The 60,948-nt window shown below is 38.0% G+C and overlaps 2 protein-coding genes across 2 annotated transcripts; both read left to right on the top strand.

Moving 5' to 3' along the window:
* The first annotated feature begins 211 nt into the window (after positions 1-211).
* Positions 212-25,740, top strand: fgf22 (fibroblast growth factor 22). The gene is made up of 3 exons (XM_079594027.1): positions 212-1,157; positions 22,757-22,860; positions 24,901-25,740. Exons 1-3 carry the CDS (start codon positions 821-823, stop codon positions 25,093-25,095), a joined length of 636 nt encoding a protein of 211 aa, XP_079450153.1. The 5' UTR covers positions 212-820; the 3' UTR covers positions 25,096-25,740.
* A 7,551-nt stretch (positions 25,741-33,291) lies between these two features.
* Positions 33,292-35,126, top strand: LOC306988648 (cathepsin G-like). The gene is made up of 6 exons (XM_079593744.1): positions 33,292-33,323; positions 33,460-33,535; positions 33,636-33,786; positions 34,130-34,271; positions 34,363-34,614; positions 34,755-35,126. Exons 1-6 carry the CDS (start codon positions 33,318-33,320, stop codon positions 34,908-34,910), a joined length of 783 nt encoding a protein of 260 aa, XP_079449870.1. The 5' UTR covers positions 33,292-33,317; the 3' UTR covers positions 34,911-35,126.
* Positions 35,127-60,948: the final 25,822 nt, after the last annotated feature.

Below are 60,948 nucleotides of genomic sequence, written 5' to 3'. Positions count from 1 at the left end.
GGCTAAAATATTCATACTAAAAGCTAAAAAACTTACATTTTGGTTTCAGTGGGCCTTTAAGGAAAATGAATGACAGTACGGTAAAAGGTAAACAATATTGAGAGTGACATTTACTTAAAATGATTATGAATAATACAGGCCCCACCCATCCAAGTCCCCCAGATGCAAGCCCTGCCCTGAATAAAATGCAGGAAAGAACTGAGCCACCCCACCAAAGAGCAGGCAGACAGCAAGGCACAGAGAGTGAGAGAGAGAAAGACACCCATTTACAGCTTTACTGCCTTGTTCAGTCTGTCAGACTTGCTCTCACTGCCACCTCTATCATATCCTCTCCCTCTCTTTCTCTCTGTAGTCTCTTTGAATCTTTCTCTCTCACACACACACACACACACACACACACACACACACACACACATACACGCACTCATTCAACTCCGCTCATTCACAGGCACGGGTCAGGCAGCCTCACATTTCACCTTGCTCTACCTCTGGCTGAGAGGAGAGCCCTGCAAGGTGCAGCCATCACACAGGACACAGGCTTCCGCAACTCAGTCAGGTTGGACTGAGGGACCTGAATGCTCTAAGACAATCTGACAAGACCGAGACGTTTCTTCAGGATGGAATTGCAGAGTTTTCATTCATCACTCTGAAGAGCATAACCAGAAGACAGCTAGTTACAAGACCATTTTCTTTTTTAAAGAACTTTTACCATCTCTTCTCATGTTCCTGCTAAAGGGGTCTGCGTGAGGCAGAGTACCCAGCGACGACCAGCATCATGCCGACTACTTGTGCAAGGTGCATCTTGGGAGTCTGACCCATCATGTGCAAATGGACACCTACTACCGCTGGTCTCCACTTCGACCTCACTTTTGCTGGCTCAGCCCTCCCTTCTTATCCTTTTTCCTTGGTATGCCTGTCCTTGCTCTTTCTGGCTTGCTCTGCTCTTGGAGGTTGCCCACCTGGACTGGGGCATGACCCTCTTCATGTGCTGGCACAGGGCACAAACTGCTCTTGGACTCTGGAGCGGCACACACGCAGCTACAACCACCTAGAGGGTGATGTTCGCCTACGACGCCTCTATTCCGCCAACAAGTTCTTTCTCTGCATCGACAAGACGGGCAAGGTGGATGGCACCCGCCGGAAGAATTACGCTGACAGTGAGTAGACACAGAGTGTTTTTCTGCATGCATGTGTTCCTGCAGAAAGGGAGTCGTGCTCATTTGGTCTTTATGATCTTCCATTGACTCTTATCATTTGAGTTTTATGGCTCTTTTAGTCCTCTGCTTGTAGGGTCAGACTTTTTTATTACGAGCATGTACAAAGGTGTTGCTAGGTAGGATTTGTAATACGCAAAACACTTTCATGGGAATGTGAAGGCCCTTATATTGGCCCACAAAATACTACGATTTGAAATATGGAAGTCTGTCTCCACCTCAGAGTTTAAAAAGAAAAAAGTAATTGTGACTTTATCTCTCATGATTGCAGCTTTATATCTCCTAATTGCAACGTATCTTATCTTGTGACTTGATATTTCACAATGTGACAATTTCTTGTTACTTGTGATTTCTTGTTATTGTGACTTTGTCTTAATTTTTATGTATATGTTACCTGTTTTATTTTTTACTCTGAAGAAGAAACTGACTTCTATATTTAAATAAGGGATCAATTGAACTGGAGAGGATTTGTCAAAACTTAACATCGAGTCCTTCACTTTTAAATGGAAAATGTAATCACAACTGTGTATTTTGTTTGCAGTTAAGTACAGTTTCATATTCTCATACATATATTCAATGTATGAGTGTTTTGTTTTTTAGAATCTTAAAACATTCTGACATACACTGTCAGAAAAAAAGTCCCAAAATTGTACTTTTAGGTATACAACAGCTTGTCACTGGCGCAGTATCCTTAAAGGGATGACTTTGTACCTCTAAGAGGAGCATATTAGTACTTTAGAGTATGCATTAATATGTACGCTTACGGTTCTGCTATTAACATTTAAGGGCTAAATAAGTTGCAAAGATGTTCCTTTAAGGGTAAAGCCCCAGTGAAGGTTTGAATTTTTTTTCTTTACTTTGACTATTTTAGCCCCACTGAAAATTGTGGGTGTATGCACATTTTAAAAAAAGCAGGTGCAGTTGGTAGAAAGTTGGCAGATTTATACACTGATAAATCCACCAGATGTGCCTGTCATCAGGGTCATCCCATGCTCCTTACAAATCACTTCTCCCCTACCTCCTAATTTGGTTCCATTATCTTTACACTTGTTTCAGCTGGAGTTTTACGTTATGTCATCCTGTGTCAGGGTTTAGCAGTGGCTTTCCGTTCATTTGAATTTGGGATTTAACATGGTCTGTGTCATGGTGGGTTGACCGTGGTTGTTGTGTATGTGTGTGTTGTTGCAAAACAGAGTGAGTCAGACTTTTTTCCAGGAAAGTTGCTTTAACTGATCTGCCACTGTGCAGATCTTAACTGTTGCATGACATTTGTTTATGAGTTTCTGCTCTCCACGGCTGTCTCAGATCAGCTAAGATGCGTGTGCTTAATACAGCTGGGTGAAATTGTACAGCCATCAGAAGCAATTTGCTTGTGCATTTACTTACCATCCTCTCATTTCCTGTCCCTAAATTAAGGTCCTTTTTAGCAAAGAGGGTCCCCTTCACAGAAAGATATCCTGCATCAATTAGCCGTGAAGAATTTCTCTACTTGCTTTCAGGGTTCACATTAGAGGAAATTTTAGATTTTCACAAAAAAGGGCTTTGAAGTACAGGTATCATGACTTCATTCAGTAAACTCAGAATCAGAACTTTGTTTTACATTGATCTTGTTGGTGTTGCTTTGCTGCTGTCCACCTTGTCCTCTGCTTAGCCCTCAGCGTCCGTCAACACTGCTGCGTTGCCCAAACAGCCCTGCACTGACTCTCCCTCTCACTTTTTCCAACTCTCACTCCCAAACTCTCAGGTGCAAAAACAGTTGGAATAAGTCAACGGGCCCTTGGCTAATTGAGGTAGGAAAATATTGTATCAATCCCAGTGAACTGCAGACTGGAACAGCTGAGAGAAGAGGCTTCGATGAAAAGGACTGAAAGATAGATTGAGAGGTAAAAGGATGCAGGGGATATTTTTGCATTTGTGCATTGAACAACACACATTTATAGTACGTTTGAGTTTCCATACTTAATTCACAAATGTTCATGCTGAGGATTCCTTTAAAGGGCTGTTAATGAGCTCATAACTGCATGTTTGGAAGATTGCTAAAGTTTAATTTGTTAGCAGAATAATTTTAGATAGCACTGTTTGAGCCAGGGCAAAATTAAACAACATGACTTGGAGGAAATGTCAGGAAATTTTAGAGCTTAACGGGCCACAAACTAGCCTTGCTTTGGCTCCAATTCCTGAAACTTGTTTTTGTCCAGGTGCTGAATGGAACAAGCACTTTGAGGTTTCAGGATTCAAAGTAGATTGATGTCAATCAACTACAATAAAATTATCATCGTTCACAGTTAATGGCCGCCTAATGCAAACTAAACAAGCTTATTTGACTATTATTTCACTGTTGAGTGCAAATGAAGGGTTGTAGTAGTACACCTGACTGTAAGTAGTAGGCTAGTGCTTATTGACTGTTGGCAGTAGAAAAACAGACACCGTCCCAATCCCTTTGCAAGCAACTATTCTGCCGGTACGATACATTAAAGGGAGCAAACAAGAAAAACAAGTAAATTTCATGGTTTTACAAGCCCTCCCAAAAATTTGATTGTGTAGTATACTGTAGTAGACAAATTGTCTACTACAGTATAATAAAATATTTACAATTTATATGCTGCTTGCCTCACCTGTCAATGGAAATGTATTTTGCACACATAATGGTGTAGTTTCACAATCTACCAGCGAGGGCTAACAAGCTACCCAGGCAAACTTTGTGAAGACCCATACACTAGTGTGAGTTTCACCTGCTACTCTATCAGTAATGGCCTTCAATTTAGCAAATTAGTTCATTTTGCTCAAGCCAAGCTATCCATGAAAGTTTCTTTAGATATAATGTTTTTTTAACTAGTAACAAATGTAGTAATTTACAAGTTTTCTGTAAAAGGCATGAGAAAGAAAAGGAATGGAAATGTCTATCAGACTTCAAAGGTAAAGACTGTAACCATCAACCACCACTTGATAACTAAAGTGAGTTGGTAAGAAAGTAGATCAATCTTTATCCAATGTTTTCTGTCCATTCTGCTTAAGGATTTCACCTTAGCCAAGGTTGTTTTCTTTTACACTTTTCGTGATGCAGGTACTTAAAACCAGCTTAACTCTTTTTTTCCCCTTAACATTTGGCTTTAAAAAGAACACTGTTGAAGTCTAGGGCGTATGTGGTTGAGGACATCAAATGCTTGACTTGAGTCCAGGCAACAACACTGTGCTTAAGGAAATAAAGTCATGCGACAGGCATAATCAGAAAAGTCACTTTTGCTAAAATATGGCCACTTTGCAGTTTGCCAGGCCTTTCCCTCTGTTTCTCATTTTCTCTCGTTCTCCTTCTTCCATTTCAGCTGTATTTACAAGAGTTGTGTCATGTTTACCAAGTTTCCCCTCACTTTTCTGCATCTTGCTTTAGATGTTACAGTTTTCCCTTGCCGTGATTTCATAGGTGTGTTGAGCTTGGACCCAAGTCACGGGAAGAAAATCATCCACCCGTTCTGAATATATTGTGGAATTATTTAAAACATATTTCAAAAAGAGAGACTGTCAGTTCATGGACGCCTAGAGGCCACAGAGGAAATATTGTGCACGACTGAATGCTGGAGAATTCATGGGAGGTGAAAATAAATTCCCAATATTATATTATATCACGATATCAGATCTGCATAATGTGTTTTATTAGAAAACCAAAGAATTACAGAATGTTGTTTGATTACAGACAGCTGAATTCATAAAATTAATTAACAGTCCTCTAGAAGTATCAATATATGATGAGACGTTAAAGTACTTGCATGCCTGCTCAAACAAATTTGTTAAAGAGTGAGAGGGCATGTACTCCACTAAGGACCTTTCATAAGTATAGTAGTGAAGCTCCTGGTTTGTGACAGTTTAAGTGGTCAGGGCACATGGGTGCTAGGTGATTCCAGACGCTTCTGGAAAGTCTGGGAATGTTGCTTACATTTAGCCAGTAGGGGCCTCTTGGAGATTTTGGTGCCAGGAAAAAAAAAGAAAATCCTACAAATCCAGCCTTTTTAATCCTTCCGATGGACAGTAGTTCAGAGTTTAGTGAGAAAAGGCTCGAAAGCCATTGCTTGCCAGGTGTTTTTGGCCCTGGGAAAGTGAAAAAGACAGAAACTGACACTGAGAGTGGTAGAGCTAAAATGTCCTAATTTCTCTTACCTCTTCTCTTTCCAAAGGCCATTTTTGATGTCATGAATGGATAAAAAGACATGTTGCAATTGTAACCCCTCAGGTCTTACTCACCCCACTCTTTGCGGGCCTTGAACCTGGGTCTCCGGCATAGGAGGTTGGCGCTAACAAGAACACTAAAAACCAGTCTCTAGCACGCCTCCTGAGATCAGGGGATTGAGGTTCACATGCAAAGCTCTCACTAGCTGGCCTCCGTTACACTCACCCCCCTAAACATCACTCCCACCCGGGTCACGGCACCAATGTAACCCCTCTGGTCCTAGTGCCAGAACTAGGACCTGGTTGAATTGACAGTGGACTCTAGGGACATGCAAGCAGTAATACTACAATGGTTAATAGGAATACACAAAATCTGGAATTTCTCATGAGGGCAAAAGCTTTCCCCATTCAGAGTTCAAGCTGGTAGAATTTGCGACACTTATCAACAGAAAGCTGCTTGGTTTGAAGGTGACTTCTGTGTGAGCCGTGCTTCATTCATAGCAAGAATTTTGTCAATATAACTCTTTTTATTGTTCGCAAATGTACATGTGTATTCAAATATTTAAGGATTAAATGAATATTGCACATCACCTTTGTCTTCTCATGCACACAACCCCAAGGCTATAATCACATTATCTAGGTCTATTAATCCAACTTTGCAAAAATCCAACTGGCATGATTTCAGTCAGACTTAAACGCTTGACATTTTAAAATGACAAATCATTCTTTAGCCTAATCATTCTAAATCATTCTTTATCCTGATGGAAATCAAACTTTTAAAGCGCATGTAAATGTACTTATTGAGTCACAGAGTGTCAGTTTAAATCTGGTAATCTCTGATGATATTACAAAAACAGCCAACGATAACAACATAAAACTGTGCCTAGTCTTATGATGACTCAACTAATGCAATATATATTTTCATTTAAAGGTTGAGCACTCTATATACCCAGCGGTGCAATTACTGACAGGCAGTCTCATGGTTCAAAAGGTATTGCTCCGCTTTTCTCATCTTCGCTAGCCAAACGGTAATGTTTGCAGAAAATTGACCCGAGACCATTTTTTCCTGAATGAGAAGTCATTAGCACTGTTATTATTATTATAACTTTTTGTGAGGGATGTAAAACAAGTATTAATTAGATCAGTTGGGAACCCACAGCTTGGCTAAATCATGCAGTGCCATATGCTGACTAACATCTGCCAAAGCCAACACAGTCCACCTCTCTTGGCTCTGAGGCGAAATTAAACAGACAGACAGACTCGGCCTCATTGTGACTAGGTTCAGGCACTAGGCAGCGGCAAATTGGAGCACCCTCTTGGGATTGTAGTCGCTCTGAATTGACCTTTTGATTAAAGCTGTTCAACTTCAAGCTTAGGTTAACCCAGATGGTGTATCTTGGAGACTCTGAGCGACTACTGTGGGATTCCCATGCATGCATTTATAACAATTTGAGATTTACACATTATTTCCCAGTCACAGTATATATATATTGCGGTAACATTAATGTCAAAACCTGTCATTTTGGGATAAATATCAGAAGTCGAAATACAGGCTTATTAAACTGATTTCTCTTAGTCTGAAATGATACACAGGAATTCTGCTGTAAGTCTCCCTCTGGGTTTTCTTGCAAGTCCATTGTATTTATTAGTGGTTCACCTCATGTTTCGGTGACCTAAATTGATGCTATTTATCACTTGTCTATTTATAATGATACATCAATAATTGAAGTGAAAAGAATGATCTCTTAGGTGTTGCAAGCTCAAGTTTCCAATCAGACCCAAAATCAAAAGGAAACTACTTATAAAATATGTCACGATAAGAATGTGACACACCTAGTGCACGTCTTTACACTTGTACAGCTGATTGAGTTGTAAAAAACCACAATAAAATGAGTGAGTCACTAAAAAACAGGCCCACCCTTCATCTGCCCGAGGATTCCTATGACTACCACTGAAAGACTTTGATCACATACTACTTTCTACTAGTGGTGTCAACAATAATCGATTCGGCGATGCATCGCAATGCGGGATATGCACGATTCAGCATCGATGCGGCAAAGTGCCATAATCGATTATGTCACTGTTTATTTTCTGGCCTTGAGTTGGACAATAAAGTTGTGAAGTTTATTACTTCCGTGGGCATAACAACAACAATCAAGACGGCTGAGGCGGAGGGAGATGACCGCGATAGACGGGTAATTAAAAACGCACCCAAAGCTTGGAAAAGCGGACATCTGGGCACATTTCGATTCTACGAAGTTAATGGGAAACTTAACAAGACGAGGCTGAACACAGGAGCGCAGCTTCGCGGCTGAGACACGAATAGACTTATTAACTTAAAGCTTTACTCTTAAACACAAAAGGCACGTCCATTTTAATAAAAAAATTATATTTATTAAACAAACCAGATCAAGAGAAAAAACGAAATAAAGTGAATAACTGAAAAATAAAGCATAGGCCTAGGCTCAAAACTAATACAAACAGTGGCACTGCGCGAGTGCGCGCATTGGGCTCCAATAATATGTTCCCGTCTTCTAAAAAAAAATGCTGCCGATGTCTTTGTTGACATGGTAGAAGAGGACTGACTATGAATTAAACGGTCTCTCAATTAAATAAATAATATTCAGCAAACCTTAGTAGCCTACTTTCTTCAATCTGTCTCTCCTCCAGTGGGTTGGGATAATCCAAAAGAAGTGAAAACAAGGGGGGTGTTCTGAAGACAGACTGTTACCTGTGAAACAGGGGTGCTCTGAAAACACCCCCATTAGCAATTAGTGCTTTCCACCTGATGAAATGAACGCGCAAAATGAATGAAATTAATGCGGCAAAACTGATGAAATGAACGCGCAAAACTGATGAAATGAACGCGCAAAACTGATGAAATGAACGCGCAAAACGAATGAAATGAACGCGGCAAAACGAATGAAATGAACGCGGCAAAACTGATGAAATGAACGCGGCAAAAAATCGACCAATCAGAATTTTGGTCAAGCCAGAACGTATCGACCAACAATCAACTAATCGATTGGGAGATTACAGCCCTAGAAAGCAGTGATTTATGTTTTCTTTTTCAGGTTTGAAAATGCCATATACAATACCCTGTACCATTCAATTTTATTTTGTTTAGGCTAATGACATTTATGTCAAAGATACAGCAGTGATAATGGTAGTGATAATACACACATATAGCAGCCAATAAAATCTGTTGTTCAATATATGACTGCTTGTATTGCCTCATGACTGATGAAAAATTTGCCTTGTTGTGTGCAGTAGAATTTTGATGCATCGCAATGCATCGTAGAATCGAATTGAATCGAATCGTTACCTGGTGAATCGTAATCGAATCGAATTGTGAGGGCAGTGCCAATGCACACCCCTACTTTCTACCATAGATATGTTAATTCATTTAATATTGTGCTTTAATAAAAGTAATGTGACAATGGATTTTGACAGCTTTTGATTGATAAAATCCCAAGATAAAACATTTTAATATGAAATTAAAAGTTTGTGTATACCTGTCTTATGTTTGGAAGTGTGTTGAACAATTTGCTGCTGACATAATCATAGTTATAAAACAACTTATGTACATAGATCATTATGACAACAAACAACAATATAAAACAGCTTTAAGCAAACAGCCATATCACTATGGTAGCACAGTTTATTTACAGTATATTGCTACCGTTCAAAAGTTTGTGGTCAGTTACGTTATGTTTTTTTAAAGAAATGAACACCGTTCAAGAAAGGATTATTTATTAAATTGATCAAAAGTGACATGAAAGACATTTATAATGTTACTATTTCTATTTTAAAACTTTTTATTCATTAAAGAGTCCTGAAAAACCTCTGTACCTCGGTTTCCACAAAAATGTTTAGCAGCACAACAGTTTTCAACATTGATAATAACAAGAAATGTTTCTTGAGCACCAGATCAGCATTTTAGAATGATTTCTGAAGGATCATGTGACATTATTTTGTAACAATATATTACAATATTACTATTTTTACCGTATTTTTGATCAAATAAATGCAGCCGTGGTGATTATAAGAGACTTCTTTCAAAAACCGACCCTAAACTTTTAAACAGTAGTGTATTTGAGTTACAAAGTTTTATCAGCGTTGTTTTATGTGATAAGGCAGCTTTTGATCTAAACCAGATGTTAAACAGTGTATGTGAGATTTAGAAACTCTTTCCATACCTTATCATAATCAGCTTGTTTGCATGAAATCAGACATAGGACAACAACAAAAGGCGGGCCACTATGAAGGCCAGCTACATGCGCTGAATGTTTCAACAGCTTTATCTCGCCACCTAAAGATGTAAAGTAATCATGCTGTGCTGAAATGTGCTGTCCTGAAATGACATATAAGGGCATTGTCAATGAGCCCATTCAACACAATAAGCCATAAGCACACGATTGCCCCATGGTGTAAACTGAATTTTATATAGCCTCTAGGATTTGATTTGGCTATTAAAACTTGAATCAGATTTCAGCGGCGATTGAAGTGATAATAATGATTTATTGTACCTCAAAGTTGGCTTCTTCATTGCAAGTTCACACTACCTTTTGGTAAGCACACTACCTCTGCAACCGACATGCCACTGCCATCATTAAGACGCTGTCAAGACTGAAACATTATCTCAGTTTCAGTTTCCTGACGCATTTTTCTTTTTTGTCTTGCCCTTTTGTCTTGAAAAATTACATAATTTCGCAAACGCTCTTCAATATCAGTTTGGTTTCCCGTGTGGCCAATTAGCTGAATCAACATTTTCAGGATGTATGCTGTTTGTCAATTATGTGATCCTTCATCTGCAAGTTAACACATAGCAGAGCTCACTGTATGATTATGTATTTATTCTTCTTTCTGCATGACTAATCATGGCCAGACCACACTTTACAAATTAGATGGTTATTTTTAGTAAAATAAAGACATACAGTGTGTTGTCCAATTCATGAACAAATTATTCTTATGAAATGGTTCTTTGTGTGTTTTTGTTTCACTAAAGAGTTTATCAGAGCAGTTACTGAATAAATATTTGACTCGCTTCTGAACTGTAAATTATTGTTATTATGAGTTACATACATGCATAGATGGATAGCTTTTTGTAGCTTCAAAAACACACTATTCAATGCCATTACAAAGCTGGGGAGAGCCGGGGTTTTATTAAATATAACTCCGGTTGTTTTCGGCTGAAAGAAAAAATCATATACACCTACTGTAGGCTTGAGGGAGAATAAATTATGGGATAAATTTCATTTTTGGGTGAACTATTCCTTAAATTCCTTATTCCAAGTTAAACATGTTCCCCAAAGTTTGACAACCAGACAGACAGATCAACGTACTTACATTTTATATTTTCATTTTGTGATATTATGAATTTGATTGGAAAATTCTAGTGCTTATTCTATTTTTACGTATAACAAAATATCAAAAAGTGGCATTTATTTTATGTAGAAAGCTCAACACCAACTGATGCTAAGTCTGATGTTAAAGCTCTTTGAAACAAGGGGAGATGTTGTCTTAACTCTCTGTGCTGCTGATATCAGTTGCGAAGTTTCAGGTGTGCTCCGATCAGAAAGTTCCAGACCAAGGTTGAGTGGACAAGGGCCAGAAATCCCCCATGGAGGATAGTGTTAAGGTCAAGGCCTCTCTCGCTAGCTGAGTGATTTGACAGATCTGACAAGAAGCTGATTGCCCCTTTGTGCTGCCTGTCAACTTCCTTTTCGGTTCGTCTCATTTCAGTGCTTTGAAACACAGAGTGAGCTCCAGCCATGGAAAACATCCTGCTTCGGATTGACCAAGTGGAACTCCTTGTCTATGCTCAGTCGGCCCTGTTTCAAGTACTACCTTCTCTTCTGTTGTCTCCGCAACACAACCTTTGTAACTCCGCTGCTATTTTTAGGTTAAGTACTTTGTCTAATGAGAGTAGAACGGGTGATGTAATTGATTTGTAGTAATTGTTCTGTGTGACAACAGGTATTATTTAATCAGGAATTAAAATGTCCTGATAATTTACTCACCCCCACGTCATCCAAGAAAACATTCCAGGATTTTTATCCATAGTGTACTGTACTTCAATGGGGTACAACGGTTTGAAGGTCCAAATTGCAGTTTCAGTGCAGCTTCAAAAGGGCTCTACATGATCCCTGCCAAGGAATAAGGGTCTTATCTAGCGAAACGATCTGTAATTTTCTAAAAAAAATAAACATTATACTTTTTAACCACAAAAGTATCGATTACAAAGCGAAGTCTAACGCCTTTTTATAAAAAATAAAAAAGGTAAAACAACGACGTCGAACAATTTTGAAGTTGGAGGAGAAAATGAGGTTGAGTATTTCGTCCTACCCTACTTTTTTGAACCGGAAGTTCCGGAACACGCATGACCTTTCAACGTGATTACATAATGCGCGGCGTATCACAGTGCTGGTGCAATGCGAGCATTTGTGGTTAAAAACTATCTATATTATTTATTTTTTAGAAAATGACAGATCGTTTCGCTAGATAAGACCCTTATTCCTTGGCTAGGATCGTGTAGAGCCTTTTGAAGCTGCATTGAAACTGCAATTTGGACCTTTAAACCGCTGTACCCTAGTTGTACCCCATTGAAGTCCACTATATGGAAAAATTCCAAAATCCTGGAATATTTTCCTCAAAAACCTTAATTTCTTTTCGACTGAAGAAAGAAGGACATGAACATCATGGATGACATGGGGCTGAGTAAATTATCAGGAAGTTTTAATTCTGAAGTGAACTAATCCTTTAAGCCCTCTAGATTCATATAGGTTCTGGAGAAGGTAAACCATAGCTTTGTTTGAATAAGCCCTACACGTATTTGCAAGGGTGAGGTAGTATGCTCTCGTCCCCAAGCCTGATTTTAGTCAGGACATCTGCATTTTGGCAGGTGGACGGTTCTCCTCTCATGCAACTTGGGTGCAATTAACCACATTTCAACAATGACCTCAGCCTTAATCCTGGGCCTTTTGATAGTGTTGGCTGCAGAAAACAACAGAAGCCTTGAGTCACAAAATAGCCCTTGAATCCGCTTGTAACTATCCAAACGGGCCATTGATGTCTACCCGCTTGCTGGCACAGGAAGTGATGCGTGATTTGGAGGCACTGCTGCACACCCTCTCCTTGATTAAAGAAAAGCCTATTTATGGGGTCCTGCTTTCTTTCCGTGCCACCTCACGCCTTTTAGTACCTCATAAGACCAGACACACCAGACCATGTCTTCGTTAACCCCATTGCGCCTTCTCAGTCCTCACGACAGAGCCACCGCTTGCCCTCCGGCATGCTAAAACTCTTAGTGGGTGGGTGATTGTCTGATAGTTTTTTTAAATGAGAAAAAATGCTAGCAAGGGAACCATCCTGAGGGTTTGGTTTCACATGAGAAAGAAGCCAGATATGTACTATTCAGCCTTTAGGAGCAATAGAAATCGGTCTTGTTGAAGGTCTGGCCACTAGTATGCGACCACCAGTGCAGTTACAGCAACAAGATACATTTTTTTGAGAATTTGCTTGAATTGGAGTCCGTTTAATCTTATTGCACTGGCAAATTTATTCCACTTGTATTAAGTATAAACCAGTTAAAAACAAGTGAATAAATCTGCCAGTGCAGTAAAACAAAACACTGTAGGAAGAAGAAGACACATTTTCCATGAGAAGATTTGGCGGGATGAACATTGAAGTGTCTCAGTGGGCTTTGTGGGAAATCGGACATTCTGGGATCTTGTTTTAGGGGTTGATGATGTAATTTGGCCTTTGACCCTGGATCCATTGACTCTGGAAGTGGCCTCTTTATCTGGGACAGTAATTGAAAGACTTCCTGTGCCTTGTGAGAATCTCTTATCTCCGTGTCGAAAGCAAGGTCTCGTTTCTAAATCTCGCTATCAGTGTTTTAAACACTTTTCTACCATACACACATGTAACAAAGTTATTTAGCTAGTTCGTCCCAGACAGATCAATCATTTGAATTCAATGAGCCAATACAGATTTAGTGATTTGTGCAACTAATTAGTATAAATAAAGCCACGCACTTTAATACAAATACAATTCCCAGATTAAAGCCCACCAAAGTACTCAATTTTTCTTCTTCTCTATTTATGTGTCTTTCAACTTTTCATTCACAAACTTCACACATTTACAAAAATGAAACATTTGCACAGCGTTAGGGGAACCGGTCAGTGACAGAAAGAGCTGTCTGTATGTTTGACAAGGCAGACAAACTGACAGAAAGAAACTTGGGGCCCTAGCTAAGTCTCGCTTTGTCCCCGTCTGACCCCTGCTCTCCTTCCTGGCCTCTGTGCCTCTCACCTGGGCCGTCTCTCTGTGTGCGGGGGGTAATGGGATACCTGTCACTGGCTCTAATGGCCTTTGAAGGACCTGGCTAATCCCAAGAGCTTGCATTCAGCGAGCCATAAAAGCAAAACGAGGCCAAGGGCAGGCCCCTGAAACTGTAACAGCTCTGAATTGTGTGAGAGGGAACGTCACCCAAGTGTGCAACCCTGGCAAATGAGTGTGATAATGGACTCTCAACTGAGTTAAGGTGCCTGGATGCTTGTGGTTCAAATTTGCACATCCTCACTTGCCGACACAATAGCAACTGAACGGCTTCTGTATAAGGACCGCCTAGGGATACACACTATATCGGCACCATATCGGTTATCGGTCGATATTGGATATTTAATTGTAAATATTTATAACCCATAATTTAACATGTGGATGACCTTTCCAGTCATCTAACATTCATTTTTACTAATTTAATAACGCTGAATTATAATCTGCATTGTAATCTTTAGCAAATGTCAGAATGAATTTCATATTTTTCATATTGTACAAGTTCCATACTGTATGATGTACCATTTAAAATAGTTTATTTTAGGGTGCTTTCACATCTGTAGTTCGGTTCATTTGGTCCGGTCCAATGGCGAAAAATTATACTGTGTAACATTTTTCAGGAGTTTTGGTTCCTTTTCACACCACACTGATTGCTCTGGTCCGAATCAGTTGACGAAACAAACCGAAATGTCACGTGACAACATCCACATCACTCGTTGGCCAGATGTGTCTTGAACGTATTTCCGTAACTGCACTTCAATTGGTCAGAATTAACGTGCGGGAAATTTCCAACAGAATTCCCAGAAATAAATGGAAAAATCCGGCAGACAACACGCCTCTTTTTACTATAGAGAAACGACTGTGTGGGTTGATTGTATCCCTGGTCATAGTTTAATATATAGTTTGTCTACACCACTTTAGGCAAACAAAAAGCAGGGATGCGGCTTGATAATAATGTTTTATTGCACTGCACGCGGCGAGTCACTTCAGGAGTAGGCGTGCATTAATGTTGCTAAACAGTGACATAATCCATAGCGCAGCTGACTACGGCAGCTGGTTTAGTCCAAAAATTGGCAATTCTTTGGCAGTTGGGTCTGTTCGAGGGCGGATCTCGTTCTCACCACAAACGGAAACGCTCCTGAGTTAGTTTGAAAGCGTACCGAGACCACCTCGCTTGTTTGGTCCGCTTTTGTTGCGCACCCGGGTGCGATTGCTGCGTTGTGCGTTCACACCTGCCCAAACGAACCGCACCAAGGGGGACAACGAACTCTAGTGCGATTCAACCCAACTAAATGAGGCAGGTGTGAAAGCACCCTTAGTTTTTTTTTTTTTTTTTTGTATTTAGACAATATAGTTATAGAAGTTAGACAGAATTTGTAATATCGGTGCATCGGTACAAATTCTAATAAATAGAGATGAATAACTTAAATGTGTATAAACCTGTGTGTGTGTGTGTGTGTGTGTGTGTGTGTGTGTGTGTGTGTGTGTGTGTGTGTGTGTGTGTGTGTGTGTGTGTGTGTGTGTGTGTGTGTGTGTGTGTGTGTGTGTGTGTGTGTGTGTTTGAATAAGTATCGTCTTCAGTATTTGGAGTAAAGTAGATAAATTTCAGTATTAAGGATAAATGCCGTTTTCTAACCATGACCATTTAGTGCACGGAATAGAATATTATTTTTTATTCTTTATTTTATTCAGTAAAGCTTGAGTGAATATGACATGCACTTTATTATAGCCTACTGGAGCCCCATGAAACACATGGCGAGAAGTAAAGACCAAGTCTGAAACAGATGTTTCACATTACAGCCAATGGACATTTATGAGACTGGACAGTAAATGCTTGGCAGAGTTATTTAACTTCAATGTGTGTGACCTGGTCAAAAATATTTTTATTTGATTTTATTTTTAAAACATGGTGCAGATTTCATCAACTTTTACAGGAACTGGAGCACGAGTGCTTATTTGCTTTTGTTCATGTTGTCTGAAATATGTCAATCTTATAGTCCGTATTATATCCCAGTAGAGAGGTGCATGTGTGCTGCATTAGCAGGTGTGAACTATAGAATATACCGATAATTTCGAATTTTATTTATTTATTTGTATCGGATATTTAAGCACTTAGTCAATTTTTAAAAACACTAATAATGTTGCTAAATGCAATGTTAAATTAAATCTTTAGCAAATCTCAAAATGAATAAAATATATTTGAATAAGTATCTTATTAAGCTGTGATGCCAAAATTCACCATTGAATTGATTTTTGTATTTTATTTTAAATTTATTCAGGCAAAAAAAGTATACATTTTGATATCGGCCATTAAAACTCTGTGAGTATCTTGGGAAAAGTGTTTATATCTAGGTAAAAAAGTATTGTGCGGTTCTCTACTCTTGTTCCCTACGCTTGGTTCTCTAAAACCGTACCAAGACCACTGCGCATCTTGTTCGGTATTATTATTGCCGGAAAAAAATCTCTATTTAACGACCAATTTAATTGTGAAAAAGAGCATGTTTACCTCACACGCAGGCCTCTGGTGCAATGGATAGCAGACTAATAGGATGAGAAAGACTGATGTTATCAAAGCCAGCGTAGTTTAACACACACCACCCCACCCCCTGGAGATGGCAAGAATGTGGGAACGAAGAGAGAAATCAGGCCAGGCAAAGAATCGCCTCAGCCACGTCCTTTCTTTGCGCTCTCGTTGTTTCTTTCATCCCTTTCACCATTTTCACAGTAAGAACAGACCAAAAGGCATGCGAGTACATCTGAACAAACCATTGTCCTGCTTCTAAATGGCAAAAAAACGGTGTATATTTGTTACGCATTTCTTCAGCCCCCAAAAACCTTTATTTAATTTTTAGACACCATATGTATATTTTAAGAGCCACGGTATATTTTAGATATTGCTAAGTTATCTAGAGGGCCAGCTTTTTCTAAAAAAATAACCAGTTTGTTTAAACTTAAAAGCGCTTTATCTTGTGAATTAATCAGTTAGTTCTCATACATTCAGTTTCATACAGAAAATCAATTGACTTGCAGTTGAAACGGCGTCCGTTTATTTAGTGTTGAAAGTGTCAAGAGATGTCTAGCTTTTTTCCGCACATTCAGCTTAGAGGGAGCTTGGACACCGTTATTATAAACAGCTTAGCTGTACACATTTATTACATCAATAACAACCATAAGTTATGTTTATGGCCGTGTAGGGTGTCATGGGATCTAAATAAGACATAGGAATCATTACTATAGACTTTAACGCCTTGACAGACTTACGTAATTTGAATAATATATAGTAATATGAAGCCAAGGTGGAAAATTGCGCTAAATACTGGAGCATAGACAAGTTATATTAGTATACTAAGACAGTTCCATTAAGGTTACAGGGTCATTTTGACAATCCGCCATTATATGTACTGTATATGTGTGGTGTGTGTGGATGGAGGGGTTTTCCAGAAGTGAAAGAGTAGCAGTGTAGAAGAGGTTTGTGAAGACGTGTGTCATAGCCTGTAACCTTTGGAGACTCCGTATAGTTATGATGACGCATGTCCGTAAACACAGGCTGGAGCTTCTCAGCTGCTCACTGGAATACTTTTAGGAATCGCTCAGCAGTTAATTAGCTCATAAATTTAACAACCCCGCAGAAGCCGTTTCTGCATTCAAGTGAAGTTGTTTGACCACACCTGTGGTCAATGTGGAGCTTCGTGCCAGGACAAGTTGTAAAATGTTACTTTATACCATACATTTTCGGATCAAAACCATTATGAAATGACTTGAACCCAACTGAAAACACGAAATAAACATTAGACTTGAATCCAATGACGGCCCCACAACATATCTAGAGATAATAAAACCATTATGAAATTACCTCAAGTCTCGGTTATATTCCCCAATTGGCTGCATTCATTTGATCAAAAATACAGGAAAACCATAGAATTTCATAATTTTTTTTGTCAAATTCAGTACGGACTAGGAATAGCATCAGATGATAACTTCTTTCCCCAGGGCACCAGTGTTAGATGAAAATTCGATTTTGACTGTAACATGGTCCAAAAGTAGGGCAGAGCGGTTTCCCGCACACTTGAAACTCAAGCTGTTTAAAGCAGTGGTGACTAGGGTGGGCTCACGGCCTGAACGCTCATCCCACACACACAGGCCTAGAGTTCATTGGGCTCAAGAGCACCTAGGAGGAGGCTGATCTGATCAAAGGTGCTGGTCACGGCCATTAGGCACAGCAATAAGGACCCAGCATGAAAAGGTTGTGATCTGAAAAGGGTTAGGAAAGAAAAGGAGAAAAAACAACATCAGGACCCTCTAAAGGAAGAAAGCAAACTGTGAAAAAATTGAAAAGGTACGTCAATCAACTACAAGCACCCAGTTGGACACAAGAGATTCCCAGGCTTTCACCCGAAGGGGCGACAGGCCAGAGAGGGCTGCTGGAGGGGGCAACCTGGGAAATTAAAGACCCTCTTTAAAAAGCACGTAAGGGAGGGAGTTCGCAGGAGAAACTTAGCTCCATCTTTCACCCTGTCGACCCCTTCCTTCTCTTTTAATTGATGTGGGTGGAACTTTGCTCTGTGCGACAAAAGCCGGGTCATTAATGAGACCTTGTCAGCTTCCAAATCTCAGGTAGGTAACAAAGGCCTTTTGGGAGAAAAGGGCCAGTTGAAGGAAACATAATTTTAGGAACCTCCTGACCTCCGCCCTGGCTTTCCTTATTACGAGCATCTACATCCCGCGTTCTCCACCAACTCCTCCCTTTGCTCCTCTCACCCGACGATAATTCTGACAAAGGACTCGCTTTGAGAACTCCTTCCTGCTTTTTTTTTTTTTTTTTTAAATGATTTGCTTTCAATGTCAAAAAGGGCTGAATGATCTGAAGATGGGCTCACTTCCAGAAAGTAAAGGGTGGGAGATTAAGGCAAAAGTGAAAGAGTAAAAAGACTGTGCAAAGGGCTTTCAGAGGTTACATGTGAGATGGGAAGAATGGGTAGTCAACACTTGACTAAGTCTGTAGAAATGAGGATTTTGCTTGTAATAGTTCAAGCAGCTTATTGCCATCTCCGGGCCAAAACATGTCAAAGGTCAAGCGAGTTCCCCGAAAATGAGATGAAAACAAACTCGACGCTATTGAACTGAAATTATTCTCAGCTACAAAACTCACTGGCATCTTGCACAATTCTTTCATTTAAAAAAAAGAAGAAGAAGCACAATGAAAAAGTAAATAAAATTCTCACATCAATTACTCCCCTTTGTCGTTCAAAACCTGCAATACTTTTTGTTCATCTTCGGAATGTTTGATTCATCTCATTTGAGTCACTCTGTCGAGATTTGGACTATAGTTGCATTGTAAAGATTGACCTTTATTTCAGTCAAGGTTTTTAGGTTGTGTTGGACTGGGCATTTTCATGAAAGATGTAATTCCTTGAACACTCCACGGACCATGAGCTTAGGACACAATAGAGGACATTTTCAAAGGGAATAAAGATTAATAAAGGTCCAACTTGGCTCTACAGGTGTTTGGTCATGCGTCAAGAACTTTAATAATTTCACCTAGACAAATCGGCACAGAATATCCATTGGATTTTCTCAACTGTGGTTCAGCTGAGACTGGTTCAAATAATGGTAAAGAATAGACGCATCAACTTCTATTCAAAAAAGTATAATTTATATGAAAATTTGAAGATGATGATGGGGTTTTTGTGCATTAAATAAAACCACTCTGAATCAGTTCTTTATTTGGGAAGTGTTCCTGAATCGGACTTGACTGACACCTTTGAGCAGCTATAATGAAAATGAGAAGAAACTTCACTTACTTCAGACACCGGTGCTTTTCATTTGACTCGACCGTTTCTCATAAACTCAATGTGAGCTCCAATCATCTGGGAGACCGGCTGGATGTCTTATGAGCTGTTTGCACGCGTCCGTCACCAAAGCTACCATGTTTGTAAACACAGCAAGGAAATAACAAATTGACCTTCAAAGCACAAACACTATTGAATGAGGTGCAGCTGTACACCTGAATGATCTATCAGCATGTCCTTATGATGGACCCATATATGAAGAAAGATGTTATTTACCCCGTTATGTGCCTGTCAGCTGTACTAGGCTTCTCATGCTTGCCAAGTGAATTTCTTTTCATTTGTATTATTATTTACTTTTTTTCTAGATATTTAAATTACATTTATTGCATTTGATTCTTATAATGCATGCATAGAATACATTGTAAATTGCTTTAGATAAAAGCATCTGCCAAATAAAGGCTATATATATATATTTTGAATGTGTATATATTGGTGAATACGAAATCTAATGTGTATGTATATATTGGTGTATATATATATGTATGTATATATGTATATACAGGTGAAACTCGAAAAATTTGAATATCATGCAAAATTGATTTCAGTAATTCAACTTAAAAGGTGAAACTAATATATTATATGGACTCATTACATGCAAAGTGAGATATTTCAAGCCTTTATGTTATAATTTTAATGATTATGGCTTACAGCTTATGAAAACCTTTTCACAATATTCTAATCTTGAATTTGGGGTTTTCATAAGCTGTAAGCTACAGTATAATCATCAAAATGATAACAAATAAAGGCTTGTTATATCTCACTTTGCATGTAATGAGTCTTTATATATTAGTTTCACCTTTTAAGTTTAATTACTGAAATAAATGAACTTTTGCATGATATTCAAATTTTTCGAGTTTTGTGTGTGTGTGTGTGTGTGTGTGTGTGTGTGTGTGTGTGTGTGTGTGTGTGTGTGTGTGTGTGTGTGTGTGTGTGTGTGTGTGTGTGTGTGTGTGTGTGTGTGTGTGTGTGTGTGTGTGTGTGTGTGTGTGTGTGTGTGTGTGTGTGTGTTTGTGTGTGAAAGGGGGGGGAGACTTGTTTGATTTTTGTTTTTAGAGATTTGTATGCTTTTTACCACAAAAATACAAATGAAAGATGGTTGTTATATAGGGACATTAAGTTGGTGCAGTATCTTCCATCTTATCAGTGTCAGTGATTTAATTTCCAAACCCATCGGAAATGACACACGGTCAAGGATATTACTCCATCGCTACATTTTCTATTCCCTTTTCCAAGCTACCCTTTTTTGACAGAACAGTGTTTTTTATCATAATAAATCATGCATAATTCAACAAGTACATTCATCCCAGGAAGTGCAACAAAGTTGCGGACGATAATTAATCAATGGGTTTAAACTGGAAGAAACGGCTGTTGAGAAATGACTACACCTGCTCAAACCTGACGGCGAGGGTTTATTCAGTCACAGCTGAAAAGCTTTAACCAGAATCCCAAACCCAATTTCTTCGGTCTGCCACCTGCAACACATGTGTTCAACAGAACTGCCTTCCTGTCTTTTTTTGTGTGTGTGTTCATTTCCCAACTGGCACTAGGTCAACATCTCATTCAGCACCTTGATGTGTTACAGTGTTTACAGTCCAAAGCCAACAGTTGATTTGTCTGCACCGTTTCCCCTTGCAGTATTATAGAGAGGCACCCAGCTGACACCAAATGGTTAGGTTCCCTTTTAAGCTGCTTTTTATGAGCCTTAAAAAGTCATGATGCTCTGGAGAGATAACATCAGACATTAAGAAGCATGTGATGTAATGGAGAGGAACACTCTCAGAAAGCATTCAAGTCTTTTTTCACAGATTTTCAGGACAATCTCAGGTCATCTCCGAAACAATCTGTTCTATTGTCATGACAAAAGGACCAGCCTCCATTTCAGAGCAAAAACAACATTAGAAGAACTTTGCTTGATGGCCATCATTTAAAAAAAAGAGATTGCTTTAGATATAATCAAATTGGTGAAATGTTTGTAATAGACTCCGCAAAAGACATAGTCAAAGACATCGATTGAGCGCATGTTGAAAAATACATAGAAACTGAAAAATAATGGGAAAGCAGCAGTGGAATGCAAAAATGCATTCAGTGAATGGCCGCTTAAACTAATTTTTCTTTAGATTGTGACAAAAAGACAAAAAAATGTCAACACAAACTCTTGACAATTTGTAATTTCGTCCCCTTGGAATTATAAGGTTCTATCTGCATTCTGACTGGTTTTGAGATATTGAGCTTTAAAGTTTTTTCATTCCATTCGACTGTAGAAAGAACCTTTTTATTTTCTAAATAAAAAGTTCCAAAATGTACACAACTTAAAAAACAACATCACAGAATGTAAATAAGTTGTCACAGAATAAGAATATGTGAATAACTCAATATTGACAAAATTGTCAGATAGAACCTTATAATTCCAAGGGGACGATTTTGATTTGTTGCAAATTCATATAAATTATTAAGACCTCATTTCTGCTCTCGCCCAACTGAGGTGTAGGCTATGTTTTTGAGTGGGTTATGAATTAAGCTTAATACTTGTTTTTAGAGAGAGATTAGAAAGAGTTTGTCATTAAAGCCATACACAAATCATACAGTTTCATACTAATCACCAAAACTCTTACACAAATGCACACTTAGAAAAACATTGAGATTTAGATACTTTTTATGCATCATAAATGTATTTACATTTTGAAAAACCCTATCTTTGACCAATTTTTTTTACTATTTTGTCATTCTTGTGAGCAACCAACAGAACAGACGTGCATTGATCAACCCTAAAAACAAACTAATTTGTCAATTACAATTGGCAAGTACATCTGAAATCAGTTGTATGTGTCAAAAATAAAATGCGGTAATTTACCTGCAACTTATACAGTATATGTGTAAAGTTACGTTATTATACGTAACGTTACCCCCAAAACTGGCCATATAACATCAATCTAGCATTTCGTTAAGTATGCCATATTAGTTTTTTAAAAGAAAACACATGTCTGGAAAGGTTGTTCTTCGGGAATTCACAAAGAGCATCATTCAAACTGGCCTATTGTAGTGTGTCCTGTTTTTCCTTGTCCTGGGAGGAAACAAAACCCATCCCTTGAGCATATGGATGCCTGGTGTTCTAATCAGTAATGATAGAGTGGCTTTTGATGGAGAAACTCACCCTTTCTAAACCAGACTTCTGTTCCCTTTTCCCCTCCTCAGGTCTGATGGAAATCCGATCTGTCAGTGTGGGAGTTGTCGCCATCAAATCTGTCAGCACCGGCCTGTACTTAGCTATGTCCAAAAAGGGAACACTCTTCGGATCGGTAGGTACATCGAATGACAGTGTTTCGGCATCTTTTAGTTTTAGCAGACGTTTGAAACATGTGGGTCATCCAGTGAATATCCATTGATATTCAGACTTTTAATACTGTAATTTAACTCAGAATAGGTCATAACAGGAATTTGCGGTTTCTTACTGTTTTTGTGAAGTTAGTGCGTGCCACCAGACAGTTGTCTGTTGCTTGTTTAATGAAGACGCCCCATTGCATGGTGCGTTTTAACTGCACTCTGAGAAATCTCACCCTGGCAATCTGTCACCCAGCCTTGATAAGATGGCTTACAGATGGCTATATCTGTCCTCCGATCCCCAGAGTAAACATGACAAACCTTGGGAATCACTCGAGGCCTAAGCACCCTTCTTTTCTTACTCTTTCGAATGATTATTAGTCATCTCATTCCACCGTGATCTTATCGGACTGTAGGTTAAAGCTGCCTCGATCGGGACTCTAAGTGTTATTGTCATCATCCTTTTTGTCCTTTTCAAGTTAATAGCTTTATCCAGCTGTGGCAGCTTCGTCAGGCGGCTTTTTGAGCCCATGCGAGACGGTGATGGTTGATTTACAATGACAGGCTGGTTGAGATAAATACAAATGCGTAATGGGTACACAATGGGATGTTTGGAACATTACTCACTCTCAGATTTACCTAGGACATAAACACATTTTCTGGATTTGGGGATCCAAATGTAATTCTTTGATAAAATGGATGACCTGAATATTGGGGTGTGGGTCCTAGTGGAAAAAAAAAAAACCCTACCAAAATACATTTATTGCACATTAAGTACCCATTAATATTACTGACAAATCGCTTGAGACTTAATATAAATATTATAATTATACTTTATTTGGAGTAATTCTTTATTACACAATGCACATTTCTTAATACTAAGCCTAACGTGTTTTAATGTCATTATTATTAAGGAAAGTATTATCACTGTATAATAACAGTCTTTAAATGCAAGATATTTAATCTTGCAGTATAGTTCCATTTTAGCACAATCAAATATCTTTGGTCGATCCACAACACTACTGCCGGATAACTAAAGTGTGTTAAGTACAAAATTAGTTGTTCCAACTTGGCAGACTTTAAGTATAACAATTTACTATACCGAAAGTAATATTGAAGTCTGTTAATATTAAGTACATAAATATGTAAATGAATTTGTAGTATACTTAGTATAAAATAAATGTATTTTAAACACATTTTGGTACATTTATATTTCACTAGGGGGTGCAGACCTGAAAACATTTTTATAATATAGATTTTGAAATATATTTGCAACCTTGAGGTACTGAAATGCATTATATTAAAAATATGTTATTATTGTTGTTGTTAATAATAGTATTAATAATAATATATTTTTGCCCATTTTATAATATATTTTCAATATAAAATAAATACATTTTAAGTATATATATTTTAAGTAAAAATAAATTTCACAATTGAAAATGTATTTTCTTGCCATTTGAAGTACATAATATTTAGCTTTTTTTTTTGCCTTAACCAAGTTTTAGATTAAATATATCTTTAATTTGAATTTTAAAATAAATTATATATATACACAGTAGCCTAGCCTATATACTTTTTTTTTTTATTAAAGACATATTTCATCTAAAAACTTGGCTAAGGCAAAAAATACCAAAATACTATGTTAAGGAAATTATAAATATACTGTAATATATATAATTTTTTTTGCCATATATGGGACTGCCTTAATAAAAAGGACCTCTTGCTAAAAACATAGGCAAATCCAGTGACAAGTAAGCCTATAGGTCAATCAGCAGATTTGAATAAATTAAATTACATACCATGTTAGTCCTCTAAAGTAAAAAACAAAAACAAATTAGTCATTAAAAAATAACATGATGCAATTTTGCCCAATTTTATTCTGTCAAAGGACAACTAAAACAAGAACTGTGAACATTTTTTTATTATAATAATAACTGGATGTCTTAAACTACAGTAAATATTTTGATGCTGTCAACAAGTAACTCATCCTGCAATCATCATTTGACTAATTCCAGGCCAGATACAACCCCAGCTGCAAGTTCAAAGAGCGCATCGAAGAGAACGGCTACAACACCTACGCGTCTCTGCGCTGGAAGCACCGGGGGAGGCAGATGTTCGTGTCGCTGAACGGCCGAGGGAAACCCCGCAGAGGACACAAAGCCAGACGGAGACACCCATCTACTCATTTCCTCCCGATGCTGCCCACATAGCTGGACTCTTCCTCATGAGCAATGCTGTGCCATCTGCATTTGATGGGGACTTATTAAATGTTATTAAGTTCTTGTATGTCTGTTTTTGTTTTTCTGAGTACTGTCGCACAGTACATTAACTTATTACTCTGTCTTCTGGCTCAGTAATGTTTAAAGCAATGCTGTTAATATGATGTACAGGTTATGTATTAATGTTGTTGTTGAGTTAACTAGGTAGGCTATTTACTGCATCTATTTGTATGGCAGATTTCTGAAAGAGATCACCAACCCAGTCTTACTGGAAAAATGTGCCTCATACATTTTTTGCAAAACCTATATATATAATTCACTGCAGTTTCCGGCTGAAAATAACACTATAATGGCAGCTTTTATTCCTTTTCATAGAACGGATGATTATGGGGTATTTTATTAGCCTATCTCTAATGAAATACTTTTCAGAAAACGTATTTTTCTAAAGACAAAGAAACACTCAAAAAGCTTTCACCATAATTATTGCATGGTTCGTATAGGCTAATTTATTTTAATGACAGCCTATAGGCTACTGTAACCAGCTTACTACTGTTCAAAAGTATGGGGTCAGTCAATGTTTTTTTAAAGATGTTAATAATTTTATTCAGAAAGGACACATTAAATTGATCAAAAGTGACAGTAAAGGCATTTCATTCTTTCCATTTCTCAAAAATATTAAGCAACACAACAACATTTAGCCTAGGCTAGACTGTAATCAGAAATGTTTCTTGAGCAGCAAATCGTCATATTATTTCTGAAGGATCATGTGACATTGAAGAGTAATGATGCTGAAAATTCACCTTTGCCATCACAGGAATAAATTACATTTCTAAAATATATTAGGCTACAACTATTGCTTACACTGTCGGTAGGATTTAGGGTCTAAATAAAGCGTTTAGATTTTTTTTTTTTTTTTTTAACAGTCATGTTCGTTTGTTCCGGAAAAAACTAAACGCACTTTTGGTGCTATTTCACTTATGCCGTGATACACGCAAAAAGCAACGTAATATTGCTTTGCAGAAATATCGCCACAGGCACGTTTTTATATTGAGACTGGGTTGGACATCACATTGCATTTTAGCAACGGTTGTTTAATTTTAATTTTTTTTTTATGAGTCCACAACACACTGTTGCATCTTGAAACATGGGCTGCGTCCGAAATGGCATACTCTCTTGAAAAGTATGTTCTATATATAGTATGAATCTGTGTAGTATGAATGTAATCCGTACGTACTACATCCACCATATTGTCATGTGACCAGCGTTAGTTGCGTCACATCACCTCCATTCATAAATCCTCTCCCGTGGCCTCATGGATAAGGTGTCCATCATATGCACACTTCAGAATCTCAATGGAAGAAGTAGGTCAACTGAATACTTTTTATTGTGAATTCGGACATACTACGGTATTCTTACGCCTACTATATAGTAGGGAAGTATGCGATTTCAGATGCAACCATGAATTTGGAAACTATCAGTGTGAAAGCCCTTTTCAGTACAAACAAAAAATATATAATTACGACTTTAAATCTCAAATGTATTTCTTGTGATTGGAATGATTTAACAAAAAGAAACATATTTCACATGCCAACATGCGCTGTGAAGGGAACACAACTAATTGGTTACATGGGTCCACATCATAGACAAAAAGTCAGGCAAATGCAAACAGATTTAGTTCTCAGAACAACTTTTAGCTTAACAGATTTTCTGTACTGTAACGCTCTGAAAATATGTGTTCTTATACTGTCACAATAACATTTTTTTTTTCCCACAACTTGTCGCAAAATAGAACACTTAATATATTTCGACCTTTTGAACTCCACTGTTCGGTTGTGATGTTATTGTCTGTTTTGTCCTTCGCAACTGCAGTCTGCTCCATGTATCGGTGAGAATCTGGCTCCCTCCACGTTCCATCGACCACAACTGCATGTTCTGCCTACTAATGATCAGCATCAGCTGCTGAGTGGTTAGCCGTGGCAGAAAGTCCAAGATGCCTTCCAAAAAGGCGGAATTCTAGCCGCGCTAATGGAAGCTTCATCTGTTTGAGTCAAAACAGGGGTCTGCTTTCACCTGTTGCTGGCAGGCGCTAAAAAGCTCCGAAGACTTCTATGCCCATCTCGCCTGTTAGTCCAAAAAGTAAAAGGATTTTATTCACTGTGTGAAATGTTGGTCGACATTTTGTATAGTTATATGTGTTTGAACAAGGATATGAAACTAATGGAGTATGCTGAGGTATTTGCGTATATATAATGTTACAAGAGTGCTGTGGTTTATTAGCCTCATTGATTCTCGTCTTATTTGCAGGTTTAATGGCAACAAAAATCCTTAATGCTACTACTACTGACATAATGATCCAACAAAACCTCACGGATCTTGGACAACAGTAAAAAGCTCTATTCATAAGGAAAATCACGCAATTTAGAAGGCTGAAGGATCTCGGAGGTTTTTTTCAGCCTGATAATAATTGCACAAGGAACATTTATTTGCTCGTTCTTGTAAAAACTTTAATGTTCTTGTGCTCAGAGTTCAGAAACCAGCATGCTGATCTGAATAACCTATAATGCAACATCAAAAACATTTTTAATCTCCCCCAAAAACATGTACCTCAACTCCAGACAGCAACATGGACACCACCATCCAAGCTGGACACCAGCTGGTTTCTGAACCCAGATCCGGGCCACATCTGGTACATGTTGATTGACTCCATTCGTACCAGATGTGGGCCGGATCTGTGCCGACACTATGTTGCTCTCTGGGAAACAGCCAAAAAAAAAGGTTCTTAAAGAACCTTTTTAAGTTGATTCTTAGCAAAAAAGCAATTATATGTGCTCATTAATGTATACTACCAACTAATCAAGTATTCTCGTAAGCGTAGAATCTGCCATTTATAATACATACGAGCGAGTCGCTCGAACGGCGGCAGCCATGTTGCGCCTCCATCTTGAAAATACATTAGCCAAAGAGGGACATACCTGGAAATTCAAGCATCGCCTTTCGCGCTTTTACACTCAGTGGCACCGTGACGAATGCGAGGGGGAGATTACCCTATGGAGATTACTCGCGACTGCCGGCAGATTTGAAATAATACGGCCACCGTAGGAGTTAAAACGCCCTCAGAATGGGAGGGGCTAGAAAGTAATATTCAGTTGGTAGTCATATACAATTTCACCGCTAGATGGGAGAAAATCCTAGACAATGTATCTTTAATATAGGATTCTTTGTTGGCCCTATAATGTCCAAATGAAAGTATAATTTTATGATGGGTTCCTAGAGACGTTGATGTTTCCAAAAGTCTTGCAGGAATCTATGGGTTCCTAGAGCTGCCCTTTAGATATTTCATCATAAAAAAAAATTAAAACGAAAAAGAGGGTATTCGCTATAAGATACCATTTAGTATAAATGTACATGAAAGCAAAGCTTTATAGAGACACCAACTTTCTATCATACAGAAAGGTTATATCCTCCTTTAATCTACTCTCTTCATCTTCTAAAGAGTAAAAGCACTTTACCTTTCTTCCTTTCTCTCTCCCCCGTGCTACAGCGCAGGAATTCAGGCTGTAGTGCAGAGTGTCTGTTTATGCCAGTTTTTTGCTTGAAAGACACAGAAAGAAACATAAAGAGGAGCCTGTAATTATCATTGTTGGTCTACTGTCCTGTCAGTTCGCTCGCCAGAGAGACCGGAGTGATCTTTTGGCAGCACTGGGACGAAAGATCAAAGCTGTGGACCTTTGATCAATGCTAAAACAGCCCGCAAAACGTCTCTGTGGAAAATCAGGATGGAATGCCTGAGAAAAAAAAAAAAAAGAGGACAAGACCCTGGAAAGCTTGGCGAAGACATCTTCTGTCCTCTTCCATTTTTAGACAGTGGTGGCAGTTTGATTGTTCATATTTTGTGTCTTTAAAGATGGTCAAACAGTGATGAATGATGTTTTGATATATTAGATTAGAGAATTTCAAAGACAGTGAGCTTCCCAATTATATTATATCACATCATATAGTATAAATTATGAGTATATAGTATTAAATCATAGCAGTTGGTATCTAGCTTCACCAAATATTATTGTTTCAAACTGGTTTTGCAAACACCCTGCCACCACTTACAGTATTTATTCAAATTGTACCATTCTAGTCTTGTAAAACTGATTAAACAGCCTTATTCTCGTTCTTCTCTCCTCTTTTCTTACTACTTGAATGATGTATTTTCCATCTGTTCCATTTAGAATTGATCTAAAGGCCAGAACAAAAACATATCAAGATCAACATTTGCAACTTAATAACCAGTGAACCTGTTCGGTGTTGTCAATGTAAATCAAGTTCGCCTCACGAAGAGCTCGCTGATTTAGGAGACAAGAATGGACAGAATCTAAATTCTCCTCAATTTGTAGTGTAAACTCTCAGGGTTGCTTTGAAATTGATCCGGTTTCATGGGCTATTCGATATTTCTTTACCTCCCAACTACTTCTGCATTTGATTTTGGCCATCCACTACTTACTTTGAGGCCAATGTGTTCATTACATAGCATGATGGTTGTTTCAAGTCTGTCAGAGAACCTGGCGTTACAGCATTGCATCTGTGCGAGAGAGTTTAGGACGGCAGTTAAAATGAGTTGTTGCATTACTCTCAGGCTGAAAAAACACAGCTTTCAGAAACCCCTTGTCCTTTTCCTCTTGCGGTCGCTCTCTTTCTCTCAACCTTGGCAGTCCCGGCGAGATTCATCATGGCTTCGATTGTCATCACGTTGAGGATTAGTGTGTGTTGTCTGAAGCGACTGGACGCACATGAATCCTGGAGTGGTGCGCGAGGCCCTCGTGAACCCCACCATGCCACTGTCGCGGTATGTGCCGCCACCACAAAGTCTTCCCTGACTCCTGCACCATTTTGGCATTCCCAGAATGCCTGTGGGCAAGCCAAACGCTGGCGAGTGGGTTGAGCAGGCTGCCATGAGGAGGGGTTGCTGTCCATTGTTAAAGGTTTTGGGCAGTTGAAGCAGACCGTATATTGGCTGCCATCCCAGTTAGCATCGCAAGGTTGTCTATGGCTTTTGAGGGGCTGGAAAAGGTGTAAAATGGGTTTCATACAGTGTTCATTTTCACATTTTTGTCTTTTTAATGAAAACATAATTAAAATTAAAAATTGGCTTGTGATGGTCTTGAATTTACCCAATTTTTGTTAGCAAAAATATTTTAGCGCAAAACGGGTGTAAAATGAATCTAAATATTCAAACATTTTACATATTAATTTAAACATCGCCATAAAAAAACAAACAAACATGACACCTTGTTAAAACCTGGGCTCCTAAAATAACGTTATAATAAGTAGCCTACATTATTTAAGTACAGTATTGTAATTCCCTGCTTTATTGATTGTCCCTTTTCTAGCGTGTTGTTATGGAAATAGAGTATTTATGATGTGACTTACACATTCTGACTGGCACGTAACTTAAAGGGTTAGTTCACTTCACCCAAAAATGAAAATTATCATATTACCATAATTTACTCTTCCTCAAGCCATAGGTGTATATGACTTTTCTCTTTCAGCAAAACACAATCTGAGTAATATAATAAAAAAATATCCATGCACTTCCAAGCTTTATAATGAGAGTGACTGGTATCTGAGTTTTTGAAGCCCAAAAAAGCGCATCCATCCATCATGAAAGTAATCCATACGACTCTAGGGGGTTAAAAAATGCCTTCCGAAGAGAAGCCATGCGTTATTGTAAAATATATATATATTTATTTACAACTTTATAAACTGCCGTACACAAGTCTAGTTCTGGGGAAAGAGTGAACTCTGACTCAATGTTAAAAGCGTAAGGAGTTATTGTCGGAGAAATAATGACGAAAACACCTCATTAACGAACATTAGTTACTGTTACTATGTCCAACAAGCTATGCTGCTCTCACACCCCACTATGTTCTCATATAGTGAGAGAGGACATTGACAACACACTGACAGACAGGACAGACAAGTCTCAACTTTCAAATTTGGTCATTTTTTTAAGTAATTTAAACAATAAATACCGTTTTGTGGCTCTTTAATGTGTCTGTCAGATCGCTGTGTCGCCTCAGTTAAAGCTGCTCGTGAACCGATCATAGGCTATTCCTTCTAGTTCATGTATAGCATCAAATAAACATGAATGAACATAAGAAGGAATGTTGTTTTAACTGCGGAAAGGCGTCAGGACACTCGATTTTTCAAGTTTAAATCCTCCAACGTTAATCTACTAGCTCTCCTGACTGCTTTGTCGGACAAAAATGGCAGATTTGGCGGATTATGATTGGTCAGATCGCCTGTCAATCAAACTCCCTGCGAAAGGTCAACTATGTTGGCGGGAACACTGGCGGGAAATCTCAACCATGCCAAACTGCTATTTGTCTGTGAGAAAGGTAGTCAGTCTGGTTTGTCTGAGATATATATTAAAACATTTTTTTTGAGTGTACTAATAACATATTCAAATAAATCATATCCAGCAGACATGGGTTTGTGCACATGCTGTCAGATAACTAGACAGTTTGGCTTTAGAACAGAACGTGGTTTTGGTCTCCATCTCTATCTTGTCATTATGAGTTTTAACCCTTTCATGCATTAATTATGATAACGTCAGTCTGGATCAACTATGCAACTGTGCCATGCACAAAATCCAAGCATACAAGAAATTGTGTTTTGTATAGCTGTCCACTGTAGTGACTATGCATGAAAGAATTTAACAATAAAATGCTGATATTTATGCAATCAGGATCGTATCCAAATAAGTTCATATAAAGGAAATCAATACTAAGAGAAAAGAAGAAAATAGGTGTGAACAGTATATGTACAATACAAGTGTCATAAAAAAAAGAATAATGTTCAACATTTTAATAAAATAAAAACAGTTTCTAATTTTTTTCATACATATGGATTTTTTTGTCAATTTCTGTGGCATTTTCTTGGGTTGGAAAAGCCAAAACTGACATCAGATGTGTTTATAGAGCCCTCTTCTGACAGAAAGAGTGTATTACAACACAAAGATCACTTTGTGAAATTGTGGTAGGATTATGTGTGGAAATGTAAAAAAACGTCCCAAAATACACGTCCTAGTATGCGAAATTAGTATCATAAAAGTACCATGTGTTAACAATAAGTCAAATAGTTTTCAATGTTACAACCTCGTGAATTTGCAGTAACATCCTGTAAAGTTAATAAAGAGGTTTACTTCTACCTCACTTCTGCATTTTGAGAACAATATTACAGTAGACATTACAGTTTTATAGCCATTATGAATTTTATTTTTTATTTGGAGTAGAGTGATTAATAATGAAGATGACAATTAGTACTTCATGTCAAATGGCTGACAGCCCCTGGTCTACTTCTAAAAGACCACAAAAATATAAAACCTTTCATGTTTAAATGCCTCATAACTGTTTAATGTCGGCCCAATTCAAACATATTTGTGTTTTATATATTGCATGCAAGTGTTTATTGTGACACCATGACTCATGTTTTAACAGTTTTTTTTTTGTCGTCTGACACTGTGGTTGGAGCTGATGAGCTGAATAAGAGATCTTGCTACGATGGGTGGGAAGTTTTACTGCGTCAAGCAAAAGGATGTGAAATTGCTTTCGCTTTTTGCACTCTATTTTAAGAAAGACAAACTAAAACAAATGTGTCTAGGGAAAAAAATGCTTTAGGGCAATGTAAGCATATAGGAAATGTGTTAGATTTAGTATGAAACAAATATGTACACTGCATTCATCAATGCAGCTAGGGTCATGTGACCTATATTAGCATTGCATACTAGTCTTTCACATTGTAACTTGTATTTTTATACATGTATTACCTACATAAAAAATAGTTTTAGGGTATTTCAAAGTGGACAATGCCTTATACAGAGATTTTGGACCTTGCTTTTTTCCTCACACCTATGTCAGCTTGCCCAACGCCCAATTCTCACGACCTATTCGTACGAATATATACGAGTGATTAGAAAGTGGCTAATTCGTACGAATTTGTACGTCCTCACTCGTACGAATTCGTATGATTTGTCTAAACCCACGTGATGGGTAGGTTTAGAGGCGGGGTCATTTGGCAACTCGTAAAATATGTAGCCTACGATTTAGCAAACATCTTAAAAAATCGTACGAGTGAGGTCGTATGAACTGGTACGATTTAGTCACCTCGTAAAATTCATACGAATTGCTGTGAGATCGTGTTGGCTTGCCAGATGAGGTGCTTACATGATGGTAACAAGTTATGGTTTTAGACATTAGACCACAAGGATTAGCAAGAATTTACTCAGTGTTACTGACATCATAAAGTGAGTCTCCACCCACTGAAAAAAACAATAAATACTCTTACGCTTCTTCTGCACACTCACAGATCGTCTTCATCATGACCATCATCATCATCTCTCTGCTCCTGCTGGCCTCTCTGCTGCCACACCTGACCTTCACTGGTGAGATTGATTATATAACAGTATATTAGGATGATTTTTAAGAATAATTAATTGGTATGTGCTGAATAAGTTGACTGACAGCTCTATCTCTCTCTCTCAGCTCATGTGAATGTGGGTATAGTGAACGGCACAGAAGCCAAACCCCACTCCAGACCTTACATGGTTTCTATTCAGATGTATGGGCAACATATCTGCGGTGGATTCCTCATTTCTGATGAGTTTGTCTTGACTGCTGCACATTGCCGAAACAAGTAAGACATATAATTTTGTCTGAGCTAAATTCATGAATTTTCCACTCAATTCACATTTATTTGTATAGCGCTTTTCACAACAAATATAGTTTCAAAGCAGCTTTTCAGAAAAAAATGCTTTTAGCATGTTTCTACATTACAATTTAGAGTAATCTGTTATCAGAGGTAACTGTCATAATCTCTTCACAGGTTTTGGGTCATCTGAAATCTAATAAAATTTTAAAACTAAAACTAAATTAAAAGTAAAATCTCAATTAAATGGTTTCATCATACCTTCACAATCTTCTCTGAAAGAATAAAGAAATCTAAAAGCTGAAGTTAAGATGAATGTTTCCATAAACAGAACAGAAGAGCTGACAGTTGTGGTTGGCGCACATGACCTACGAAAAAGGAATGAAGGAAATGTCCGCATTAATGTGAATTCCTACTACAAACATCTGGATTATAGTGAAAACCCTTTTCGGAATGACATCATGCTTTTGAGGGTAACAGACTGCATTTATACCAGTTGTTCAAAATGATAGCTAATCATTTAAACACTGTCTGTTAACATATAATTGTGTTTTTGGATTGCAGCTAGAGAAAAAAGTCGAAAGGAACAGAAATGTTGAATGGATTTCAATACCAAAGACAGAAGGAGACATCGCAGCAGATTCTGTTTGCAGTGTTGCAGGCTGGGGAAGTTTAGTAACTAACGGCACTTCAAGCCCAGTCCTCATGGAAACTAATGTGAAGATCATGAATAACGAAACATGTAAACATAGTTGGGGAATTACGTTCTCAGCTGCACAGATGATGTGTGTATATGGCAAAGGAGGAAGCTGTGATGTATGTAAAACATTTATAACATTTAAACATTTATATGTAAAATATATATATATATATATATATATATATTATAAAAAATAAACAAAACGAGAAAGGTGATAACTGACATAGTGACGTGCTGATCCTTATTTTTTTAACAGGGGGATTCAGGAGGTCCTTTGGTTTGTGGAGACACTGCAGTTGGTGTCGCATCTTTCGGTGACCCTAATCTCTGTAATTCATCTACACTACCTGAAGTTTATACGAAGATTTCTGCATTTCTTCAATGGATCAAAAATATAATTGAACAAAAATAATTGACTTTACAGTATAATAAATTATGAAAAAGATGTGTAGTGTGTAATCAAAAATGTTTCCAAATGTTTAACAGATTTTCTCCCACATTTTGTTCTAACAAAACTATCATGTGTCAACAACAATAAGTCAAATGGTCCTCAATGTTACAACCACATAAAATTGAGTAATATCCTGTCTAAATGCATTACACAAATAAAATATTCTTTTTCTTACTTACATCTATTCCCTGAGCTTGTTTCTTAACTGGGGGATTCAGGGGGTCTTTGGTCTAACTGCAGAATGCATTACACACAAACTCCATTGGGCGTATTAACACAGACTAGGCTGACTAGGAGCCCATGTGATCAGGGTGCCTCTGTTCAGCGGTTTCTGAAAATATTTTCTGATTTTACTTTTTCTACACTAGCTAATAATTACTAGTGTTATTGGATGGAGGTTTTAAAATATCAGAAAATTGACGATCGACAGCGCCCATGACGAACTAATCTTATATCACCCCTCCCTACTTCAGTTTCAGTTGTAAACTCACACCACACCGGTCACCAATAGCGGGTTTTCTAAACTGGCGCTTGTCACGAACAGGTACGCTTTATCTGAAAATGCACAACGCTGTTGGATCAGAGCCCTGCCAATGCTTTGACAATGTAAAGCCATTTTACCATGCCAATAAAGCTACTTGAATCTGAATTGTTCAATCGCTGGTTGGTTTGAGAGAGAGAGACAGAGTAGTTTGCACCTCAATGACACATCTGTACCATTTGCTTCACAGGACACATGTGCTTTCCAAAAACATTTTTTATCTACTTGTGTGTTCTAACATGTAACTATGTCTTGTTTGGTCTCATCTGACAGCTGAACCTAATAGAGATATTAAAGTATCATACAATCTATGTATTATTGCTTAAACATGCATTGAGGAGAATATGTTAATGTACTTCTCTCCCTCTTCATCACCCATTTGCCTTATCTTTTGGCTTCCTGTCAGTTGTTTTTTGTTTTTTTTTGTATTTCACTCATGTTTAACAATGCTTTGCTCAGAGTATAAGAAAGAAAGGTAACTGTTGATCTGGGGAAAAGTTTTTAACCCTATACCTTTTGGGACAATTATTAATAAAGACAAACAACTTTACACATCTTTCTCTTTTTCATTTGGCTGCTCCCATTAGGGATCACAAACAATACATAAAACATAATAAACATAACATAAAACACCTATCATGCTCAAATACCTCATGTTTATTTTTTGGCCCTAGTATATTCAAGCATACTTGGCATATTCATGTATTTTGTTGAGATATATTTTCTTGTGTAGCCTAATGTATATACATGGTTGATTATTCATGTTGCTTATGTATTATAAAAAAATCGTTGTGTGTATTCATTGATGTAAATCTATTACTATTACATATTTCAGTTACATTTACATATTTCAATAAGTGTTAATAGTGACACTATGCATTTTCTTTTTACAGATTTTTCGTGCCCAATGCTTACGACTGACACTTGCGGTTGGAGCTCATAAGCTGAATGGCAGATCTTGCTACAAGGGTGTGATATTTTTTTCTGCTGATATTGCTTCAGCTTTTGCTCTGCACGCTATTTCAAGAAAGGCCACCAAGAAAATAAACTATTTAGGTAACACTTTATAATAACTGCATGCTTTTAATCATTAGTAAACAGTTAATTCATAATTTATAAAGCATTAATATACATTAATAAGCAGTTTATAAATACAGCTATAAATGCTTTGTTCTTGATTTTAAAGCATTTTCATATGCTTTCTGCATATTACATTTTTTATTACAAGAAACTCGATTATTACATCACCTCTGTAGATTTCAAGAAGGCATTCGATTCCATCAAGAGATCAACCGTGTTCGACATACTAAGACATTATGGGATCCCAGACAAAACAGTAAGAGCAATCCGCACAATCTACAACAAGTCAAAGAGTCACGTACTAATAGAAGGGAAGCCGTCAGACCAGTTCACTCGTCTTCGCACATCAGTTAGCTTTGAGGAGGATAGCTAGTGATAGTCCTTGATAGTCCTGATGTTAGACGAGGTGATGTCCCAGCCTTTCAGAATTTCGCTCTCCAAGTCCAGTGTCTAGGTGGCCTGTTGAGAGCCTTAGGACATGAAGGGGAGTTGGAGTTGGGCTGTGGTTCCCACGTCGCACGCCTTCTGAGCAAACTTCCCTCAGAGCAGAGGGTAGACTTCTGTCGCCATGTGTTTCGTTAACCTGGTTCTAACCCTAACTTAATTGACCTCTCTAATTGGCTTCGTTACGAGACCTGGTGTCATAGTTACGATGCAGAGTTGATATCTAAGAGCTCACATGCTGGCAAGAGATCCGTTGCTATCCTGCATGGAGTTGGAACATCCTCATCCCTGTCCCCTTCCTCAGTTAAGTCTTCCATGCCTTGTAGGGGTTCTGTTCAGCCAGCCAAGTCTGTAAGAGTGAAGTGCTTTGTCCTTTCTGTGACACATCTGAGCATTACCTGAGTCAATGTGCTTACTTCACCCAGCTTACCACTGATCAAGTTAAAGGGGTCATGACATGAGAAACCAAATTTGCCTTGATCTTTTGGTATATAAGAGGTCTTTGTACCATTAAAACGTCCTGCAAGTTTCATAGCTTAAGACTTCCTCCCCATTATAAACGAATCATTTATTTAATCAAGCTCTAAATGCAGCTCGTTCTGGATCCATGGTAAGAAGTGACGTCACGGTACGAAGTGACGTACCAGCGTTTGCATATGACCGCCTCCAGAACAAGACAACTACGCTTTAAGCACAAGGTACGATCGTTGTTGGCGTTGTGATCCCACCATGCTGCTCGATGTGACTTTAAGAAGCCCTACAGTCTTTGCCGGGGCTTACATCTTCGCCCTCTGCACGATGTAAATGTCGGTTCTTTCTCATGCTCAGAGAGATTCAGTCATGCCTAACCTTCGCAGCGGGGAGAGGCGTCTGCTGAAGGATCCTGAGAAAGCCGAGACTTACCGTACAGAGATACGTAGACTCCAAGAGACCAGAGCTGTCCGTGTAGTTTCTGATCCTGTCCCTGATACCCCTGAGTGTTGGTACATTCCTTAACACCTTGTGTTACCCACGAGGTCCATATCTTCTCAAATGCCTCTGAGCAAGCCTACGGAGCCGTAGCTTACATACGTACCATTGACCCAGCCGGTCAGACCTACCTGTCCTTCCTTATCGCTCGTTCCCGTGTTACCCCTAAAAGAGTCCATTCCATTGATGATAGGACAGTATGAAAAAAAAACGAAAAAAAAAACGATGACCTGTCGTCAAAATCCCAAAAGTGTTAAATGTCAGTGCTTAGACCACTAGGCTATAGGGGACAAGTGCAAAACAAAAGTTTGTTGAGTATTTGAACCTCACTGCTAAAAAAAATGAGAGGGGGGGAACAGAATCCGACGACAAAAAACCAGCTGTCGGAATCCGTTCCCCCACCCTCATTATGAGAGGTTTTGATGAAGTGGCTTAAAAAAAGGCTGATTCAATTTTTGTGTGGATGGAGCTTAACTGCCATCAGTTTAAAGAATATTTTTTGCCTTTTAACCATGATAGGAAAGTATGAAAAAAAAAAAAAAACGATGACCCGGGACCGTTCGTAAAAATCCCAAAAGTGTTAAATGTCAGTGCTTAGACTACTAGGCTATAGGGGACAAGTGCAAACCAAAAGTTTGTTGAGTATTTGAACCTCACTGCTAAGAAAAATGAGAGGGGGGAACAGAATCGGACGGCAAAAAACTAGCTGTCGGAATCCATTCCCCCACCCTCATTATGAGAGGTTTTGATGAAGTGGCTTAAAAAAAGGCTGATTCAATTTTTTTTGTGTATGGAGCTTAACTGCCATCAGTTTAAAGAATATCTTTTGCCTTTTAACCATGATAGGAAAGTATGAAAAAAAAAAAAAAAAACGATGACCCGGGACCTGTCGTCAAGATCCCAAAAGTATGAAAAAAAAAAAAAAAAAATACATGACCCGGGACTTGAACTCTGGTCGTCAAAATCCCAAAAGTGTTAAATGTCAGTGCTTAGACCACTAGGCTATAGGGGACAAGCGCAAAACAAAGGTTTGTTGAGTATTTCAACATCAATGCTAAGAAAAATGAGAGGGGGGGAACAGAATTCGACGGCAAAAAACTAGCTGTCGGAATCCGTTCCCCCACCCTCATTATGAGAGGTTTTGATGAAGTGGCTTAAAAAAAGGCTGATTAATTTTTTTGTGGATGGAGCTTAACTGCCATCAGTTTAAAGAATATCTTTTGCCTTTTAACCATGATAGGAAAGTATGAAAAAAAAAAAAAAAAACGATGACCCGGGACCTGTCGTCAAAATCCCAAAAGTATGAAAAAAAAAAAAAAAATACATGACCCGGGACTTGAACTCTGGTCGTCAAAATCCCAAAAGTGTTAAATGTCAGTGCTTAGACCACTAGGCTATAGGGGACAAGTGCAAAACAAAAGTTTGTTGAGTATTTGAACCTCACTGCTAAGAAAAATGAGAGGGGGGGGGGAACAGAATTCGACGGCAAAAAACTAGCTGTCGGAATCCGTTCCCCCACCCTCATTATGAGAGGTTTTGATGAAGTGGCTTAAAAAAAGGCTGATTAATTTTTTTGTGGATGGAGCTTAACTGCCATCAGTTTAAAGAATATATTTTGCCTTTTAACCATGATAGGAAAGTATGAAAAAAAAAAAAAAAAACGATGACCCGGGACCTGTCGTCAAAATCCCAAAAGTATGAAAAAAAAAAAAAAAAAAACATGACCCGGGACTTGAACTCTGGTCGTCAAAATCCCAAAAGTGTTAAATGTCAGTGCTTAGACCACTAGGCTATAGGGGACAAGTGCAAACCAAAAGTTTGTTGATTATTTGAACCTCACTGCTAAGAAAAATGAGAGGGGGGAACAGAATCCGACGGCAAAAAACTAGCTGTCGGAATCCGTTCCCCCACCCTCATTATGAGAGGTTTTGATGAAGTGGCTTAAAAAAAGGCTGATTTAATTTTTTTGTGGATGGAGCTTAACTGCCATCAGTTTAAAGAATATCTTTAGCCTTTTAACCATGATAGGAAAGTATGAAAAAAAAAAAAAAACGATGACCCGGGACCTGTCGTCAAAATCCCAAAAGTATGAAATTTAAAAAAAAAAAAAAACATGACCCGGGACTTGAACTCTGGTCGTCAAAATCCCAAAAGTGTTAAATGTCTGTGCTTAGACCACTAGGCTATAGGGGACAAGTGCAAAACAAAAGTTTGTTAATTATTTGAACCTCACTGCTAAGAAAGATGAGAAGGGGGGGGGGGAACGAATTCGACGGCAAAAAACTAGCTGTCGGAATCCGTTCCCCCACCCTCATTATGAGAGGTTTTGATGAAGTGGCTTAAAAAAAGGCTGATTCAATTTTTTTGTGGATGGAGCTTAACTGCCATCAGTTTAAAGAATATCGTTTGCCTTTTAGCCATGATAGGAAAGTATGAAAAAAAAAAAATGATGACCCGGGACCTGTCGTCAAAATCCCAAAAGTATGAAAAAAAAAAAAAAAAATACATGACCAGGGACTTGAACTTTGGTCGTCAAAATCCCAAAAGTGTTAAATGTCTGTGCTTAGACCACTAGGCTATAGTGGACAAGTGCAAAACAAATGTTTGTTGATTATTTGAACCTCACTGCTAAGAAAAATGAGAGGGGGGAACAGAATCCGACGGCAAAAAACTAGCTGTCGGAATCCGTTCCCCCACCCTCATTATGACAGGTTTTGATGAAGTAGCTTAAAAAAAGGCTGATTCAATTTTTTTGTGGATGGAGCTTAACTGCCATCAGTTTAAAGAATATCTTTTGCCTTTTAACCATGATAGAAAAGTATGAAAAAAAAAACAAAACAAAAAAACGATGACCCGGGACCTGTCGTCAAAATCCCAAAAGTATGAAAAAAAAAAAAAAAAAAACATGACCCGGGACTTGAAATCTGGTCGTCAAAATCCCAAAAGGGTTAAATGTCAGTGCTTAGACCACTAGGCTATAGGTGACAAGTGCAAAACAAAAGTTTGTTGATTATTTGAACCTCATTGCTAAGAAAAATGAGAGGGGGGGGGAACAGAATTCGACGCCAAAAAACTAGCTGTCGGAATCCGTTCCCCCACCCTCATTATGAGAGGTTTTGATGAAGTGGCTTAAAAAAAGGCTGATTCAATTTTTTTGTGGATGGAGCTTAACTGCCATCAGTTTAAAGAATATCTTTTGCCTTTTAACCATGATAGGAAAGTATGAAAAAAAAAAAAAAACGATGACCCGGGACCTGTCGTCAAAATCCCAAAAGTATGAAAAAAAAAATGAAAAAAAAAACGATGACCAGGGACTTGAATTCTGGTCGTCAAAATCCCAAAAGTGTTAAATGTCTGTGCTTAGACCACTAGGCTATAGGGGACAAGTGCAGAACAAAAGTTTTTTGAGTATTTGAACCCCACTGCTAAGAAAAATGAGAGGGGGGGGGGAACAGAATTCGACGGCAAAAAACTAGCTGTCGGAATCCGTTCCCCCACCCACATTATGAGAGGTTTTGATGAAGTGGCTTAAAAAAAGGCTGATTCAATTTTTTTGTGGATGGAGCTTAACTGCCATCAGTTTAAAGAATATCTTTTGCCTTTTAACCATGATAGGAAAGTATGAAAAAAAAAAAAAATTATGACCCGGGACATGTCTTCAAAATCCCAAAAGTATGAAAAAAAAAAAAAAAAAAAAACATGACCCGGGACTTGAACTCTGGTCGTCAAAATCCCAAAAGTGTTAAATGACATTGCTTAGACCAACTAGGCTATAGGGGACAAGTGCAAAACAAAAGTTTGTTGATTATTTAAACCTCACTGCTAAGAAAAATTAGAGGGGGGGGGGGGGGGGGGGGAACAGAATTCGACGGCAAAAAACTAGCTGTCGGAATCCGTTCCCCCACCCTCATTATGAGAGGTTTTGATGAAGTGGCTTAAAAAAAGGCTGATTAAATTTTTTTGTGGATGGAGCTTAACTGCCATCAGTTTAAAGAATATCTTTTGCCTTTTAACCATGATAGAAAAGTATGAAAAAAAAAAAAAAAAAAAAAACGATGACCCGGGACCTGTCGTCAAATTCCCAAAAGTATGAAAAAAAAAAAAAAAAAAACATGACCCGGGACTTGAACTCTGGTCGTCAAAATCCCAAAAGGGTTAAATGTCTGTGCTTAGACCACTAGGCTATATTCCCCCACCCTCATTATGAGAGGTTTTGATGAAGTGGCTTAAAAAAAGGCTGATTCAATTTTTTTTGTGGATGGAGCTTAACTGCCATCAGTTTAAAGAATATCTTTTGCCTTTTAACCATGATAGGAAAGTATGAAAAAAAAAAAAAATTATGACCCGGGACCTGTCGTCAAAATCCCAAAAGTATGAAAAAAAAAAAAAAAAACATGACCCGGGACTTGAACTCTGGTCGTCAAAATCCCAAAAGTGTTAAATGACATTGCTTAGACCACTAGGCTATAGGGGACAAGTGCAAAACAAAGGTTTGTTGATTATTTGAACCTCACTGCTAAGAAAAATGAGAGGGGGGAACAGAATCCGACGGCAAAAAACTAGCTGTCGGAATCCGTTCCCCCACCCTCATTATGAGAGGTTTTGATGAAGTGGCTTAAAAAAAGGCTGATTCAATTTTTTTTGGATGGAGCTTAACTGCCATCAGTTTAAAGAATATATTTTGCCTTTTAACCATGATAGGAAAGTATGAAAAAAAAAAAAAAAAAAAAAAAAAAAACGATGACCCGGGACCTGTCGTAAAAATCCCAAAAGTATGAAAAAAATAAAATAAATACATGACCCGGGACTTGAACTCTGGTCGTCAAAATCCCAAAAGTGTTAAATGTCAGTGCTTAGACCACTAGGCTATAGGGGACAAGTGCAAAACAAAAGTTTGTTGATTATTTGAACCTCACTGCTAAGAAAAAAGAGAGGGGGGAACAGAATCCGACGGCAAAAAACTAGCTGTCGGAATCCGTTCCCCCACCCTCATTATGAGAGGTTTTGATGAAGTGGCTTAAAAAAAGGCTGATTAATTTTTTTTGTGGATGGAGCTTAACTGCCATCAGTTTAAAGAATATCTTTTGCCTTTTAACCATGATAGGAAAGTATGAAAAAAAAAAAAATGATGACCCGGGACTTGAACTCTGGTCGTCAAAATCCCAAAAGTTTTAAATGTCTGTGCTTAGACCCCTAGGCTATAGGGGACAAGTGCAAAACAAAAGTTTGTTGATTATTTGAACCTCACCGCTAAGAAAGATGAGAAGGGGGGGGGAACAGAATTCGACGGCAAAAAACTAGCTGTCGGAATCCGTTCCCCCACCCTCATTATGAGAGGTTTTGATGAAGTAGCTTAAAAAAAGGCTGATTCAATTTTTTTGTGGATGGAGCTTAACTGCCATCAGTTTAAAGAATATCTTTTGCCTTTTAACCATGATAGGAAAGTATGAAAAAAAAACAAAAAACGATGACCCGGGACCTGTCGTCAAAATCCCAAAAGTATGAAAAAACAAAAAAACAAAAAAAAACATGACCCGGGACTTGAACTCAATTTCTTTGTGGATGGAGCTTAACTGCCATCAGTTTAAAGAATATATTTTGCCTTTTAACCATGATAGGAAAGTATAAAAAAAAAAAAAAAAAAAAAAAACGATGACCCGGGACCTGTCGTCAAAATCCCAAAAGTATGAAAAAAAAAAAAAAAATACATGACCCGGGACTTGAACTCTGGTCGTCAAAATCCCAAAAGTTTTAAATGTCTGTGCTTAGACCACTAGGCTATAGGGGACAAGTGCAAAACAAAAGTTTGTTGATTATTTGAACCTCACTGCTAAGAAAAATGAGAGGGGGGGAACAGAATCCGACGGCAAAAAACTAGCTGTCGGAATCCGTTCCCCCACCCTCATTATGAGAGGTTTTGATGAAGTGGCTTAAAAAAAGACTGATTCAATTTTTTTTGTGGATGGAGCTTAACTGCCATCAGTTTAAAGAATATCTTTTGCCTTTTAACCATGATAGAAAAGTAAGAAAAAAAAAACAAAAAAAAAACGATGACCCGGGACCTGTCGTCAAATTCCCAAAAGTATAAAAAAAAAAAAAAAAAAAACATGACCCGGGACTTGAACTCTGGTCGTCAAAATCCCAAAAGTGTTAAATGTCTGTGCTTAGACCACTAGGCTATACGGGACAAGTGCAGAACAAAAGTTTTTTGAGTCTTTGATCCTCACTGCTATGAAAAATGAGAGGGGGGGGGAACAGAATTCGACGGCAAAAAACTAGCTGTCGGAATCCGTTCCCCCACCCTCATTATGAGAGGTTTTGATGAAGTGGCTTAAAAAAAGGCTGATTAATTTTTTTTGTGGATGGAGCTTAACTGCCATCAGTTTAAAGAATATCTTTTGCCTTTTAGCCATGATAGGAAAGTATGAAAAAAAAAAAAATGATGACCCGGGACTTGAACTCTGGTCGTCAAAATCCCAAAAGTTTTAAATGTCTGTGCTTAGACCCCTAGGCTATAGGGGACAAGTGCAAAACAAAAGTTTGTTGATTATTTGAACCTCACCGCTAAGAAAGATGAGAAGGGGGGGGGGGAACAGAATTCGACGGCAAAAAACTAGCTGTCGGAATCCGTTCCCCCACCCTCATTATGAGAGGTTTTGATGAAGTAGCTTAAAAAAAGGCTGATTCAATTTTTTTGTGGATGGAGCTTAACTGCCATCAGTTTAAAGAATATCTTTTGCCTTTTAACCATGATAGGAAAGTATGAAAAAAAAACAAAAAACGATGACCCGGGACCTGTCGTCAAAATCCCAAAAGTATGAAAAAACAAAAAAACAAAAAAAAACATGACCCGGGACTTGAACTCAATTTCTTTGTGGATGGAGCTTAACTGCCATCAGTTTAAAGAATATATTTTGCCTTTTAACCATGATAGGAAAGTATAAAAAAAAAAAAAAAAAAAAAAAACGATGACCCGGGACCTGTCGTCAAAATCCCAAAAGTATGAAAAAAAAAATAAAAATACATGACCCGGGACTTGAACTCTGGTCGTCAAAATCCCAAAAGTTTTAAATGTCTGTGCTTAGACCACTAGGCTATAGGGGACAAGTGCAAAACAAAAGTTTGTTGATTATTTGAACCTCACTGCTAAGAAAAATGAGAGGGGGGAACAGAATCCGACGGCAAAAAACTAGCTGTCGGAATCCGTTCCCCCACCCTCATTATGGGAGGTTTTGATGAAGTGGCTTAAAAAAAGGCTGATTCAATTTTTTTGTGGATGGAGCTTAACTGCCATCAGTTTAAAGAATATCTTTTGCCTTTTAACCATGATAGGAAAGTATAAAAAAAACACAAAAAAAAACGATGACCCGGGACCTGTCGTCAAAATCCCAAAAGTATGAAAAAAAAAAAAAAAATACATGACCAGGGACTTGAACTTTGGTCGTCAAAATCCCAAAAGTGTTAAATGTCAGTGCTTAGACCACTAGGTTATAGTGGACAAGTGCAAAACAAAAGTTTGTTGATTATTTGAACCTCACTGCTAAGAAAAATGAGAGGGGGGAACAGAATCCGACGGCAAAAAACTAGCTGTCGGAATCCGTTCCCCCACCCTCATTATGAGAGGTTTTGATGAAGTGGCTTAAAAAAAGGCTGATTCAATTTTTTTTGTGGATGGAGCTTAACTGCCATCAGTTTAAAGAATATCTTTTGCCTTTTAACCATGATAGAAAAGTATGAAAAAAAAAACAAAAAAAAAACGATGACCCGGGACCTGTCGTCAAATTCCCAAAAGTATATAAAAAAAAAAAAAAAAAAAACATGACCCGGGACTTGAACTCTGGTCGTCAAAATCCCAAAAGTGTTAAATGTCAGTGCTTAGACCAATAGGCTATAGGGGACAAGTGCAAAACAAAAGTTTGTTGATTATTTGAACCTCACTGCTAAGAAAAATGAGAGGGGGGAACAGAATCCGACGGCAAAAAACTAGCTGTCGGAATCCGTTCCCCCACCCTCATTATGGGAGGTTTTGATGAAGTGGCTTAAAAAAAGGCTGATTCAATTTTTTTGTGGATGGAGCTTAACTGCCATCAGTTTAAAGAATATCGTTTGCCTTTTAGCCATGATAGGAAAGTATGAAAAAAAAAAAATGATGACCCGGGACCTGTCGTCAAAATCCCAAAAGTATGAAAAAAAAAAAAAAAAATACATGACCAGGGACTTGAACTTTGGTCGTCAAAATCCCAAAAGTGTTAAATGTCTGTGCTTAGACCACTAGGCTATAGTGGACAAGTGCAAAACAAAAGTTTGTTGATTATTTGAACCTCACTGCTAAGAAAAATGAGAGGGGGGAACAGAATCCGACGGCAAAAAACTAGCTGTCGGAATCCGTTCCCCCACCCTCATTATGACAGGTTTTGATGAAGTAGCTTAAAAAAAGGCTGATTCAATTTTTTTGTGGATGGAGCTTAACTGCCATCAGTTTAAAGAATATCTTTTGCCTTTTAACCATGATAGAAAAGTATGAAAAAAAAAACAAAACAAAAAACGATGACCCGGGACCTGTCGTCAAAATCCCAAAAGTATGAAAAAAAAAAAAAAAAAAACATGACCCGGGACTTGAAATCTGGTCGTCAAAATCCCAAAAGGGTTAAATGTCAGTGCTTAGACCACTAGGCTATAGGTGACAAGTGCAAAACAAAAGTTTGTTGATTATTTGAACCTCATTGCTAAGAAAAATGAGAGGGGGGGGGAACAGAATTCGACGCCAAAAAACTAGCTGTCGGAATCCGTTCCCCCACCCTCATTATGAGAGGTTTTGATGAAGTGGCTTAAAAAAAGGCTGATTCAATTTTTTTGTGGATGGAGCTTAACTGCCATCAGTTTAAAGAATATCTTTTGCCTTTTAACCATGATAGGAAAGTATGAAAAAAAAAAAAAAACGATGACCCGGGACCTGTCGTCAAAATCCCAAAAGTATGAAAAAAAAAATGAAAAAAAAAACGATGACCAGGGACTTGAATTCTGGTCGTCAAAATCCCAAAAGTGTTAAATGTCTGTGCTTAGACCACTAGGCTATAGGGGACAAGTGCAGAACAAAAGTTTTTTGAGTATTTGAACCCCACTGCTAAGAAAAATGAGAGGGGGGGGGGAACAGAATTCGACGGCAAAAAACTAGCTGTCGGAATCCGTTCCCCCACCCACATTATGAGAGGTTTTGATGAAGTGGCTTAAAAAAAGGCTGATTCAATTTTTTTGTGGATGGAGCTTAACTGCCATCAGTTTAAAGAATATCTTTTGCCTTTTAACCATGATAGGAAAGTATGAAAAAAAAAAAAAATTATGACCCGGGACATGTCTTCAAAATCCCAAAAGTATGAAAAAAAAAAAAAAAAAAAAACATGACCCGGGACTTGAACTCTGGTCGTCAAAATCCCAAAAGTGTTAAATGACATTGCTTAGACCAACTAGGCTATAGGGGACAAGTGCAAAACAAAAGTTTGTTGATTATTTAAACCTCACTGCTAAGAAAAATTAGAGGGGGGGGGGGGGGGGGGGGAACAGAATTCGACGGCAAAAAACTAGCTGTCGGAATCCGTTCCCCCACCCTCATTATGAGAGGTTTTGATGAAGTGGCTTAAAAAAAGGCTGATTAAATTTTTTTGTGGATGGAGCTTAACTGCCATCAGTTTAAAGAATATCTTTTGCCTTTTAACCATGATAGAAAAGTATGAAAAAAAAAAAAAAAAAAAAAAACGATGACCCGGGACCTGTCGTCAAATTCCCAAAAGTATGAAAAAAAAAAAAAAAAAAACATGACCCGGGACTTGAACTCTGGTCGTCAAAATCCCAAAAGGGTTAAATGTCTGTGCTTAGACCACTAGGTTATAGTGGACAAGTGCAAAACAAAAGTTTGTTGATTATTTAAACCTCACTGCTAAGAAAAATTAGAGGGGGGGGGGGGGGGGGGAACAGAATCCGACGGCAAAAAACTAGCTGTCGGAATTCGTTCCCCCACCCTCATGAGAGGTTTTGATGAAGTGGCTTAAAAAAAGGCTGATTCAATTTTTTTTGTGGATGGAGCTTAACTGCCATCAGTTTAAAGAATATCTTTTGCCTTTTAACCATGATAGGAAAGTATGAAAAAAAAAAAAAATTATGACCCGGGACCTGTCGTCAAAATCCCAAAAGTATGAAAAAAAAAAAAAAAAACATGACCCGGGACTTGAACTCTGGTCGTCAAAATCCCAAAAGTGTTAAATGACATTGCTTAGACCACTAGGCTATAGGGGACAAGTGCAAAACAAAAGTTTGTTGATTATTTGAACCTCACTGCTAAGAAAAATGAGAGGGGGGAACAGAATCCGACGGCAAAAAACTAGCTGTCGGAATCCGTTCCCCCACCCTCATTATGAGAGGTTTTGATGAAGTGGCTTAAAAAAAGGCTGATTCAATTTTTTTTGGATGGAGCTTAACTGCCATCAGTTTAAAGAATATATTTTGCCTTTTAACCATGATAGGAAAGTATGAAAAAAAAAAAAAAAAAAAAAAAAAAAACGATGACCCGGGACCTGTCGTAAAAATCCCAAAAGTATGAAAAAAATAAAATAAATACATGACCCGGGACTTGAACTCTGGTCGTCAAAATCCCAAAAGTGTTAAATGTCAGTGCTTAGACCACTAGGCTATAGGGGACAAGTGCAAAACAAAAGTTTGTTGATTATTTGAACCTCACTGCTAAGAAAAAAGAGAGGGGGGAACAGAATCCGACGGCAAAAAACTAGCTGTCGGAATCCGTTCCCCCACCCTCATTATGAGAGGTTTTGATGAAGTGGCTTAAAAAAAGGCTGATTAATTTTTTTTGTGGATGGAGCTTAACTGCCATCAGTTTAAAGAATATCTTTTGCCTTTTAACCATGATAGGAAAGTATGAAAAAAAAAAAAATGATGACCCGGGACTTGAACTCTGGTCGTCAAAATCCCAAAAGTTTTAAATGTCTGTGCTTAGACCCCTAGGCTATAGGGGACAAGTGCAAAACAAAAGTTTGTTGATTATTTGAACCTCACCGCTAAGAAAGATGAGAAGGGGGGGGGAACAGAATTCGACGGCAAAAAACTAGCGGTCGGAATCCGTTCCCCCACCCTCATTATGAGAGGTTTTGATGAAGTAGCTTAAAAAAAGGCTGATTCAATTTTTTTGTGGATGGAGCTTAACTGCCATCAGTTTAAAGAATATCTTTTGCCTTTTAACCATGATAGGAAAGTATGAAAAAAAAACAAAAAACGATGACCCGGGACCTGTCGTCAAAATCCCAAAAGTATGAAAAAACAAAAAAACAAAAAAAAACATGACCCGGGACTTGAACTCAATTTCTTTGTGGATGGAGCTTAACTGCCATCAGTTTAAAGAATATATTTTGCCTTTTAACCATGATAGGAAAGTATAAAAAAAAAAAAAAAAAAAAAAACGATGACCCGGGACCTGTCGTCAAAATCCCAAAAGTATGAAAAAAAAAAAAAAAATACATGACCCGGGACTTGAACTCTGGTCGTCAAAATCCCAAAAGTTTTAAATGTCTGTGCTTAGACCACTAGGCTATAGGGGACAAGTGCAAAACAAAAGTTTGTTGATTATTTGAACCTCACTGCTAAGAAAAATGAGAGGGGGGAACAGAATCCGACGGCAAAAAACTAGCTGTCGGAATCCGTTCCCCCACCCTCATTATGAGAGGTTTTGATGAAGTGGCTTAAAAAAAGGCTGATTCAATTTTTTTTGTGGATGGAGCTTAACTGCCATCAGTTTAAAGAATATCTTTTGCCTTTTAACCATGATAGAAAAGTAAGAAAAAAAAAACAAAAAAAAAACGATGACCCGGGACCTGTCGTCAAATTCCCAAAAGTATAAAAAAAAAAAAAAAAAAAACATGACCCGGGACTTGAACTCTGGTCGTCAAAATCCCAAAAGTGTTAAATGTCTGTGCTTAGACCACTAGGCTATACGGGACAAGTGCAGAACAAAAGTTTTTTGAGTCTTTGATCCTCACTGCTATGAAAAATGAGAGGGGGGGGGAACAGAATTCGACGGCAAAAAACTAGCTGTCGGAATCCGTTCCCCCACCCTCATTATGAGAGGTTTTGATGAAGTGGCTTAAAAAAAGGCTGATTAATTTTTTTTGTGGATGGAGCTTAACTGCCATCAGTTTAAAGAATATCTTTTGCCTTTTAGCCATGATAGGAAAGTATGAAAAAAAAAAAAATGATGACCCGGGACTTGAACTCTGGTCGTCAAAATCCCAAAAGTTTTAAATGTCTGTGCTTAGACCCCTAGGCTATAGGGGACAAGTGCAAAACAAAAGTTTGTTGATTATTTGAACCTCACCGCTAAGAAAGATGAGAAGGGGGGGGGGAACAGAATTCGACGGCAAAAAACTAGCTGTCGGAATCCGTTCCCCCACCCTCATTATGAGAGGTTTTGATGAAGTAGCTTAAAAAAAGGCTGATTCAATTTTTTTGTGGATGGAGCTTAACTGCCATCAGTTTAAAGAATATCTTTTGCCTTTTAACCATGATAGGAAAGTATGAAAAAAAAACAAAAAACGATGACCCGGGACCTGTCGTCAAAATCCCAAAAGTATGAAAAAACAAAAAAACAAAAAAAAACATGACCCGGGACTTGAACTCAATTTCTTTGTGGATGGAGCTTAACTGCCATCAGTTTAAAGAATATATTTTGCCTTTTAACCATGATAGGAAAGTATAAAAAAAAAAAAAACGATGACCCGGGACCTGTCGTCAAAATCCCAAAAGTATGAAAAAAAAAATAAAAATACATGACCCGGGACTTGAACTCTGGTCGTCAAAATCCCAAAAGTTTTAAATGTCTGTGCTTAGACCACTAGGCTATAGGGGACAAGTGCAAAACAAAAGTTTGTTGATTATTTGAACCTCACTGCTAAGAAAAATGAGAGGGGGGAACAGAATCCGACGGCAAAAAACTAGCTGTCGGAATCCGTTCCCCCACCCTCATTATGGGAGGTTTTGATGAAGTGGCTTAAAAAAAGGCTGATTCAATTTTTTTGTGGATGGAGCTTAACTGCCATCAGTTTAAAGAATATCTTTTGCCTTTTAACCATGATAGGAAAGTATAAAAAAAACACAAAAAAAAACGATGACCCGGGACCTGTCGTCAAAATCCCAAAAGTATGAAAAAAAAAAAAAAAATACATGACCAGGGACTTGAACTTTGGTCGTCAAAATCCCAAAAGTGTTAAATGTCAGTGCTTAGACCACTAGGTTATAGTGGACAAGTGCAAAACAAAAGTTTGTTGATTATTTGAACCTCACTGCTAAGAAAAATGAGAGGGGGGAACAGAATCCGACGGCAAAAAACTAGCTGTCGGAATCCGTTCCCCCACCCTCATTATGAGAGGTTTTGATGAAGTGGCTTAAAAAAAGGCTGATTCAATTTTTTTTGTGGATGGAGCTTAACTGCCATCAGTTTAAAGAATATCTTTTGCCTTTTAACCATGATAGAAAAGTATGAAAAAAAAAACAAAAAAAAAACGATGACCCGGGACCTGTCGTCAAATTCCCAAAAGTATAAAAAAAAAAAAAAAAAAAACATGACCCGGGACTTGAACTCTGGTCGTCAAAATCCCAAAAGTGTTAAATGTCAGTGCTTAGACCAATAGGCTATAGGGGACAAGTGCAAAACAAAAGTTTGTTGATTATTTGAACCTCACTGCTAAGAAAAATGAGAGGGGGGAACAGAATCCGACGGCAAAAAACTAGCTGTCGGAATCCGTTCCCCCACCCTCATTATGGGAGGTTTTGATGAAGTGGCTTAAAAAAAGGCTGATTCAATTTTTTTGTGGATGGAGCTTAACTGCCATCAGTTTAAAGAATATCTTTTGCCTTTTAACCATGATAGGAAAGTATGAAAAAAAAAAAAAAAACGAAGACCCGGGACCTGTCGTCAAAATCCCAAAAGTATGAAAAAAAAGAAAGAAAAAAAAAACGATGACCCGGGACTTGAACTCTGGTCGTCAAAATCCCAAAAGTGTTAAATGTCGGTGCTTAGACCACTAGGCTATAGGGGACAAGTTCAAAACAAAAGTTTGTTGAGTATTTGAACCTCACTGTTAAGAAAAATGAGAGGGGGGGAACAGAATCCGACGGCAAAAAACTAGCTGTCGGAATCCGTTCCCCCACCCTCATTATGAGAGGTTTTGATGAAGTGGCTTAAAAAAAGGCTGATTAATTTTTTGTGGATGGAGCTTAACTGCCATCAGTTTAAAGAATATCTTTTGCCTTTTAACCATGATAGGAAAGTATAAAAAAAACACAAAAAAAAACGATGACCCGGGACCTGTCGTCAAAATCCCAAAAGTATGAAAAAAAAAATACATGACCAGGGACTTGAACTTTGGTCGTCAAAATCCCAAAAGTGTTAAATGTCAGTGCTTAGACCACTAGGCTATAGGGGACAAGTGCAAAACAAAAGTTTGTTGAGTATTTGAACCTCACTGCTAAGAAAGATGAGAAGGGGGGGGGAACAGAATTCGACGGCAAAAAACTAGCTGTCGGAATCCGTTCCCCCACCCTCATTATGAGAGGTTTTGATGAAGTGGCTTAAAAAAAGGCTGATTAATTTTTTTTGTGGATGGAGCTTAACTGCCATCAGTTTAAAGAATATCTTTTGCCTTTTAGCCATGATAGGAAAGTATGAAAAAAAAAAAATGATGACCCGGGACTTGAACTCTGGTCGTCAAAATCCCAAAAGTTTTAAATGTCTGTGCTTAGACCCCTAGGCTATAGGGGACAAGTGCAAAACAAAAGTTTGTTGATTATTTGAACCTCACCGCTAAGAAAGATGAGAAGGGGGGGGGGAACAGAATTCGACGGCAAAAAAACAGCTGTCGGAATCCGTTCCCCCACCCTCATTATGAGAGGTTTTGATGAAGTAGCTTAAAAAAAGGCTGATTCAATTTTTTTGTGGATGGAGCTTAACTGCCATCAGTTTAAAGAATATCTTTTGCCTTTTAACCATGATAGGAAAGTATGAAAAAAAAACAAAAAACGATGACCCGGGACCTGTCGTCAAAATCCCCAAAGTATGAAAAAACAAAAAAACAAAAAAAAACATGACCCGGGACTTGAACTCAATTTCTTTGTGGATGGAGCTTAACTGCCATCAGTTTAAAGAATATATTTTGCCTTTTAACCATGATAGGAAAGTATGAAAAAAAAAAAAAAAAAAAAAAACGATGACCCGGGACCTGTCGTCAAAATCCCAAAAGTATGAAAAAAAAAAAAAAAATACATGACCCGGGACTTGAACTCTGGTCGTCAAAATCCCAAAAGTGTTAAATGTCAGTGCTTAGACCACTAGGCTATAGGGGACAAGTGCAAAACAAAAGTTTGTTGATTATTTGAACCTCACTGCTAAGAAAAATGAGAGGGGGGAACAGAATCCGACGGCAAAAAACTAGCTGTCGGAATCCGTTCCCCCACCCTCATTATGGGAGGTTTTGATGAAGTGGCTTAAAAAAAGGCTGATTCAATTTTTTTGTGGATGGAGCTTAACTGCCATCAGTTTAAAGAATATCTTTTGCCTTTTAACCATGATAGGAAAGTATAAAAAAAACACAAAAAAAAACGATGACCCGGGACCTGTCGTCAAAATCCCAAAAGTATGAAAAAAAAAAAAAAAAATACATGACCAGGGACTTGAACTTTGGTCGTCAAAATCCCAAAAGTGTTAAATGTCAGTGCTTAGACCACTAGGTTATAGTGGACAAGTGCAAAACAAAAGTTTGTTGATTATTTGAACCTCACTGCTAAGAAAAATGAGAGGGGGGAACAGAATCCGACGGCAAAAAACTAGCTGTCGGAATCCGTTCCCCCACCCTCATTATGAGAGGTTTTGATGAAGTGGCTTAAAAAAAGGCTGATTCAATTTTTTTTGTGGATGGAGCTTAACTGCCATCAGTTTAAAGAATATCTTTTGCCTTTTAACCATGATAGAAAAGTATGAAAAAAAAAAAAAAAAAAAAACGATGACCCGGGACCTGTCGTCAAATTCCCAAAAGTATAAAAAAAAAAAAAAAAAAAACATGACCCGGGACTTGAACTCTGGTCGTCAAAATCCCAAAAGTGTTAAATGTCTGTGCTTAGACCACTAGGCTATACGGGACAAGTGCAGAACAAAAGTTTTTTGAGTCTTTGAACCCCACTGCTAAGAAAAATGAGAGGGGGGGGGGGAACAGAATTCGACGGCAAAAAACTAGCTGTCGGAATCCGTTCCCCCACCCTCATTATGAGAGGTTTTGATGAAGTGGCTTAAAAAAAGGCTGATTAATTTTTTTTGTGGATGGAGCTTAACTGCCATCAGTTTAAAGAATATCTTTTGCCTTTTAGCCATGATAGGAAAGTATGAAAAAAAAAAAAATGATGACCCGGGACTTGAACTCTGGTCGTCAAAATCCCAAAAGTTTTAAATGTCTGTGCTTAGACCCCTAGGCTATAGGGGACAAGTGCAAAACAAAAGTTTGTTGATTATTTGAACCTCACCGCTAAGAAAGATGAGAAGGGGGGGGGAACAGAATTCGACGGCAAAAAACTAGCTGTCGGAATCCGTTCCCCCACCCTCATTATGAGAGGTTTTGATGAAGTAGCTTAAAAAAAGGCTGATTCAATTTTTTTGTGGATGGAGCTTAACTGCCATCAGTTTAAAGAATATCTTTTGCCTTTTAACCATGATAGGAAAGTATGAAAAAAAAACAAAAAACGATGACCCGGGACCTGTCGTCAAAATCCCAAAAGTATGAAAAAACAAAAAAACAAAAAAAAACATGACCCGGGACTTGAACTCAATTTCTTTGTGGATGGAGCTTAACTGCCATCAGTTTAAAGAATATATTTTGCCTTTTAACCATGATAGGAAAGTATGAAAAAAACAAAAACAAAAAAAAAACGATGACCCGGGACCTGTCGTCAAAATCCCAAAAGTATGAAAAAAAAAAAAAAAAATACATGACCCGGGACTTGAACTCTGGTCGTCAAAATCCCAAAAGTTTTAAATGTCTGTGCTTAGACCACTAGGCTATAGGGGACAAGTGCAAAACAAAAGTTTGTTGATTATTTGAACCTCACTGCTAAGAAAAATGAGAGGGGGGAACAGAATCCGACGGCAAAAAACTAGCTGTCGGAATCCGTTCCCCCACCCTCATTATGGGAGGTTTTGATGAAGTGGCTTAAAAAAAGGCTGATTCAATTTTTTTGTGGATGGAGCTTAACTGCCATCAGTTTAAAGAATATCTTTTGCCTTTTAACCATGATAGGAAAGTATAAAAAAAACACACAAAAAAACGATGACCCGGGACCTGTCGTCAAAATCCCAAAAGTATGAAAAAAAAAAAAAAAAATACATGACCAGGGACTTGAACTTTGGTCGTCAAAATCCCAAAAGTGTTAAATGTCAGTGCTTAGACCACTAGGTTATAGTGGACAAGTGCAAAACAAAAGTTTGTTGATTATTTGAACCTCACTGCTAAGAAAAATGAGAGGGGGGAACAGAATCCGACGGCAAAAAACTAGCTGTCGGAATCCGTTCCCCCACCCTCATTATGAGAGGTTTTGATGAAGTGGCTTAAAAAAAGGCTGATTCAATTTTTTTTGTGGATGGAGCTTAACTGCCATCAGTTTAAAGAATATCTTTTGCCTTTTAACCATGATAGAAAAGTATGAAAAAAAAAAAAAAAAAAAACGATGACCCGGGACCTGTCGTCAAATTCCCAAAAGTATAAAAAAAAAAAAAAAAAAAACATGACCCGGGACTTGAACTCTGGTCGTCAAAATCCCAAAAGTGTTAAATGTCTGTGCTTAGACCACTAGGCTATACGGGACAAGTGCAGAACAAAAGTTTTTTGAGTCTTTGAACCCCACTGCTAAGAAAAATGAGAGGGGGGGGGGGAACAGAATTCGACGGCAAAAAACTAGCTGTCGGAATCCGTTCCCCCACCCTCATTATGAGAGGTTTTGATGAAGTGGCTTAAAAAAAGGCTGATTAATTTTTTTTGTGGATGGAGCTTAACTGCCATCAGTTTAAAGAATATCTTTTGCCTTTTAGCCATGATAGGAAAGTATGAAAAAAAAAAAAATGATGACCCGGGACTTGAACTCTGGTCGTCAAAATCCCAAAAGTTTTAAATGTCTGTGCTTAGACCCCTAGGCTATAGGGGACAAGTGCAAAACAAAAGTTTGTTGATTATTTGAATCTCACCGCTAAGAAAGATGAGAAGGGGGGGGGAACAGAATTCGACGGCAAAAAACTAGCTGTCGGAATCCGTTCCCCCACCCTCATTATGAGAGGTTTTGATGAAGTAGCTTAAAAAAAGGCTGATTCAATTTTTTTGTGGATGGAGCTTAACTGCCATCAGTTTAAAGAATATCTTTTGCCTTTTAACCATGATAGGAAAGTATGAAAAAAAAACAAAAAACGATGACCCGGGACCTGTCGTCAAAATCCCAAAAGTATGAAAAAACAAAAAAACAAAAAAAAACATGACCCGGGACTTGAACTCAATTTCTTTGTGGATGGAGCTTAACTGCCATCAGTTTAAAGAATATATTTTGCCTTTTAACCATGATAGGAAAGTATGAAAAAAAAAAAAAAAAAAAAAAACGATGACCCGGGACCTGTCGTCAAAATCCCAAAAGTATGAAAAAAAAAAAAAAAATACATGACCCGGGACTTGAACTCTGGTCGTCAAAATCCCAAAAGTTTTAAATGTCTGTGCTTAGACCACTAGGCTATAGGGGACAAGTGCAAAACAAAAGTTTGTTGATTATTTGAACCTCACTGCTAAGAAAAATGAGAGGGGGGAACAGAATCCGACGGCAAAAAACTAGCTGTCGGAATCCGTTCCCCCACCCTCATTATGGGAGGTTTTGATGAAGTGGCTTAAAAAAAGGCTGATTCAATTTTTTTGTGGATGGAGCTTAACTGCCATCAGTTTAAAGAATATCTTTTGCCTTTTAACCATGATAGGAAAGTATAAAAAAAACACAAAAAAAAACGATGACCCGGGACCTGTCGTCAAAATCCCAAAAGTATGAAAAAAAAAATACATGACCAGGGACTTGAACTTTGGTCGTCAAAATCCCAAAATTGTTAAATGTCAGTGCTTAGACCACTAGGCTATAGGGGACAAGTGCAAAACAAAAGTTTGTTGATTATTTGAACCTCACTGCTAAGAAAAATGAGAGGGGGGAACAGAATCCGACGGCAAAAAACTAGCTGTCGGAATCCGTTCCCCCACCCTCATTATGAGAGGTTTTGATGAAGTAGCTTAAAAAAAGGCTGATTCAATTTTTTTGTGGATGGAGCTTAACTGCCATCAGTTTAAAGAATATCTTTTGCCTTTTAACCATGATAGGAAAGTATGAAAAAAAAACAAAAAACGATGACCCGGGACCTGTCGTCAAAATCCCAAAAGTATGAAAAAACAAAAAAACAAAAAAAAACATGACCCGGGACTTGAACTCAATTTCTTTGTGGATGGAGCTTAACTGCCATCAGTTTAAAGAATATATTTTGCCTTTTAACCATGATAGGAAAGTATGAAAAAAACAAAAACAAAAAAAAAACGATGACCCGGGACCTGTCGTCAAAATCCCAAAAGTATGAAAAAAAAAAAAAAAATACATGACCCGGGACTTGAACTCTGGTCGTCAAAATCCCAAAAGTTTTAAATGTCTGTGCTTAGACCACTAGGCTATAGGGGACAAGTGCAAAACAAAAGTTTGTTGATTATTTGAACCTCACTGCTAAGAAAAATGAGAGGGGGGAACAGAATCCGACGGCAAAAAACTAGCTGTCGGAATCCGTTCCCCCACCCTCATTATGGGAGGTTTTGATGAAGTGGCTTAAAAAAAGGCTGATTCAATTTTTTTGTGGATGGAGCTTAACTGCCATCAGTTTAAAGAATATCTTTTGCCTTTTAACCATGATAGGAAAGTATAAAAAAAACACACAAAAAAACGATGACCCGGGACCTGTCGTCAAAATCCCAAAAGTATGAAAAAAAAAAAAAAAAATACATGACCAGGGACTTGAACTTTGGTCGTCAAAATCCCAAAAGTGTTAAATGTCAGTGCTTAGACCACTAGGTTATAGTGGACAAGTGCAAAACAAAAGTTTGTTGATTATTTGAACCTCACTGCTAAGAAAAATGAGAGGGGGGAACAGAATCCGACGGCAAAAAACTAGCTGTCGGAATCCGTTCCCCCACCCTCATTATGAGAGGTTTTGATGAAGTGGCTTAAAAAAAGGCTGATTCAATTTTTTTTGTGGATGGAGCTTAACTGCCATCAGTTTAAAGAATATCTTTTGCCTTTTAACCATGATAGAAAAGTATGAAAAAACAAACAAAAAAAAAACGATGACCCGGGACCTGTCGTCAAATTCCCAAAAGTATAAAAAAAAAAAAAAAAAAAACATGACCCGGGACTTGAACTCTGGTCGTCAAAATCCCAAAAGTGTTAAATGTCTGTGCTTAGACCACTAGGCTATACGGGACAAGTGCAGAACAAAAGTTTTTTGAGTCTTTGAACCCCACTGCTAAGAAAAATGAGAGGGGGGGGGGGAACAGAATTCGACGGCAAAAAACTAGCTGTCGGAATCCGTTCCCCCACCCTCATTATGAGAGGTTTTGATGAAGTGGCTTAAAAAAAGGCTGATTAATTTTTTTTGTGGATGGAGCTTAACTGCCATCAGTTTAAAGAATATCTTTTGCCTTTTAGCCATGATAGGAAAGTATGAAAAAAAAAAAAATGATGACCCGGGACTTGAACTCTGGTCGTCAAAATCCCAAAAGTTTTAAATGTCTGTGCTTAGACCCCTAGGCTATAGGGGACAAGTGCAAAACAAAAGTTTGTTGATTATTTGAATCTCACCGCTAAGAAAGATGAGAAGGGGGGGGGAACAGAATTCGACGGCAAAAAACTAGCTGTCGGAATCCGTTCCCCCACCCTCATTATGAGAGGTTTTGATGAAGTAGCTTAAAAAAAGGCTGATTCAATTTTTTTGTGGATGGAGCTTAACTGCCATCAGTTTAAAGAATATCTTTTGCCTTTTAACCATGATAGGAAAGTATGAAAAAAAAACAAAAAACGATGACCCGGGACCTGTCGTCAAAATCCCAAAAGTATGAAAAAACAAAAAAACAAAAAAAAACATGACCCGGGACTTGAACTCAATTTCTTTGTGGATGGAGCTTAACTGCCATCAGTTTAAAGAATATATTTTGCCTTTTAACCATGATAGGAAAGTATGAAAAAAACAAAAACAAAAAAAAAACGATGACCCGGGACCTGTCGTCAAAATCCCAAAAGTATGAAAAAAAAAAAAAAAATACATGACCCGGGACTTGAACTCTGGTCGTCAAAATCCCAAAAGTTTTAAATGTCTGTGCTTAGACCACTAGGCTATAGGGGACAAGTGCAAAACAAAAGTTTGTTGATTATTTGAACCTCACTGCTAAGAAAAATGAGAGGGGGGAACAGAATCCGACGGCAAAAAACTAGCTGTCGGAATCCGTTCCCCCACCCTCATTATGGGAGGTTTTGATGAAGTGGCTTAAAAAAAGGCTGATTCAATTTTTTTGTGGATGGAGCTTAACTGCCATCAGTTTAAAGAATATCTTTTGCCTTTTAACCATGATAGGAAAGTATAAAAAAAACACAAAAAAAAACGATGACCCGGGACCTGTCGTCAAAATCCCAAAAGTATGAAAAAAAAAATACATGACCAGGGACTTGAACTTTGGTCGTCAAAATCCCAAAAGTGTTAAATGTCAGTGCTTAGACCACTAGGCTATAGGGGACAAGTGCAAAACAAAAGTTTGTTGATTATTTGAACCTCACTGCTAAGAAAAATGAGAGGGGGGAACAGAATCCGACGGCAAAAAACTAGCTGTCGGAATCCGTTCCCCCACCCTCATTATGAGAGGTTTTGATGAAGTAGCTTAAAAAAAGGCTGATTCAATTTTTTTGTGGATGGAGCTTAACTGCCATCAGTTTAAAGAATATCTTTTGCCTTTTAACCATGATAGAAAAGTATGAAAAAAAAAAAAAAAAAAAAACGATGACCCGGGACCTGTCGTCAAAATCCCAAAAGTATGAAAAAAAAAAAAAAAAAAACATGACCCGGGACTTGAAATCTGGTCGTCAAAATCCCAAAAGGGTTAAATGTCAGTGCTTAGACCACTAGGCTATAGGGGACAAGTGCAAAACAAAAGTTTGTTGATTATTTGAACCTCATTGCTAAGAAAAATGAGAGGGGGGGGGAACAGAATTCGACGGCAAAAAACTAGCTGTCGGAATCCGTTCCCCCACCCTCACTATGAGAGGTTTTGATGAAGTGGCTTAAAAAAAGGCTGATTCAATTTTTTTGTGGATGGAGCTTAACTGCCATCAGTTTAAAGAATATCTTTTGCCTTTTAACCATGATAGGAAAGTATGAAAAAAAAAAAAAAAAAAAAAAAACGATGACCCGGGACCTGTCGTCAAAATCCCAAAAGTATGAAAAAACAAAAAAACAAAAAAAAACATGACCCGGGACTTGAACTCAATTTCTTTGTGGATGGAGCTTAACTGCCATCAGTTTAAAGAATATCTTTTGCCTTTTAACCATGATAGGAAAGTATGAAAAAAAAAAAAAAAAACGATGACCCGGGACCTGTCGTCAAAATCCCAAAAGTATGAGAAAAAAAAAAAAAAAAAAACATGACCCGGGACTTGAACTCAATTTCTTTGTGGATGGAGCTTAACTGCCATCAGTTTAAAGAATATCTTTTGCCTTTTAACCATGATAGGAAAGTATGAAAAAAAAAAAAAAACGATGACCTGTCGTCAAAATCCCAAAAGTATGAAAAAACTAAAAAAAAAAAAAAAACATGACCCGGG

This window comes from Phoxinus phoxinus (genome assembly GCF_949152265.1).
Source record: "Phoxinus phoxinus genome assembly, chromosome: 20".
Classification (NCBI taxonomy): domain Eukaryota; kingdom Metazoa; phylum Chordata; class Actinopteri; order Cypriniformes; family Leuciscidae; genus Phoxinus; species Phoxinus phoxinus.
Note: the sequence above shows the minus strand (reverse complement) of the source record. Positions and strands in the feature narration are given on the sequence as shown.

Bases quoted from the DNA above. Each gene is read 5' to 3' on its own strand.
- fgf22 (XM_079594027.1), top strand. From the start codon at position 821: ATGTGCAAATGGACACCTACTACCGCTGGTCTCCACTTCGACCTCACT. The intron at 1,158-22,756 runs GTGAGTAGACAC...TCCCCTCCTCAG, and splicing joins CCGGAAGAATTACGCTGACA to GTCTGATGGAAATCCGATCT. The intron at 22,861-24,900 runs GTAGGTACATCG...GACTAATTCCAG, and splicing joins AGGGAACACTCTTCGGATCG to GCCAGATACAACCCCAGCTG.
- LOC306988648 (XM_079593744.1), top strand. The intron at 33,787-34,129 runs GTAAGACATATA...TTCCATAAACAG, and splicing joins GCTGCACATTGCCGAAACAA to AACAGAAGAGCTGACAGTTG. The intron at 34,272-34,362 runs GTAACAGACTGC...TTTGGATTGCAG, and splicing joins ATGACATCATGCTTTTGAGG to CTAGAGAAAAAAGTCGAAAG.